Here is a 72089-nt window from a genome sequence, read left to right as displayed (position 1 = left end):
ATTTATTGACTCAAGTTATAAAAATACAATTATTCTGCTCATTTAGAACATTTTGTCAGCAGATATATGCCCCAAATTAGCTGATGGATGCTGGTTAGAGTGATTATGCTACGTATATTAAACCACGTTTGCCTTTAACTCTTTTATTGAATTAATAATATAGACATTGTAAATGATCATAGAAAACATTTCCTACATTTACTACTTAGAACGTATTATATTTCGAATTTCTTTTCACTTCATACAGACATATGCTAAAAATTACATTTATATATTTAATTTGCAGTAATAGTTAATTTATTTTTTAATTGAAACTTCTGTTAGTGTGATGGCAACGTGTTGATTAAAGCTATTTTTTTCTCACTTACATGCTCGGGCCGATTAAATTTTATTTTTATTTTGTGCGAATTATATTGTTGAAAAATATAATTAAAATATTTCTTTAAAAATTTGTTAAAGATCGAAATTTAATAGATTAAAGCATTGACATCATTAAAAAAATTGAATTATAATTAAAAATTAAGCGAAATGGACGTTTTTTTCGTTATAATTTCCGAAAATATTATAGTTCAAATTGATTTTTTGCATCAAGTTGAAGCTCAAAATATAATCTTTTCAATCAAAAAAAAGTTGCACTCCAATCAACTAAATCAATCATTAAAGATGACCGATTTTTGAAAATTTCAACATCATTATTTTATAAAAAGAGTTGATTATCAAACATATCATTGACCGTCTCAAAGAAGCCAATCATCTCCCAGAGTTTCTCAAGGGTGATTGGCCCTAAAATATGAAAATATTGATTGTTCTAATATTGCAATATTTAAAACTTAATAAATCGGTCAGATTTGAACGCAGAAAATAAAAACGTTTATTTTTTAAAAAATTGGAGTGGCAAGAATATCTTGCAGAATATGATTCCTTAGGACCAAAGGATTGTTTAAAATTCAAACTTCATAAAACTTCTACATTTTTAAATATATTTATGAACAGAAAAACAATAAAATATTATTGCGTTTATATCCTTTTAAAAATAAAACTGAAATCTGATTTTTTCACTGAATCCGTGAAATTTATTTTCAATAATTCTTTAAGACTTTATAAATAATGAAAATTATTCTGTATTGCACATAAGACTTCTAAACGCTCTACAGGTCAGAACGTTTTACCTACAGCTACCAAGTGTAGCACGCGTATGACTTGGAGGCCGGTGATGTGCATCTCGGTGCGATTTTTTTTACAATTTTTTTAATTGAATTTTAATTACAAATTAAGCAAAATTTCGGCCTTTCTAGGCTATAATTTCCGAAAATATTACAGCGGAACTTTAATTTTTGACGCAAGTTAAAGCTCAAATAATCGTCTTTTTATTAATAGCAATGCATTAACCTCAACATTAAATTTCGATTTTTTACGAATTTTTAAAAATAAATTTTAACCATTTTTTCAACAATAAAATTCTCAAAAAATAAAAAATAAAATTTAATCTGCACGAGCGCGTCAATGTGAAAAAATTAGTTTTCATCAACGTGTTGTCATCGTATTAACATAAGTTCGAATTAAAAATTTGAACTTGAATATAAACAGTGAGGAATATAGCGACAAAGTCTGGTATACCATAGGTGCAAATTAAATAAATCAACTATTATACATATAAATAAAGATTAAATATACAAGCTGAAACAATAATTTTTATTTAAAATTGGTTAGAAAATTAAAATGAATTGTATGATTAATCAAAAATTTTCTTTGAATAATCCTTTGAGAAATTGCATATTTAAAAAAAAAATTATTCTGTAGTACACACAAGCCATCATTTTTGAACAATTCTATTTTCTGCATTCGCCGTTTTTACAAACATGTTTAATTTCAGTTAAAGCATTTTTTTTTATTGATTGAAGTTTTATCACTTCTGTTTCAAATTCAAATTTTAGGAAGCCGGAAAAGAAAGTAGGATATGCATAGAACAATGACAGGAACGTTGCAAGGCTAATATGAGTTGTATGAATATGAAAATTTGAATTTAATAATTTGCTGAAGAAACCATAAATACCAAGTTGCAGAAAATAATTAATTTAAAAATTTAACGATCATTACTCCCAGCGAAGTATCTCGTATTCAAAGTTGGCTACTTCGTAATGAAGTGTGAATTTTTAATTTCCCGAATTTCTTCAATCTTAAGATTCATTAAAAAATTAACTTTCTCATGGGAAATTTACCGAGTTTATGCCTGAAATAAGAAACTGAAGGAAATTAATGTGGCACTGGTTAACTTTGCATGCACTGAAACAGCGACTAAATCCTTTTGCATTTCTGTTAATATTGCACAGATTTATCTGAATTTTTATATCCGTTAATTTTTGAATATTGCGAATTATAAATGAAAAATTTGAAATATTTTACAAATTAAATGTATACAGTGAATGTAATTTATATAGAATTTAAGAAAAGTACATTTCAAATTTGAAGGATATACTGCATTTTTGCCATCATTTGATAAAATTTATTAAACCTCAATAAAATATTCCTCTACTTTTATCAGTAGAAAAATTAATTTGAAAATCTCAATCTATCTTGGATTTCCTTTATCGCAATGAAAGCAGGATTTTCCAAATGGAAAATATATTCTAGTTTTTTTCCCCTTGTACTACTCTTCCCTATTTTAAACTATAGCCATTGAAGCAATATGTTATTTTACTACACAGATGAAAGGTCTTTTTTTTACATCGTTTTTGTAGCTTTTTTCTTTAGTTTGTAGCTTTTTTTTAGATAGACGAAATTGTAAAGTGGACTCCACCATTAGAGCAGTATTATAGAATAGAGCATTATTAAAACTAAACTGTGTAATGTGATCAAAGGAAATAAAATGCAAAAACGAGAACGCACTATCTGAATGAAGGCATAAATTTATTCTTATTTTTTTTTTCTTTTTAACTTTTTGATATGCGAAATACAGAAAAAGTATTGTAATCGTCAAAAACTTTCCAGTTATAGAGATTGGTGAGTATCCACGCTTTAGTTCGAAAAAGATTTTTGGTCTTGACTAAAATATTTCCAGAGATTATCTAATTTGAGAAATTTTGGAGTAGGACCTTCACACAGAATTTGTAGATATTTATTGAAATTTGAATAAAATCCATTTGAGTTGAAATCTTATATTTGGACAACCGAGTAGACAAATAATAATTACGAAACGGCAAGAGCTAGATTGGTAAAATTTAGCAAACAGATTTAACATTTACAAGTTGCACAGACAAATCGATTATTAATATAAAATTTAAGTTTTATACATTTAAATTATCAGTTTCAATTTCGCTCCCAATCGGCACTATTTAAGATTTATTACATACTAATAAACGCTTTAAACATTGTTGCACTTTTTAAAAAATCATCCATTTAAACATACGAAATTGTATAACAAACTATACTCACCATTTGTCTTGGTGAGGGTTGGTTTCCATTTTCCTGTTCTACAGCCAATCTTTTGGCAGGAACGCCAGTTTCTTCATACTGGTCAGATTCGCTTCTACGTTTTCGATGTTGTTCGGGGTTTGTGGCAGCTAATTCGACTGCTCTCTAGAAATGTTAAAATATATTCAAATTTGATATCAAAAATACATTTTCGCAATCTAGATACTTCTAATTCATATTTCACCAATCGTACCACAACTCAAAATGAACCGATTCATCCAATAGCACAAATGTTAGGTATGAAACAGTTAATGATGAAAATGTATACTTTGTAATAATAGCCAATCATAATTATCAGAAACATGTCTAAAAATTTGGTGAATTGGCGGGGTTTTTTTTTGGGGGGGGGGGGTTCTATTTGTGCGTTCGTCTTTAAAGATGATCCTCATATTATCAATTGTTTTACTAAATGCTGTCATTATTCCCCTTATGAGCAACCCTGGATCGTCCATTGGGATTACGGAATTTTTCTTAACTTTTTCATATAAGTTGTTCTGTTCAAAAAGCACTTTTTTGGACTTTTGTTTATCTGCAGACAATGATTCAAATGCTTTGACCTGAACAGGTGAAATTGGATATGTGATATTTACATTAAATTTGCAAGACTCCGCCAATTTTGAGAAAAATACATTCTCAGAAAATCTACCTGGATGTCCGTATAAGGGAACATATTAACTGTCAAACGAAGAGTTTGTTGGATAAAATTTGGTACACAATTTTAGCATCTTAAATGCAATTCCTTATCAAATTTTGAATCCAATATCGACCGTCTGCTTATATATCTTCTAGCATATAAACCCAAAACGCAATTTCTATATTTCATGTTACTTCGATATATGTTTTCATAAAGCTATATACGGGGAAGTGTCATTCAGTTGATAAAGTAGGCTACGATCTAGCAACCTTTATATTTCTCAAATATTTCCACACTAATTTAATTTCAAGTTCTCATCTAAATTGCTAGGTTTTTTTATATGTGAACTTATTAAAATTTAAAACAATAAATCAATTAATGTTGGAATATTATTCTAACAATATTTCTGATTAGCCGTCTTTGGTGACCATTTGGTTTGCTGGGACTAATGATTCATGAAAATTTGAACCGTTTTCTGATCAAAAGATTTTTGCACTTCAAATTTTGATAGACAGACGATTTACATTTTTAAAAAGTCTTACATCGGTTTTGTTTATTATGTTTTGCATTTTCCTAATTTTTTTTTGTCTATACATCCAATTATATCACAAGAATCAGCAGTATTTTAAAGAGAAGGCGCTTTAATATTTGAACTGTTACTTGATTCTAAAGTGAAAACTTAATTGGAAGCATAAATTTTTTTTATAATCTATTAAAAGCATATCTTATGCCGAAACCTACTCAGCACACAAAAATAAGCCAAATATTCATATCTTAATCAAAATGACGGGGAACAGAGGCAGGATGAAATATTAATAGCAACAATGTGAACGGTTTGAGTTTCATTTCAGCAACGAAATATATTATTGTAAAATCCGCCTAAAGTATTTAAAAAATAAAAATATTTGGTATGAAAAAATTAGGTAATTTTTTTGAATTTTATATTATTTTCTCACTGTAATGTTTAATATTATAACAAAAGAGTGTCAAAATTTCCTTTAATTTTTAATTAAAATTCCAAATAAGTGGCTTCGAGCAATACATTTACAGCCTACAGGATATGCATGTGCCAAATTTGTTAATTGCAGAGCAAACGATCTCGCCTGTAGATTGCACGCAACTCGAAATGCACAAACTGCTGTAAAATGTCCTTTCATAATAAAAATCATATAATGAATCATATAATTAATTATGTTTCAGATTGGTTTAAAAGGTTGCTTTTTCTTTCAAATTATATAAGAAATTATTTTAAAATTGGTATTTTCAATGGTTTTATTTGTAAGGTATTGAAACCTACTCTCCAGAAAATGACACAATTTAAGTCATCGTTTTAGTGCATCAAAACTTACTGTTTAAAGCTACTTTTGCAGAAATTAAATAAAAAATAATAATTTAATTATGGAATTTAAAGAGAACAATAGACATCTGACATTTGCATTGATTCGGAACTTTTAGAAAGCTGCATCTGGCTCTAGCTGCGCGATTGCTGGATTATAATTACTCCAAAATAACTGGTTTTCAAACCTGCAGCAATTTAGTATTCAGATTTACCGGACAGTTGTTTATCCAGCTTTGGCACAAAGAGAATAATTCTGTTTTTGGATGGACAATTGAGTTATATTTTGAGAAATTTTTAAATACTTCATTTTTAAAGCATTTTTCCTGTTGAAAACGTCTTTATAATTTTTGAAGATATAAGAAGCAAATAAAATACTTCTGATTTATTGCAATTTTCCTTTTTTTAAATCAATAACCTATATTTTCTTATATTTAAAAAATTCATATGTAATATAGTTTTAAGAATTTGTATGACCTGAATTTCGACTTAATATTTCTCTGATTATCAATTTAGTTATATTAACGTATCGGTTTAAAGCCATACTAGATCTCTTAATTTTGAAACTAGGTCAGATGACGAGGACAACACCTGAGATGTCACCCCTTCTCCAAACTTCCAAACTACACCAGCGGGAGCTCTGATTATTAAACGGATTCTTCCGAATCTCATATTAAAAAATGAGAAATAAATTTGAGTTCAGTACGTTATTACAAATGAACATTGCAAATTTCGTAGCATCTTATTTCAGATCGATTTCAACTATCTGCAAATACTGTCGCTATATTTCTTTATACATTTCAAAAACTAAAAGATCTTTAACTTTGCCAAAAATATCTTTGCAAATTCAAAATTCGTACTCCATACGTATCGTTTGGTGTCTATTGCTGATCTTCAATTCAGATGAAGTGGTGTCTCCATCTTCCCGCACCAGTGACGTCTTATCCAAGTTCAGCTTCGAAAAGTGAAAATTCTGACAAGCGCGAAAATATTCTTTCTATTTCAGCGGTAAAAAGCAGGTTACGATGAGAAAAAGCTTCAACCTCCACTCATGTGATAAACCCTTAATTTTATTGTTATTATATTTAATAAATTCCTGCTATTCTACAAATTAAATATTTTACTAAGCTCGGAATATTTGGCATTATTCCCTCATGAAAACGTTAGCGTGAAATAGAAATCAAGTTGATTAAAAAATGAGTAACATGTTTTCATGTTTTGATGTTATAGGCTCCTATCAAAACAAGAAATAATGTCACATGACAAACTTTTTCCCCATCAGTTATACCAACGCACATAACATCGTATAATAAATTCGATCCCCAATTCGGAAAATTGTCATTTTAATCATTCATTTCATCTTAATTATTTGCTATTTTCATCATAAGCTTTCCATGGCGATAAAAATAATTAATGCCATAGTAAATAATTGCAAAAATAATTTAAGCAGAAATTAATGACAGAACACCAAATAAAATGTCATACTTTCAGTCTAGTTATTTGGTGTTGCGCCTCTTCATACTTTTCTCTCCAAAATTGTATTTCTTCTCGGTACATTGAAACCTCCTAAAACGGAAAACGATAATTTTTAGTTGAATTGGAAAGTTAACAAAAATATTTTTTATGCCTGCATTTAGCCGCAGCTTAGATCTAAAATGTCTATTCATAAATTGTTATAAATTCATAAATTGTAGATATTTCCATGCTATCTGTTATCAAATTATTTGTGTTTGGTTAGCTGCAGCCTGTTTTGTATATAATGTCTCTGCATGATGTAAGATGTTTGAAGGAATTCTATAAATATTTATATATAGTGAGAGATGTATCGAACCTCGAAGAAAGTTGCATGAAGATGCTAATGGCACTGCATATTCGGTACTGGATGGCACTTTTTGTCACTATAGCGCTTTAACGTTGGGGAACTGAAAATATCCTTCGAATTTATTGGACATCATCCTTCTAAAATAACTTGCTCTCCATTGAGAAGTGTAAGGTGTCCCAATCCCCGCACCCCTCAATGCATTGCACTAAAATGCTTTCTCAGACTATTCAGGTGCTGAAATACTGAGTTTATGTACAATTAAAAAACACTAAGACTAAATCAATAGTTTGGTGAATTCCATGAATTAAAAGATGGGATATTGGCGTTTTCGTGAAAGTCGAACATCCACACACTACTCCCACCATATTTATATCTTAAAAAATCAAAATGAGAAATTAGCTAAAAGAATCAATATTGTTTTAAAATGCTATAAATGTCTTAACTGACGCTAAATAGTGATTTTATAGTTGGGCTTTTCATCATCTTTCATAAGTATCATTTTAACATTTCTGTCAGAATCCTTTCATTTTGACGAGCAGAGAAATAAGCTTTTGTTTCCGAATTCAAATAAATGAAAATTCGTTTATTATTTACATAATATTATTGCTTATATTGCGGAATGCAGAGAAGCAAAGACAGGCTTTCAGAAAAAGCTTCATTAAAGGAAGTATATAAAACTGGTTCATACCTGTTGCAATGAGGCAATCACCGCCCCTGTGAAAGAAAAAAAAAATATTAAACTCTTAAAATTTTCAAATGGCAAATATAAATTAATTTGAACAAAATCGTTATTCAAAAATATCAATCTAAGCCCAATAAATTATGTGTAATGCCTCGCACCTTCTATCAATAGCAGTAGAAATCACTTGAAAAATAACCTTCGTGAAATATTTCCATTCTTAAGCAGCTTTCAATATTACAGAATGGAATGACAAAATTTAGTATGGCTTAAGCTGAGAGTAAAATACTACGATGCATTCTGTATGAAATTAGTCTTAATACAGTCAGTATGGTGAAAGCAAGATTCCCATTTTGCTGGTGCTTCTTTGTGTTCGTAGTGTTTGCGCTAACTACGGTGATGTCAAATCAAACGAACCAAATCGTTACGTAGAGGACGTGGCTTTTCGTACATATTACATACAGTATATTCCTGATATACAGACCAAGGGGTATTTTATCGAAACGTATGTATGTATGTATGTATGTATGTATGTATGTATAACTAGATGCACTCGAATTGGTTGATTCATAATTTATTGAATCTTTTCTAATAGAGGGAGTGGGATCACAAAATCTTTCTCGGACTCTCTAATTATGGTATTATCTCAGATGCAATGGTGTTTGTAATTTGACAGCATAATAATATAGATATAATGTAAAAGATAATATAATAAAATCAGTCGAAAATGTACTTGTGCCAAATTTGATAAATTTAAATCGTTGCGTTTGGATTTTCGCTATCAGATGTTTCTGCAAATTCACAGAAAAACAGTCAAGCCCTTGGATTTGGCTAAAATCTGATAGGTGCTTGCACTATAGTTGATAAATATAAAATCTATAGATATAATTTTAACTATCTCCGCTTTCTCCGCTTTGTATTTATCGCTATTACTTACATTCAAACAGCTGGGGAGATAGAATTCCTCTAATACATTTATCTCAAAATTTCATAGAAATCTACAAATTTGGTGAAGAGTCCGTATGCCAAAATTCATCCGTTTAGCTCAAAGCGTTTTTGAGATCTTTGTCACAGACGAACAGACAGACATTTTTAAAAATGTGTTTTTGAACTCGGGGGGAGGCGGGTTGAAAGGTGGAGATTCCTCAAATGCTCGTGTTCGAATTTTTCCATGCTTACTATACGTTAGCTATACTTCATATACGAGAAAGTGATAAACAAACCATGAGTTCATTAACGGTTTTAAAGAGTTTGTTTTATGCATGATATTTGAATTGTCTACGAATCATAACATTTTCGTTTTTTTCTCACAATATTAATTAGACATTCGAAAAAGCTTCGGAATATCATAAGAATTTGTATGAAGTACATCATTTGAATAAGTCATGCTTCTTTCTTCAGACATGCCAGAAAAACAACTTCATAAATATTTAATCAATGTTTTTCTTTCGATTCCTTAACACATTTTTTAAAGATTTTGACTGATAATGACCTAAATCTTTTATCAGAAAAGATTTTAAAAGTCATGAATGCACTCCTAAGCTCTTCTTATATCCTTTTCCTTTGTTTTATTACAAAGTTAACATTCGCCTTATTAATATTTCAAAATATATGCTGCAATAAAGACTTCAATGGAAGGCAGGTATTCAAAATCCTGCTATTTTGTATTCATTTTTGGTTTCTCGCGTACAAACGAAATTTCATAAGCGACTTTCACACGAATTTATAAATTTTTTGCCATGTTTTCAGCATAATTTATTCAGAGAAAATTCCCCTCAATATTTGAATACAACAAAACATAATAACTGCAAAATGTAAAGAACTAATTCGATAAAGATGATACTCAGTTCAACGTCTAAAGTATTTGTTTATACTTTATTTTTTCAAGCTGCAAAGTCATCAAGGAATCGTGGAGCTTTTCTGGCGAAGCATCTTGCTGCAAATTTCATCATTTTCTCATTTACAGCAGCGATGTTTTATTCCCCGACCGCCCCCCCCCCATTCATTTTATTTCCTCTAAACTATCAATGTCCTGCAATCATCACTAATGCTACATTACACTTTGGGAGGTACATTTCCTAAGCAAAAACTTAAACGAATACTTGAAGTGAATTAAATGGTAAGCATTTTTACATACTGCAAATTTTTGAGCCTCAGTTTTTTTTTTTTTTTTTTTTTTTTTTTTTTTTACAGGAGAGTGTAGATCCATTTGGAACATCATCTGGAAGCTTTTGCTACTGCATTTGAGGCATAGTTCAATGCTAGTTGTAATGAAACTCATTGTTTTTTTGTTTTTTTTACAAAAAAAATGCATTATTTTTAAACGAGTTTTAGGATTTGAACATTAACATAGTTCCGAACACGATTTCTCATACCCAGCAGTAAATTAAAAGAGTGAATGAAGAGCAAGTGATTTGTTCATTGAAAATCTCCGAAAGAAATTAGTTTAAACAGTGCATTATCCAAAAATCTGTGGATGCACCTCAACGCCTTTTCAGAGCTATTAAATCGCGTAATGAAATATTTTTAGAACTTTTCATATGAATTTCGTTTTTAGTAAATTCATAATTATTTTCAAATGTCTTCGAGCTTAGTTAAAAAAAAATTACGAAATGAATCCCCATCCCCGTACACAAAGAGAACAAAATAGGATTCTAACGTAGAACTGCAGGCTGCTTTTCAATCAGAAACACATGGAACCCAACGAAGACATTTTGATTCTCGCCTGATGTCATTTTTAATCCGAAATGATTGAGAAATTTTAAAAGGGACTCAATTGAAATTTTGTATCAATTATTATTCTGTTTTACTAAATGAATAAAGCAGTCATCGAGAAATAACTTATGAGAGAGTTACTTTCAAATGGCGTTAAGAGGAACCATTCCATACCGATTTTCGAAAATACTCGTAGTAGGAATCAACGTAAAGCAAGTTAAGAGATCTGATATCAAATTCAAATTTATTACATTCTAGTCTCTTTTGGCTACCAGTTGGTTAGCCAATCTCAATTTTCGTTAAAATTTTCAATTAAATATTTTATATAATTTGTATTTTCATAGCTTCTTAATCAAAATGTTTTTAAGCTTCAAATTTTGAAAATCATAAATCACTCATACATTATAAAGACCTTATGCCATAATGTATTATGTATCTCTCATTTTCAGCTAGCTCCCGTAAAATTTTAAGTGGAAACGATTAAACTGCAATCAATATAAAACATTTTTTTACTGAAACCAAGCACTTTTTTTAAATGTTCGTGTTTGTAAACAGATTCGTTAGGCATTTAAGTCTTATGCGCACTACAGATTTAATCATAATTTACGTAATGTCTCAAGAATGACTGATCAAAAATTTCTTAGATTCATTAGTTATTAGTTTTATTTTCAAAAGGATTTAAATGACGTGAATAACTATTTTTTTCGGTCTATAAATACACTCGATTAAATTATGAAGTCTAAAGTTTATATAATTATTTATTTCCAAGGAATCATATTCTGCAAAATATTCTTGCCACTTCTACTTTTAAATAAATAAATGAACGTTTCTATCGTCTTTCAAATTCAATCAATTTATGAAGTTTAGAATGGAATAGTTTAACATTTTCATTGAAGCTGAACATTCAACATTTTCATAATCTTAGGCCAATCAGTCTTGAAAAGCTTTAGGCGTTGATTGGGGTATCAGCTTTGAGTGGGTCGATGAAGTGGTCTAAAATTACCTGCTTTTAATAAATAGCGAAATTCTAATTTTCATAAATTAGTTTTAATGACTGATCCAATAGATTGGAGTGCAGCTCTTTTTATTTAAAATATTAGTGTCCCTAAAACATTTTGTTCAATATGAATCACGAAGCAGAGGATCTAGATAAAAGCTAAACAGTCTTAATTTTTTAGAGCATTTATTGACTTAAGTTACATAAAATAATTGCTTTTTCATTCAGACCATTTAAAACACATCTATCTCTATTATTAAAGGTTTACAAATTAAAGCCGTTTGGCCCTGAATTTAAATATTGTAAACGATCACAGAAAACTTTGGACAGGATATATATTAAACCATGTTTCCCTTAAATTAATAACATTGATATTGTGGAACATCATAGAAAACTTAGTTTCGCCTTTATTTTTATAAAAAAAATTATATTTCTTACTTCATTTCATGCAGACACCAGCGGGAATTGACACTTTTCTAGACTTGAAGTACTATTCAATCTTTTTTTTTTATTTGAGCTCTTATCAATGTGATGGCAAACGTTGATAAAAAGTTATTTTTTCCATTGACCCATATTGTGATCATGCTGCTATTTTTTTTTTTTTTTATTTTATGTGAAATAAGTAGTTAAAAATTATGTTTAAAATATTTTTAAAAATTCATTAAAAAAGAACTTAATTTATATGTTAATTAAAAAGTTAATTTTTTGAACTTTAACTCGATTAAAAAATCATATTTGTGCGATAATATTTTTAGACGTTATCACGAAAAAGCATTCAAATTTCGCTTAATTGTTATTAAAAATTCCAATAAAAAAGTTTACAAAATTATTCCGAGGTGCCCATTCCCGAAATGCACAATGTATATGTGTCAAATTTGGTAGCTGTTGGTGAAACGAACTGGCCTGTAGAGCGCCACCACACACCTTCATCTCTATTATAAGTAGAGATATAGCTTTGTTGGGCCAAGTGTTCCACCTTTCTCCACTTTACATTCTTTTTAGGCCAACCTTCTATTATATTGGAGAAAATGGAACAGCCACAGTGGCCTGTTCCATTATAATCTATAAATCTAATAATCTATAAATATCTCCTAGAATGCTTGATTTTTTTTCAGTAATACGATTCATTACAAGGCAATTTTACGGATACGAAACAATATTATGGAATACAAAGAACAGCTACACCGTTCTTCTCCTAACTTTTTCTATTCCATGTTATATCAAGACTATGCTCTATAAAAGTCTTTATATTATATATATATATATATATATATTATATATATATATATATATATATATATATATATATATATATATATATATAGGACTAACATATTTACAAAGACAGTAAACAAAATTTTGAAACACCTTGCGAAATTGAATTGTATAAATGTAACAATGTTTTAGCTTATCATAAATATTTTAGATGCAATGTATTGAATTTTAATTAGTTAATTGTTTTATGATGGTACTAATATATTTTTTTATTATTAATATTTTATTATATTGTTAAAATAAACATCCAAGGTTAAAATTTAAAGGGATTTGGATCTACTACCTGGCTTGTTTCACAAATGTAGCTTAGCTCGGAGCAGTTATGAGATTTCAGCTTTTTTTTTAAAATTGATATGCCGTCCTTTGCCCATGTTTGAATGATAAAAATGCGTGTATCTTGTGACAAACTCAAATAAACCTTCAGAATGATATGACGACAAAGAAACAGGTCGCCATAACCCCGAAATTACCTTGAACTGTGTAATAAAAGTTTTATTCTCTTCTTTCTTGTAAGGCAGTGAACATCAGAAATGTTCAGATTTTTAATTTCAAGGCTACGTACTATTTTCAGACCCATACATAGAATTTTGTGTTTCGTACTAAAGAAATCCCCGAAATGCGTTTTGGGTATTTTTTTTGTGACCGATTGAAACCTTTTTAAAGAGGCGAATTGAATATAAAATTTGACACAGAACTATAATTTTAGTAACTAGATCATATGTCTAAATATATATATATTTTTTAAATTATCACGTTTTGAGTTTATTTACATGCATTCAAAATAACACCCCGAGAGATAGCCAAAACTTTGATAGATTTAATTTAAAACTTGATAGGAATTTATCTATATAAAACATTTCCACTCCTATCGTTACAGAGTAATGGTGTTAAATTACTCTAAGATAAGAAGGCAGACCTAGGGATGAATTTCATTCAAAACTGGATAGAAATCAATACATTTCATTGCAAGGCCGTATTTTCATTGGATTAATTTTTTCACGGATTGATATACATACACACTAAATTTCCCACTTACCGCTAGCAGAAGGCTCTTGGGGTGGAGAAGTCATGTCCGGTGAAGATTGTCTTAGTTCGGGTGAGGGAGGTCTTAATCCGGGAGATCGAGCTAAAATTTGTGGTGGCTCGATTGTACCAAAAGTTGAAAGTGGCTGAAAGAGAAAAAATTCTAGCTTTAAATAGATTGTCAATTCACCATATACACATAAATTTGCTTGCACAAGACAAATTATTAAACTAGCAATGTGATAAAATGGTGTTTGAAATGATTCAAGAAAAGTTGCGGTTTACAAAGAAATTACTTCGACACCGAGACATACAGCAGAAGGACGGAAAATGCCTTTCGTATTCTTTTAACTTCTGCCTGACATTTAAATAATTTTCTCTTCATTAAAAGAAGCTAAGAACTGGAAGAGCTAGGAAAGTAGCCAAGACTACCCACAAAAAGACATTACTACCACAAAAGACATTTTGTGGTAGTAAAGACTACCACAAAAATTGCATACTGGAAGCAAAGATTCCAGTATGCAATTTTAAAATAAAAAGCGTCTGGATGGGACGGAATCAGATAAGTTAAACTGAAATGATAACAAATAAGTGGCACGGTAATCAGCCAAACGCGAATTTCCTAAAGTTCGGAGAAAAAAAGGTCTGCAATGGTTTGCAAAATATATAAAGTGATTAAAAGTACTTACCACATGGGAGGGACCAGGTTGCGAGTCTGTAATGAAAAAAATAATTATTTTGCTGTCATTTATTTAACAGTTTAGCAAAGGAAAATTGCAGGAATAATTAGACTTACGTGAGGGCCCGACTGGTGGCGAAGTCGTTTTAATTCCCCCTAAAATTATGAAAAAATTTCCATTGTCAGATCCGAATAAAATTATTTTATTGCTTAAGTATGAATAAATGATATTTATAACAAATAAGATATTTAATATGGAATTTTAAAGGAAGAACATAACATCTGACAAATTGAATATCCTCAAAATTTTGTTTTGAATATTTTGATGCGTGCAATTCAGTGACTGGCAGACTTAAAAACTAATAATATCGAGGCCGAAATCATTTAATACTCTGTTTCTTATTAATGGGACCAACTCCTATCTATTAAATAACTATAATTAGGAGAAGGGTCTCCACGATGTGCATAGAATCATATAGGAGATACGACATGGAGCGAACGGTTAGGACATTTCAAGGTCTCGCTATTGAGGTTGAAGTTTGTAGCCGAAATGTATGTCAATGTCCCTGTAGGAAAAGGATATGCCAATAATATGTCGAAGGCAGCAATATATTTTGCCCTGAATAAAAAATAATGTGCCCATAAACTATTCTTGGACACAGTAATATATGAATCATTTTTTAACGATTCAAAGTATAATAGTTAAGAACGAATGATGCAGAAAGAGCTTGAAGCTCGTTAACTTCTGCTGACTACTTTGGGGTTGGAAATGGAATTATGGCTAACCTGGGAAGCTGGAATGAATAAGCGAGCATTTTTGATGCAGATATGGTGGTCTTTGAAGGTAATTTCACAATTTAGTTTAATTATATCAACATCCCGTTTTAATGCAACACTAGGGCTATTTTGGGACGGACCTTGTAATTTTGAACAGCAATAAGATGACGAGGGTAACACCGGAACTGGCAGCCCCTCTCCGAAGTTCACTTCACACCAGCGAGAAGTCATTCAGCACTGATAGATTTAACCCTTATGATCATTTTGTATAGTATACCATACATACAACTTTATAAAAATATACTACCACTATAAAATAATTTTTAACTTAGTTTTATAAAACACATGACATTTCTAGACGTTTATTTATACTACAAAAATAAGTTTAGTTATTTTGTAGATCTGTAATTTAAGCTACCTATATACATTTTTTTTCCTTTTCTTCAAAAAAGCAATCTTGCCACGATAAGGGTTAATATGCACCAGACCCGCTTATACGACGGTTCTTCAGGTGGAATCTTGGTTTTCGGTGTTGAACCCGAAAACACCGAGGTTCCGAAGAGACCTTACCACCAGACCATCATAGCCGTCCCTTAACTTTGAAGGTAGTTTCACGAAAGGATATTGAAGAATTCCTTATTAATAGTTTTTCTATTAATATTTTGATTTCCGTTTATTAATATTTTGTATTTTTTTTATTAATATATCAATATTTTGAGTTTTCCGTTTCAAGTGGAAATTACTTTCTTATTCCTGTCAATAAGAATCCTATTATAGGAAATTGGTATTGTACTATTTTACTACACATTTTAAAGATCGAAGTGTCATTATAATCTGACTTTCAAGTAATAGATTAATAGAACCTACCTTCCTCATAATGAAATATCGCCTTCAATGAAGGTCCTAGATGGAAAAACAATTTGAATTAATCACTTTTGAAACATAATTTATGGTGAATTTCAACAAAATTTATTGAGAATATGGGCAATAACGTACCTTCCATTACTGGTGGAAGTTCCTCCGCAGGTCTGTCAGTCGTGAGATGTGGGGCAAAACTAATGGGTGGAGCAGATGGTAGTGTAGCTCCACTGGCTTTGTATGCCAGTTTGCCGGTACCTTTTTTAAGAAACTGAAACGGAATGTTTAACAGTTATTTAGGATATGATTGCAACAATCTACATTAGTCTAACAGATTCATACAAACATAAAAAACCATTTGTAAGAAGCGAAGAATAAAATCGAATATCTATTAAAAATAAATAGATTGAAAAATATCGTGCGTTTGCAATGAAATTTAAGAAAATATTAGTTTAACTTTAAAATTAAATGCATTTTTGGCAGTAACAAATTGGTTTATCTTAATTGTTATATTCTGAGAATCTTAGTAAAAAAAAACTTTAGTAATCGTTTTATACGTGTAGAATGTACATATCTCACCGTTTTCTATTCCTATAATACTAAATTTCCTCATATTAATGTATTTTAGAGTTAACATTTTAGGAAAATAGGACACCCCATACCCTCAAATTCATTTAATTGGTCAAATACTTAACCAAAGATTTCCCTATGGAAAAATACCTTTTAGAAAAAAAAAAATTACATTGAAAAATATTTAGTTATTAAGAAACTTTTTTTTTCATGAATCAGCTGTATGAGCAAGATGAGGGCTGATTCAGGACGAACTTGACCAGTTGGAATCATGGTCAGATAATGAGGGTAACACTTGAGGCGACAAACCAGACTTCCACTCCATACTAAAGAGTAAAATTGAACACTCACCATGCTCATATAAATAGTGGATCTCGATAGAACCATTTTTCTAATCAATCCTCTGTCCTCGAATCCGAGATATTTCCTCCAAACCTTATAATGAAGGTTGGGAAAATAGGGGAATACAAATACGGTGGTGGCCAAAATTGTGGACACAATTAAAAATATTTATGTTTTCTAATTTTTTTATGCTTATAGAAAATGTTGCGTTTCACAAAATGCAAAGTTTTGTATATCATTTTAAAGACAATTTAACACTGATTTCAATACAAAAATAAAATTCAAATATTTGCAATACAACAAAGTACAATAGCAATAATTATCGAGATACACTAGACGCTGATGACTGCAGTGAGTTATCAGTACTTAGTAGGGTATCCTTTATTCTTATTACAGCTTCACACTGATGCTTCTTTGAGCTGACGAGAATTTTAAGCTTTTCCTTTGTTATTACATGATGCCAGGAAACAAATATAGACTCAATTAGTTCTCTTTTATTTGATGGATGGATTCGTACAAGAGTTTCAAACTGTGCCATAAGTTCTCAATAAAGGACTAAGATCAGGACTGTTTTCTGGCCATGATAACAATACAGAGCTCTTTATACTAAACTACTCTTTCGATATTTTTATTGTGCGGCAACTGTGTGTTGGGGTTTTTTTTTTTTGGTTTAGTTATATTAACGTCCCGTTGTAAAGCAACACTGGGGCTATTTTGGGATGGACCTCGTAATTTTGAACCGCGGTCAGATGACGAGAACGACATCTGAATTATGCGGCACTATAGTTCCAATAATAAAACATATGGTCAAGAACTTTATCCCCGTTGAAAAAGAATACATCGACTTGATCTCATGGCTTTAACATGACATAACTGAACCACCCTTGCTAAAAAAGGTTTCCCGTGACTCTATCAAAGACTTTATAAAGAAAACATCTGAAGCTGTACCAAATAATATAAGGGACTCGGGTTTTCGACTTTCCCCGGATTCCTTGTCACATGCAAGCAATGGAAAGAGCTGTAAAACTGATGGCCGATGTGGCTCAAAATATCTGTGGTTCAATCGTAAGAGAAGGGTGCGTAAGAGCAAAAGTTGACTCGCGTGTGAATATGCCTAAGTTTAATTTAAAAACAATTTAATGTGGAAATGAAGCAGAAGCAAACATTTGCAGCTATAACATTTGTAATCATTATAAATGCATAATTAAAATATTTTACCAAATTTTGTGTGGTTTTTATTATTATTTTTGTATTTTGTAATTAATAATTTTTAATTGTAATGCTTATATGTATTTAAAACCATCTTTTGTAACATTATAAGTACGAAAAGTTCAAAAAAATATTTTTTCAAAATTTTTACAAACTTAAAGCTCTTTGCGGCACCTCAAGTTATTGTTGAATTCTACCCAGAATTTTTTAAAATTCTTTGGAACCTAAAGACTCGCTTTCCTCCACTATTACCAAACTAAAATACAAGAAAATAAATTTAAAGTTTCTTTTTAAAAAGTACCATTTTTCAATTTGCTTACAAATTTCAAGCTCTTAGAGGCACCTCAAGATAATGAAATATTGCAACGGAATTTTTAAAAATTGTTTTATTAACTAAAAGGCAAATTTTCCGCGCTATTAATAAACTAAAATCTAAAAATTAAAGCCGTTTTCGTCCCATAATACTGTAGATTCAGATTATAACGAAAAATCCTTTGTTTTCCCTATTCTTAGGAGGAAGGAAAAAGTTATTACTTGCTCACTAAATATCAAGTGTGCATTTTATGCAAAAGCATATTTTAAAGGCTGTTTTTTAACACTTCGCTTCGTGCTGCAATATCTACTAAATTGATTTCATTTCCAGTTAATACAAATTTCCGATGAAATTCCCTTCGAGTTTTCGCACCTTTTACAGACTCTTAAAAGTTCGCGCAATTGTGAAAGCAAACCAAATGAAACGAGTCAGGAAGCTCCATACATGAATACTTCCGTCATTTTGACTGGTTGCCATATTATATACAAAATTAATGCACATGTGTATACAGAATGAAAATGCACACGCATCAGGTTGAATCTTTCCTCCAAAAAAAATTTTTTAAGTCGCTAATTATTCAAAAATGCAGCGAGGAAAAAATGAAATAGCTCTAAATTTCGCAAATACCTACTGTTATTGTTTGATTTCTAAAATTATTTTTTACTGTAGCATTAGTTGTTAAAAACTCAAATTTATTAAAGAAATAAAGTTTATTTTTCAAATCTATCTGCCATTTCCAATTCTCTGCGAAGTATATAACAAAATGAATAAATTACTTATGATTAAGAAATAAAAATTCTCCATTTAATTTTCACACATGATCTAATTGATGAATTGCAATAATTTGATGCATATGCAGAGTGAAACATTCAGTAGGTATAAAAATATATAGAATTTTATTCTCTTTGCTTATGGGAACACATTGCAAGATTAAATGCTGAAACTAAAATGTGATTTCTCAGCAGAAAGTGAATGACAATAAAATAGCAAGTCACGAAAATGAAAAGGAGAAAACGCTACAGTTATCAAAACATGTTTGGCATGTTTTATTATTTTTTTTTTAATTTGGAATTTTTATCTTTTTTAAATCGATGATACTTTGTAAGTCTAACTTACGGCAGATAAAGAATATTACATATAATAACGTCCTTTCTATACTATTTTCGGCATACTTTTCCACAAATTTCTGATGTACGCTACCCCTTCGATTTCAAGTTCTGAGTTCAATTTAATAAAGTGGTATTTAAATAAAAAAAATATATAAATTGGAATATAATTTATCATTAATAAAATGGGTAGGATAGCAAATTATGTATCCATCTTCCAGAACACAAATTTACGGATCTAACAACAATTTGGATAAAATTATATTTTATACTTGGAGAACCAAAAAATCCTACTAAAAGATTAAAACAGTTCAGCATTTCTTTTAACAGGAATATTCCAAGTGATTCAATCAGAATCTTCCAATTGTTCACTTTCAAATGTATTTGCTGCTAAGTTAGACATGCGTCACATTTTCTGAAATGCGTTTCTTTGTTGTCCAGTATTGGGATATTTCCAGCATAGGCAAATGATGCATTGTATTTATTTACATTTTTTTGCAAATTTTCAGAAAGGTAATGATTTGTTTCATTGGCTTAAACAAAGCCTTTGTCTCTGAAATATTACAGGATTTTAAATATTTAAAAATGTCATGGGCAATTTTAAAGAAGTTTTATTTCTTTTTTCTACCGAGTATTTAGCTTGCTATTTTTAACAACTCAAAATGTGACCATTTGGCCGGAATCTGAATAACCAATTCTTCAATTGAATACCTTTTACCTACTTAATGATAACTAAAATCGCGAGAAGATGCCTTTCATTCTTGCTGCGTGTTTTTGACGGCACACAGGGTTCAATCTTGAATGACTCGTGTGTCCCTAAAGCATTCAGTCTATCATCTGGTGTTTTGAAATTGCAAAAATGTGAACACAAAAGAAAGCTTCACCAATAGAAGCGTTTTTAAAGATAATTTATTAGTTTCTGTATTTCTGCTATTCTCTGTTAAATGATATTTTAGTTTCAGAGCTCAGATTCGTAACTTGTTAAAAATAATACATTTTTTAAAAACCTAATCTTTGCAAGTGCATCAAGTTATTGCAAATTATCAACCTGACATTTCAGGAAAATTAGGTCAATGATTAGGAAGTAAAAATTCCTTTTTCAAATAATTTCGGGTATTTTTTATTGAACGATTTGCAGAGAAATGTGTAATTGCAGGTTATAGTCAGCTTTTAAAAGAATACTTTTTTATTCAAGCGAAGTACTTAATAGCTAATAACATATAATAGTAAAATATCAAAGCAGATGAGAGTAATTTAAAAATCGTATAAATGAAAAATACAGTAGACTCGAGTATCCGACTTATTGTGGCGGAAGGGCAGGTTGGATAACAAAAAAGGCGGATAGGCCGGAGTTCTTTGCCCACGAATATCTGAAGACAAAGTTTTTATACCAAAATTCACTGTTACGAGACATTCTCATTTCTTATTAAGCCCTCCATTTATCTCAAGCCACGTAGAATGTGAACGAAATGTTACTTCCAACTGCTTCTATGATTCACATTGCCCGGTGAATCATAGAAGCAGTTGGAAGTAACATTTCGAGTTTAAATATAAGGTTCTGTACTGGTAGTTTATATATGTTTATATACAGCACAGCATGCTTCAAAAATGTATTGCAGAAAAAATAAATTAAAAGATAAATTGTTCACATTTTAACCTACATTCTGTGATCTTCACTGTGGTACACTTAAGAAACATTAAATATACCCCAGGGACAATTTACGAATACTGCACTTACTATACAGTTATAATCAGGAACACGTAGGAGGATCGTAACAGACGCTCGCAGACTCGATACTACTAGCTAGTAGCAGAAAACTAATGCCTTCTCAACATTGCCAAGGTATGTCATGCCTGTCTCATTTAATTACGCTAAAAGAAAACTTGGCCGGATAGTAAGGAAGCTGGACAACGCGAACCGGATACTCGGAAGCGTACTGTAATTCATTATTTGTCATTTCTTGTGACTTCTCATGCAAAAGCTAAAGATATAAACCAATTATATTTTTTTCCCCTGTATATCTCGCCAAATAGGAATTTCCCCACGGTGTAGTAATATAAAAAAAAGAATAAAGAAAGTTTTTCCAGCGGTGGGGGGGGGGATGTTTGGCCAGGATGCATTTAACGTGCACCAAATCCACTTACACGACGGAAATTCGGAAGAATCGGGTCTCGAACCTGAAGCCCTCCGGCCTGAGACTTTACATCTGGGCCATCACCGCCTTCATTCCTTGTTGAAGACTCGGTAAGACACCGCTTAGATCAACATCTAGAAAAGGAAGGCATGGTTTCTTCCAAAGAATTGCAAGCCGGCTTTGTCCTTCTTTGGAATCAACATCGCAATGAAAGGATTAAATATGTCTGTTTTTAAAAAAGCGAAATAACTTTAAAATTATATATTTCACTTCAGCTATATGCGGAGATCAATATATACAAAAGTCTACCAGGGAGAGCGGTAGACTTTTGCACATATTCATCACTGAATATAGGTAAATACGAATTTGTGTTTGAGGTGCGCTTTTTTCAACCTATTGAAATCGAAATTTTACTCTGAACTCCCATTGCAGTCACAAAATCACCAATATACTCACAATATATATTCACCAATTAAATATACCAAATACAAAATTTGATGCATTTAATTGATTGCGTTCTTGAGTTATCACTTTTAAATACTTCTGAAAGTACATATCCACAGTTGTTCAAATCCTTGCTGAATTTGGCTCGAGATTTAATAGGCGTTTACATTATGCATGTTAAACCTTTTTACCGAATTTTATCCATCTAGGCCTTTCCATTCTGTAGTTACTTTAACTTATATTCGAACAGACAGATTTCCTTTGAATAGAGTTGACTCAAAATTTAATATTAATCTACAAATTTGGTGTAAAGACCGTACACGAAATTTCGCTTGATGTGCTCAAAATGTTCGAGTTATTTTCATCATATTCCGACATTTTCCAAAAATATATATTTCTAATTCAAAGAGGTTCAAAAAACGGAGATCTGTCAAAAATTCCAGTGCGAATTTTTTTGACAATCGCAATATTTTGTATGAGAAAGTAATAAACAAGCCTGGAGTAAAATAACAGATTTAATGAGTTTTTTCTTTATTTTTCATGGTTTAATTCAAATCAGGATAACGAATCTTTTCCACGATTACGATGCGTCTCCATAGTTCTTATAGGAGAAAGTCAAAAATCAACCTATGCATCGAAAAAAGTTGCCCATCAGAGAGAGGAATGTGATCTTTGCCGAGTTCACCTGGCTAATAGAACAAGATATACAAATTGGGAGATCTCCTTTTTAATGACGTCCACTTCAAAAATGACACGGCAGCCATAAGATTCATAACCAAACAAATTGCTATGACTCTTTTTTCGTGTTTTTTTTAATTATAGAAACAAGATTGTTTTAGCATTAAGCTCCCCTCCTCAACCCGCCCTCATTCTTCCTTCAAATCTACTCCACACAAAATAAAGGATACAGAGGAATGGGGCAGTTTGAATACATCGTTTCTTAGAAAGCAGAAACAATAGCAGATCGACATACCTTTTTAGGTTTTCCCTTCCTAGGAGATTTTTTCCCTCCATTTCCATCTATAAATAAAAAAAAATAAATTAAGAAATATGAAATTATAATATAAAGAAGAAATAATCATCTTTATAATAATTCTTAAGTAACTGCTAACAAAAACCCATTACCATACTTAAAATCCAACTTGACGTTGAAAATGATGACCTCCCCACCCCTCCGTCACAAATGCAAACGGGATTCACAAATAATGTATGCTTGAGAAACATTTAAAATAACCTTGATGAGAAGATTGTATAGAAGAAAGAGAAATTATAACAATAGAAAAAACAAAGAAACTTAACAACAGAAAATGGACAACATACGAAATGTCGCAACGATGAGCGCCTAACATAATCATTTTAATTAAAAAGTTCCGCAATCGTTAGCACACATCCATTCAGAATCGTATTATGTACGCGCTTCCAACCCAATGGGAGATAAAAAGCATTCAAAATGCGTGCGAAAGTTTTCTAAAATTATATAACTATAGAATGAAGTTTTACATAGAAAGTATTTTCGGTTTCGGAAAGTACGTGGAGAGTAGCGGAAAACAAGAGCGCGCAACTCGCATGTGAAACCCGAGTTCTAGTGGTTAAAACATTTTAAAAGGTCAGAAAAAATGAAATGACATATTTACGTATGCGTTTGAAGTATTTTTCTTGTATCTTTAGTTAATAGTCCTTAATTTTTTTTTTTTTTTTGTATACCAGCGCTCTACACAGCCAAAAAATAGGTTGGAGGCCGCTGGATTGGGATATCGTTTAGCGAAGAAATTAGATGATGCCTAATAAAATGGATCTAATGAATGAGCAATGCCGCATGATAATTACTTCACCCCGTCGCCAAACTTCTGCTCTGTTCTCATTCGCAAATAATTCATCTCGATTATAATCAAGATCCGGACCAAAGAATCTGGTCTGTCAAACTCGTCACAACCACGGCGGAATGCAAACGTTTATTTTAGAAGTCATTAAAGTGAGCCGTAGTGAATAGTTATAATAAATGACAAATTCTCAAACCCTGCACAGAAATCAACAAATATGAAACAATTACTTACTTTTAGAAGATCTAGAAGGAGTATTTGGGTCCATCTAAAAAGGGAAAGAAAGCATTAAACAATATAAATAACAGCTGTAATTTATTTAATTTTTTAAGAGTCTTGTTTTTACTGAAAATTTCGAGAACTTTTAAATCTTAAAGATAATTTTTTGGGGGGATTCAATGATACTGATAGAAAATTTATATTAAAATGAAGTTATACAATTATTTAACTTAGATGATTTGCAAAAGCTAAATTGTGTAACCGACATTTCTGATCCCTGCTGTGCAAGAGTTTTAACATTCTGTATTTCCATTTATTTTTATGACAATACATTGTACTTCCAGAGAATTTTCTAAACTCTAAACCGAATACTTTAATGAAATTTGTATTCCATAAGTGAAATACCATCTCCTAGATCATTTTAGAAACATTGAGGAGTTAAAAAAATATTATCTATATATTTAAAATATGGAAAACAATTGAACCAAACACACAGACACAACCACTAATCCTACTTGGCATATTTTTGTTCAATACAAAAGTTCATGAAATCTAGATGTCAAACGTCCTTTATCTTCCATCACCCTTCAATTCCGGAAGCAATCGAGGGGAAAAAAAATAAAACTTAACTACACATGTTCTATGGTGAAATAATGCGCCAGAATTCGCCAGCCACTATGGCCTGTTTCAAATTTTATTTTGTATGATAGCTCATGGCCCCTAGAAAGGTCATCAAGATCAGCCTTCCACCACTTCCTAGTTTTGAGAGCAATCGAAACAATTAGCGACGAAAATGGGAGAGAAAAATGGCAAAATTAAAGATGGATGTGCGAAGTAAAATCGTTGAAATCGGGGAACTGTCTTTGTATTTGAAATATCTCTCGAAAATGGGAATGGAGAGCCCAAATGACTTTTGATCCCTTATGTAGGGATCAAGAAATTTCATATCAAAAGAAAATTGAAGCCCATATATTAGATATTTTATTGAGTCGTTATGACTGTAGAGCTCTCAAGATTTCTGCAGCGTAGAGAATGAATAGTGAAAGAATGTCTTTGAAATTTATATCGGGATCGAACGATGGTTAAGAGAAAAGCATCATTGATTTCATATGATTTCGCACGACCTTTATAAGACTCTGGATTACTTCTTATTCCCAAAAGTTTATTCATTCATTCTTAATTTCATATGAAATAAAAATTGGCAAAATAGATACAACAATTAGGGAGGGTAGCATTATTGGTTTTCCCATTTTATTTTGAGGATTTTATATATTATATATGCTCAGTGAAGGGGTCTAGTAGAAATGAACATTAAATTAAAAACTAAAAAGCAGGAATTTTTTTCTTTATATTTTAACTCAAAAAAACATTCGTGTTTATATAGCTTATTTTCTATTAAACATTCGAAAAAGTTCCAAAAGAATGTATTGTTCAAATTTTCATTGGAGTCAAATACACATTGGATATTAGCAAGTGTCAACAAATCTTGTTCTTAAGGCATTTCCATCATTGGTAATATTCAGAAGAATATTTTTTATTTGACCTTTTCCTATAATGCAACATTTATTTTAAAGCAACAAATGAAAGGTAGGAAACAAAACTATAATAAATCAAATAGTACCCAAACGATTGTTACGATATTTCAATGAATACACATAAAATTAGGTTTCGGCCCTAAGATTTTCAGCACTTTAGAAAACCAAAAAGGCGGCCTAATTCAGTCAAATTTCTTACATTATTTTCTTCTCTGCTACAATTAAAAAAGCAAATAAGTAAGCATTTTACTAGATAGTGATCATTAGAAACAATATCTAATCAGTACCGAAACAGACATCAATCAAGGCAGCGAGCTCGTTAAATGTAAAGGAACTTGGTTCATTCGAAGCTAACACCACCACAAAAAATTGTCGGATTTTCAGAAATTCAAATTATGAAAAACTAGACGTAAAAATGTGGAAAATAATAATTTTTAAAGTAAAAACAACAGAAAAAAATATCTTTAATTTCTGATAGTTTTAATAAATGATACAGAATTAATAAGCGAGTAATAAAAAATATAACTTATTAAAATTTTAATTGTTATATTTTAACTTATTAACATTAATAAATAATAAAAATTTGATTCAGAATTAAGCATCATTAATCTGAGTTATTGACAATGACTCCACATTATGGTTATTAAAAATTGAAACAACAAGAAAAATTATCGAATTAAAGAATTTTAATTAAATTTCGAATTAACCATTTCTTTAAACTTATTTTTTTCTTTATCGTCTTTGCAATCAATTTCTGATATCTCCTCTTAACCATAAATAAACCTCCGATTCAAAACCCTGGTTTCAAATGTCTCAATGCTATCATGGGAGCATATTTCTGCTCGCTGAGATTAAGTATTTTGATTTTCGATCAACTGCAATGCGCATCTAATTACCCTCTTTGCAGAAAATTAAGAAGCAACTGTATATACTTTCTACAAAAGACATAATTAAAGCCTTTGAAATAGGACTGTACCATGAGGAATCAGTTCGGTATTCTCCAAATGGTGTTGCGAAGTAATCCAATAACCACAAATCTGCATACTTCGCCTTTACAGTAACGAAACCCGAAATTCACAAAGCTATTCAAAGGAATCCTAATAAATTATCCGCCATTGATCATTAAAAGGATTATCCTATGCTACATATTGTAAAGTCGAACATAGGGATTTTCTATTTAGTTTATGCTTAAATTATCTCGTCATTTTTTCAGGAAATTTCTTAACCTTTCAGGAATTTCTTAATTCTTTCTTTAGTTGATGTATTATAAATATAAACGGGAAAAAACCGGAGCACTTTCATTGAATCAGAAACAAAGAATAGAAATTCCGAGATTGATTTCTACAGGCTGAATTCAAAAATGGGTTCGTTGAAATCCTGTTGTAATCTGTTAATTGTATTTAAACGCATTAAAATTTAGATATTAAGACATCTTAATTGTCCCAACAGCTGTGTTAAATTTTCAGAACAGGTGACGTTGAAAAAATTGATAAAGAATATCAGAAATCTTTGAATTGTAAATATTTTACATGAACAAGGATAATTTGAAAGTTTTAGGTTTTGTTTATTGTGACTTAATCTTTCGGTTATGTTACACCCCTCCCACTTCAAAACATACGATATAAAACATTATAATAAATACAAGAAGCAACAAAACAATACAATAATCAACATCATAATAAAACATTAGGAAACGCTGCATAAAATCAAAATTGGTTAAAATGAACGGAGAAAGATTTACCATAATATGCATCGTATTGATTTTCACGGCATACGAAAGCAATCGTTGCGCTAACTAAAAATTTACGATTTTACTGAAAAATCAGAATCAGTACTTCATACGTTGTTGCGATCAATTCATATGATTTCGAGATATTTAAAAGGCAATTAGCAATCATAAGCAAAAATGTAATCAATTTTTGATATACATGACAGTGTGTTAAAAATTAACATTTAGAATAATATCACTTTAATCCGACAATAGGACTCATTTTTTAAATGTTTATATTAGATTTATGGAGAGGAAATAAATCACCAATACAATTTAAGTAAAATGCACAGAATTAAAAGAATCGGAGAATATGCAATAAATTTTACAAAATTGTCTTCCACTAATTAAAAAAATCAAGCACGAAAAGCTAGTGTATTTCTTTAATTAATTTATTTATTATCTATTTGAAGACAGATATTTAATAATACTTACATTTTCTATTTTTATATAGTAATCAGAATAAATCTCTAAATAGCATACGCATAAAACTCTCAAACAATAACGCAGAGAATGCAATGACGAGATCTTTGGAAACAAGCTACTTTTATAAATTTAAAGTAAACCTAAAAAAAGAAAGGTGTTTCTGGCTATTTAATATCGTCCACTTTCCCATCATTTGACGCCAAAATTCTAAGCGTAAAAGACAATAGCGACCTTTATTTCGCATCTTTCAGATTTGAACCTTTTCCGTATCTTTTTTTATGATTTAAAAATTATGACTTATCTTAAATTCTAATAATCACAAAGAATTCTCAAAGCTTATGTTGGATTGTTTTGTTAGTTAAAGTTAGAAAGTCCATCTGATTTTTTTCCATGGCATTTTCTTAAAAATTGAAAAATATTTTGAATGTGAGTATTGCAAAGGGTTAAATGATGCTCACCATACAGTAGAAGTGGCGTAATTTAGCCAAACTGGATTCTTAAGCCAAAGAAAAACGAAATCAAACTTTTAAGACAACTTTATTGAAAATTTTCAATACTTCATTTCTGCTATTAAACAAACAAAGAAAACCAAATCAAACCTTATTGGCTGTTTAATAGTAGAAATAAGCTGTTGAAAGTTTTCAATAAAATTGTCTTTAAAGTTTGATGGATGGATGGATATTGGTGTTTATTGGCGCAAGAGCCATATCTGACTATACTGCGCCAGACATATGGTTAAAATATAGTCTTAGACTTTACGTCCTACAACTGATTAAATAAAACTGATCTTTAAAGTTTGATAGATGGAGCAAGATCTGAAGAAAGTCGTAAGGAGTTTTTAAAATATTGCTGAGATTTTTAATTTTAATACCTATAATCAAAATGTAAAAAAAAGGTGTGCAAAAGATACAACTGTTGAAAAGATAATTTTTTTCTGTAATCCTTAAAATAATCTTAGAATATTGTGGAATGAATGGTTTTTGTGTTTAGTGTACCAAAAAAATTTATTTTGAGAAACATTATAATTTGATTCAGAATCATTCATCTTGCTACTCTCCATATAGAACATAATGACACATTATAATAAGAAATTTTTATCAATATTATTTTACGCGATTTTGCAAAAGGTATTGTTGCTATTTTTTTTTTACTTCTGGATTGTTTCCTATTTAAGTTTTAAAGAAACATGCAAAATCATTTTTTTTTATCAAATTTTGATCTGTCAACTTTTTTTTCAACCACAGAATTATGACTGTAAAGGATCTTGATTATGATTTACTTTCATTAAATTTAGTCACTGATAAATTTAACATGCATCCACAACTTATTAAAAAAATTTAAAAGTATTAAGCCCACAAACGAATTTGTTCTAAGATTCTGCCAAAAACAATTCGAGGAAATATTATCATATCTAATCTTGAGGCTAAGTTTAATTGGAGTTTGAGTTTGATGTTTATGGCGCAAGAGCCAGGTTTGTCTATACTGCGCCAAGCATATGGTAAAATGAGATAAAAAGTTTTAAAAATTTTAACCTAGATGTTAAAATTTTTGTCAATAGAAATATCAATTATTATAAAAATATAAATCTTCAGAAAGTATGCTAAAGAACTATAAAATTAGATAAGATGTAAAAACCCGATTTCTTTTTAAAATTTAAAAATGTTCTTGTGGGGATATTCTCCTACCAAGTCACGGATGTTCAAGTACAATGTTCCGAAATGATGCAGCCGGCGGCTATTAAAAACAGGGCATTCGGTTAAAATATGAACAATGGTAAAATCGACTTGACATGATGTGCAAGTTGGACACTGTTCACCTAACAAAAGGTGTTTATGGGTGAAACGGGGGCTAAATTTAATATTCGCCAAATGAATCCTTTTCTACTGTAAGAATATATTAAGTAAAAAATTAACCGACACTCATGTATTTCAAATATAAAATTTACCCGACATGGACAAATGATTTCTACGACACAAGGTCCGATTTGTGCTGCAATGGTATTTTGGGGAATTTTTGGTGCAAGAGCCATGATTATCTAAACTGCGCCATGCATATGGTTAAAAATGAAATCAAAGACATCAAATGCCAAAAGATCAACAGTAGTTTCTAAAATGTGCGTTAAAAACATGGTAATATTGGCAGAATTGTTTTAAAATGTGCAATGTAATCAAAAAACAGAATTATCAAATATGCTGAAAAAAACAAATAGCTTTCAAGAAATTAAAAAGATTTGGATGGTGTATTTCATCCATCAAGTCACGCAAGGTAACAGATGAGCAATTAAAAAAGTTCTGACGATGTGAATTAAAAGAAGGACGTGCGATCAAAATATGTTTCACAGTAAAATTAGTATGACAAGTGGGACATACGGGCGCACTATCTCCAAAAATGAGGTGCTTATGAGTGAAACGCGTGTGTCCTATACGGAGGCGAGTCAATTTGACGTCGATCTCTCGTATAGGAAGAGCAGACCACAATCCAATGGAAGGTTTGATAGAATACAATTTATTATGGATATGCAGATCGCAGTTCCTCTGCCAAGTAAAAAAAAGATGTCTAAGTAATATTTTCTTCGCATCACTATATGGTAATTCTTGTGATAAAGGTGAAGAAGCAGTTTTTGCGGCAAAATCAGCCGCTTCATTGCTATATATTCCCACATGACTCGGAACAAAGCTAAAAATTATATTAAATCCCTTACTTTTGAGAAGCTTCAGAGTAGTCAGCATTTCCAAGGCAAATGAATGCAATCGATTGTCATAGTGGCATAGTGCTTCCAAAGCACTCATGCTATCAGTGTATATAATAAAATTGCGTTCATTGGCAGATGAAATCTCCTGAAGCGCACAAAGAATTGCCAACAACTCAGCAGTAAATACAGAATAAAAATTATGTAAACGATAGCTCAGCGCCTTGGATGGAATAATAATGCCACAACCATCAAATCCATCCGACTTCGAGCCATCTGTAAAAATTGGTGTGAAAGCTGAAAATTGACAACGATGATACAGAAATAGCTGTTTGAAAACTACTGGCGCTGTTATGAATTTATCAAATCCAACAAAGGGATTCAGAAAGGAAATTTGTGGTATATTCCAGGGTGGAAAGGAAGACAAATCGACTGACTTAATAGGAACATTATCAAGTTCCGACTCTGGCAGAAATTCTTTGACTCTCTCGATGAAAGAGAGAATGTGAGAATTGCGAGCAGCATAGAGTCTGCAAAGACTAACTGGGAGTTTCATTTGACTTATGGGATGATTCGGGACAGATAACACTCTTAAAAAATACAAGGATGATACTTTTTTACTCCTTTGATGGAACGGTAGCTGATGACATATATTATAAAGGCTTTCTGTGGGTGAAGTACGAAAAGCTCCTGAACATATTCGCAAGGCACAATGGTGGATGGTATCCAGTCGTCGTAAAACGGATGAGCGAGCGGAACCATATACCATGCACCCATAATCGAGACGGGAAAGTATGACTGCCTCATGGATACGGAGAAGAGAGGCTCTATCTGCTCCCCAAGAGGTGTTGGAGAGCACTTTTAGGATATTCAATGATTTTTCACATTTTTTCCGTAAATATAAAGTATTAGGGTTAGTTAGTTAGTTTGTGATTTTTTGGCGCAAGGGCCATATTTGGCCACGCTGCGCCAATAGTATGGTAGAAGTTACTGGTCTAATGGTATGGTGAATTATTTCATTAAAAATCAAATGCAAATTTTAAAATATGAAGTGTTCACTATAGTAAACAAGGTTAAAAGTGTAAAAAGATTTGCTATTTAAATATGATAAAATCCAATTGTTTTCAGAAATGTAAAAATGTTACAATGGGGATTTTCTCCCACTAAGTCACTGATACTCGGACATGATGTATTAAAATAGCGTATTCGTTGATGATTGAAGACAGGGCATTCTGATAGTATGTGAATAACCGTAAAATCGACATGGCACGTTGTACATTTGGGACACCCTTCACCAAACAAAAGGTGTTTGTTTGTGAAACGGGTGTGACCGACGCGCAGTCGAGTTATTTTGATATCATGCTCTCGCACCGGGAGATTCGGCCACAAATTGATAGAAGGATGAATAACCCGTAATTTGTTAGAGACCTGCAAATCCCAAGATTCTTGCCATAATCTGTGGATTAATTTGCCAAGGTGTCTTTTTACGTCTGAGTAGGGAATTGAACATTGTAATGAAATGGTAGCTGTCTTTGCGGCAGCATCGGCTAATTCATTGCCGTAAATACCAACGTGGCTAGGTAGCCAACAAAATAAAATTTCGAGTTCCCTAGCTTGTAGAGTCCACAAGTGAGATAGAATTCTTAAGGCTATGGGGTGTGTTCCATTCCGAGGATGACTGAGATCCTCAAGAGAACTCTTACTATCTGTATAGATACAGAATTTACGCGCAGATAGATTAGAGATTTTCTCTACAGCAATCAAAATAGCCATCAGTTCAGCTGTCAAAACAGAGCACAAATTATTCAGTTTATAGCTGAATGTATCTTCTGCAGTGACGACACTACAACCGACATAGTTACTTGTTCTGGACCCAGTATTCAGTTCGGTGATAATGATAAAGTTGTTGAAAGATAATTGATGCATTAGTAGATTTATCATATGTGGAAAAAGGATTTAGATATGAAATTTGGGGAACATCCCATGGAGGAACATCAAAATTGGTAGTGTGCTGTATTTCAACGTGTAAAAGATCTGAATCTACGAGAAATTGTTTTACCCTTTCGAAGAAAGGAAGGATATTAAAAGGACGCTCATTATACAGTCTCGAGAGGACAATAGGAATTTTCCTGCGACCAACTGGATGATTATGACAAGACTGCAAACGGAAAAAATATCGGGTACTTAACTTTCTACGACGCAGATACAGAGGCAATTGTTGACAGATTACATATAAACTCTGCACTGGCGATGTGCGGAAAGCCCCCGAACATATTCTTAAGGCAGAGTGGTGAACAGTGTCCAAACTACGCAAAACACTAGTTCGAGCGGAACCGTACACCTCGCATCCGTAATCAATAAGTGAAAGAATCACAGCCTGATAAACACGAAGTAGAGATGCACGATCTGCTCCCCAGGATGTAGTTGAGAGGACTTTCAAAATATTGAGGGACCTCTCACACTTCTTCCGCAATTGACGGACATGTGGAAGGAAAGTAAGCTTCCGATCAAACACTACTCCTAAAAAGCGTACCTCATCAACAACTGTTATGTTAATACCACGAATATGAACTACAGGGTCTGCATGGAGGCTTCGTTTCCTACAGAAATGGACACAACGGCTCTTTTCAGGAGAGAGTGTGTGCCCATTTTCATCACACCAGTTTATAAGCTTGTTAACAGCTTTCTGAAGTTGTCGCTCAATCAAGGCCATGTTAGATCCCTGGCAAGAGATCTGAAGATCATCAACGTACAGAGTGTCAGTTACAGATGTTGGTAAAACATGAAGCATTTAATTTAGATGAAGTATAAAAAGAGTGACACTTAAAACACTTCCTTGAGGGACACCCTCGCTTTGAACAAAAGTCTGAGAAAGCGTTTGTCCTATCCGAATCTTAAAAATACGAGTTTTTAAAAAATTTTGAATAAAAACTGGCAGATTGCCTTTAAAACCCAAGTCAAACAAAGAGCGGAGAATACCAAAACCCCACGTGCGATCATACGCCTTTTCAACATCAAAGAATATAGAAACAAGATGGTTTCTTTGGACAAAGGTTGGTTTGTAGGTTGGTTTGTAGGGTTTAATGGCGCAAGGGCCAGGCTTGGCCATGCTGCGCCACACATATGGTTAAAGATGAACATTGAAACTAAAATACACTCGATTTTTAAAAAGGTTATCAAAAAACTTCTTTAAAGCGCTTCATGTAAAAAAGCAAGCGTAAAATCTACAATGAAACGAAATATAAATTATAAAATCGAAAGGAAATTTCAATACAATAACATAGCAACTAATAGAGCAACAGAAAACACATTGAAATGTACATAAAAACACTCGTACATGAGAAATGGTAAAAATATATATAAAACAGATACTATAAACGCATTCAAGATTTTAAAAAGTTAAGAATTTTTAAGCTATGCAAAGAGAAATTGCAAAGCGAAGAATGTTATTTATTTTTATACTTTGTTGGAATAATATATTTAAGTTTAGGTCTTTTTTCCCTAATGGAAGGAGGTGGTGGAGTACAAACATCTTCAGATGTCTCTTCGAGTTCCTCACTCATGTCGTACTCCAGCATGTCCTCTGAAGTACTCGAAATAGTCATTTCTGTGTCAATTTCAGGGTGCAAGACATGGGTACCTTCTAACGTAGAGACACCCAAATGTTCAAAATTAGATTTATCCCCAATGCCAGGGCATGCGTCAATTTCTGTCATTTTTTTTATAACAGAAGATTTGGTACCTTGCATCATAGCAGAGTTTGATATTTGGCGGGGTGAAGTTTTCCAGAATTTGGAAAACGATTCTTTTTCTGTTTGGGACTTAGGAGAAACTTGTTGGGATGATTTGTTTTGGTTTGGTTTTAATTTTGGATCCTTCTTGATTTTTTTTCTTTTTTGAACTTGTTTGAAGCCATTGAGATCTGGGGAAGTAGACGCACATTCTGAAACATTCTTCTCCAGATGGGAAATTTTTTCAGCACTTATTTTGGCTGAAAATGCTGTTAGAAAGGATTCAGTAGATCTAGGACACATTTCAGTAGGAATGTAAGATTTTTTAAAGGAGGAAGAATCAGAAGGTAAGTTAACAGAGATCATTTGGGTGCTTTTAGTTTCAAGGATACTTTTAGTAGCAGTTGCGTAAGTTAATCCAGAAGTGGTTGCACGAGATTTAACACTTTGCTTAGCTTGAATATAAGATATTCCTTTGGTCACTTTTTCAGACACTACCCAAGCAGCAAAAGATCGTTGGCCAACCATTGGCCAAGCATCGCCCCACGGAACGAGCGAGATTGGGGCGAGATCGGAGGCGATCTCGCCCCGACATTGGTCATGTCCCCCGGCGGTTCGCCGCGCGATGGCCGCCCCGACTTGTTTTCGACGAATTTGCCGATCCTTTGGCGACTTGTTATTATCACGGGCGACGTTATACCAAGCATTTCGCGACCTGTTTTATCAATGGGCGACCCAATACCAATCATTTCCCGATGTGTTTTAACAATCGGCGACCCAATACCAATCATTTCCCCATGTGTTTTAACAATCGGCGACCCAATACCAATCATTTCCCCATGTATTTTAGCAATGGGCAACCAAATGCCAATCAATAGGCAATTTATTTCTGAACACTTGCTGGTGTCAAATTGAAATATTAGTTTAATGGTTATTCAATTTTCTCAAACTCTAGAAACTAGTGTCATAACATTTAAAACTATCATACTTTCAAAATTTTGTATAGTTTACTTTTCTTTTTTACCTATTAATAATAGTGTTTGTTATTTATTTTGATAAATTTAAAATTCCATAAAATACTTGCTTTTGATAAAAATTCATGAAAAATGTCATTCTAATAATTCTTCCAACTTTTTTTAACTATTATTATAGCATAGATTTTACCACAACCTTACCCTATAAAATGTTTAAATGACATTTTTTTACTGCTCTTTAAAAAAATAAACAAATGTTAAAATTATCTGAAATAATTTTAAATTTGATCCCTTGAACATCTATCTACATATAAGATTTATTTCCTTCATTGATATTTCCTGTTTATTTTCATTGTTTAATGCATGGGAAGAAATGTTAACATAATCATAGTTTCAATTACATAATTAATCAGAATGATTTTAACTGATATTAGAAATTTAAAAGTAGGTGTATTACATATATTGCCTATATCATCTGTTTTTAAAAGCTATTTTAAATTCGAAATAGAAAAATATATAATTCTTCTTAAAAAAATATTTTTTTTTTACTATACACACTTTTATATTGCTTAATGTGAGTAATCAACAAATAATTCCTAAAGAATAATGAATAAAACACAAATTCCTATTTTAACACCCTAAAATTTAATGCATTGATTAAAAATAGTTTAAAACACTAAATTATATAATTCCTATTATATGTTTCTTCAATAGAAAATATTTTACAAGCACAAATTATTAAGTTACTTCAAATTTCTAATATTTTCATAATTTATGTTTAGTGAGGTTTAGATTCTTAGCAAAATAACCAAATTTTATCTATGTTAAACCCCGAATATTTCACAAATATGTTTCATAAAAATTCCATATACAAAAATGTAATGCTTCTTTCAATTTTACTGATTCTATTTACTATTGACTTTACAAAATTACTTCATGAAGAAATTTTATACCTCATTATAAATTTTAGTGTTAGCTAATGTCCAATAGATAACATTTTACAAGCACAAAATAATTTACTTCAAATTTCTAATATTTTTTTTATTATCTATGATTAGTTTGGTTTTATGGCACAAGAATTAAATTTGATCTTTGATTAACACTGAATATTTCTCAAAAATTCCATACACAAAAATGCAGCACTTCTTTCAATTCTACAAAATTCCTTATATTTACTATTAACATGCAAAGTTACTTCAAGTTGTAGAAATTTTACACATTATAAATGTTAGTGTCAGTTGATGTCCAACATACAACATTTTACAAGCACAAATTAATAATTTACTTCAAATTTCTAATATTTTCTTGATCTATATTTAGTTGTTTGGTTTTGTAGCACAAGAACCAAATTTAATTAATGATTAACACTGAATATTTCACAAAAATTCCATACCCAAACATGGAACACTTCTTCCCATTATAGGAAATTTTATTTACTATTAATTTACAGAGTTACTTCATATTGCATTAATTTTAAACCTCATTATAAATGTTAGTGTTAGCTAATATTCAATAAACAACAATTTACAAGCACAAACTTACTTCTTATTTAATAACTTACTTCAAATTTCTAATATTTTCATAATTTATGTTTAGTGAGGTTTAGATTTGTGGCAAAATAACCAAATTTGATCTATGATTAACTCTGAATATTTGAAAAATATGTTTCACAAAAATTCCATGCACAAAAATACAACACTTCTTTCACTTATAAGAAATCTTATTTATTATTAACTTACAAAGTTACTTTATAGTGTAGAAATTTTATACCTCATTACAAATGTTAGTGTTAGCTAATGTCCAATTGATAACATTTTACAAGCACAAATTAACAATTTACTTCAAATTTCTAATTTTTTTAAATCTATTAGTTTGGTTTTGTTTCATGGCACAAGAACCAAATTTTATCTATGATTAACTCTGAATATTTGAAAAATATGTTTCACAAAAATTCCATGCACAAAAATCTTTCACTTATACGAAATCTTATTTATTATTAACTTACAAAGTTACTTTATAGTGTAGAAATTTTATACCTCATTACAAATGTTAGTGTTAGCTAATGTCCAATTGATAACATTTTACAAGCACAAATTAACAATTTGCTTCAAATTTCTAATTTTTTTAAATCTATTTGTTTGGTTTTGTTTCATGGCACAAGAACCAAATTTGATCTATGATTAACTCTGAATATTTCACAAAAACTCCATACCTAAAAATGTAAACACTACTTTCAATTATACAAAATTTCTTTAGATAAATATTTTTTTAATTATTATTTTCCCCTCTTTATTTTTAGGAGAAAAGAAAAATAACTATGCAAAACAATTTATTTACAAAGACCTTCATTAAATAATATTTTAGAAATACAAAGTAAAATAATAATTTACTTGAAATTTTTTACTGAATTTTCTGTAAAGACTTATACACCCAAGCAAAATCCTGAAACTATGACTTATAATTTACAAGAATAAATAATATTGACACAAAGTCATTTATAAAAAATTTATTTAAACTTTATTTATTATGTAATACTTGAAGAGTTTGAAATTTCTAAAAATCCACACACATTTATATAAATATTATATATATGTATAACTGAATCTTCAGCTATATATAAAGAGAATTATACATTTATTTATACATTTCATTTTTCCTTTTTGATTACATTTGATGAACCTAGAAAACAATTATAATAGTAATTGAGATTCCGCTTCATTTAAAAGTACAAATAAAACATTTGTTGACAATTGGAGATGAGTAATTAACAAGCGAAAGTATTATAGAACTTCATAAGCATAATATTTTTGTTCTGATACTGGACTGTGTAAGCAAACTTTATAATAATGTTTAGGATAATAAAGAAAAAAAAAAAAAAACTCAAACTAATGGGAGTAAAATTTATGTTACTGTTTTATGAAATGTGAAATAATTTGAAATTATTCATATAAGAGTACTCAAAAGTGCCTGCATAATCTCAAATTTTAAAGAAAGTTTAAAATAAATACATTCTGCTAAACTTTTTTTAGCCTCATGTCAAAATAAAAATAATTACACAAATGTTATTTCAATACCAAAATATAAAAATGTTATTTAATATTTTATTAAACTTCTTTCATAGAAAAATTGTAAATGAAAAGGAAAATTAACTAAGCTAAATAGAATTAAAATCACTTGAATTGTCAGTCTGCAAAAATAATGAGGTTGCCATTAAAAAAAATTTATTCAAATTATATAGAAAAATAAAATTTGTACAAAACAAAATTTATGCCTTTCTAATTAAGGCAAATAAGTTTTCAGATAAAAAAATCAGAAATTAAAATCTACCTACTTGTCATTCAAGCCTATCACATTACAACATTTTGAAGTTTTACTACATTTTTCACGAAAAGACATTACATATTTTGGCACTTTAACACATACATCTGATAAATCCTTGATTGCTTCCACTGATCTGAGTAATTACAACTGACCAGAGAGAAATTTTGTGATTTGGAATAACTTCAATTCTAAACAAGTTCTTAGGATATAAAGTGAATTGGGACATATAATTGTTTTAAATTTCCTTCTGATGTTCCAAGTTGGTAGAAACCATATTCCGTCACATTAATTGTAACTTCCAATATTTTGCTCTTTTTTGAAGTCAGGAATAGAAACTTGCACAGTAGTTTCCAAACAAATAGTGAGAAATTTTTTTTGTTTATATTTATAGATCAATTTTAAAATGTATTTTATCTTTAATTGCATTTTCAGTTTTGAAACAAAGGTTGCACAAAATTTTTATTTTATTAAATGAGAGATGTATTTCATACTTTGCCAGGTTGTCATTTGGCATTCTATAGAATGCTTAGAAAATGTATGATATACAAATTGTTTCATACATTACTGGCTTGTTTTAGGCATTATATACAATGCTTGGGCATTCTATAGAATACTGGATTTCATATTTTGCTGGTAATACATATAAAGAATTATACATATACTTTTTCTTCAAGTTCACTCTTCTTTTTGCAGATTTGATGAACCTAAAAAACATATTCCTTAATTAGAATAATGATTGAGCTTTCATTTCTTTTAAAAGTACAAATAAAATATTTGTTGACAATTGGAGATATGTAATTAAGGAGTAAAAGTCTTATAGAACTTCATAAGCTTAATAATGTTTTCAATCTGATAATGAACTATATAGGCAAATATTATAATAATGTTTAGGACAATAGAGAAAAATAATATAAACTAATGGGTGTAAAATTTATGTTACTATTTTATGAAAGGTGAAATAATTATAAACTATTCACATAAGAGTATTAAAATATAACTACATAATTGCAAGTTTTAAAGATTTTTTTTTTTTGAAATTTACAATAAATATATTCTGCTAATCTATTTTTTTAGCCTTATGTCGAAATAAAAATAATAACACAAATGTTATTGCAAAACCAAAACATAAGAACGCAATTTAATATTTTTTAAAAACTTTTTTCATTAGAAATTGTTGTTAACAAAAGGAAAGGCATTGTAAATGAAATGGAAAAATATCTGCAATAATTTAAGAACACACACACAAAAAAAGATAAGAAATAAAATCACTTGAAAAGAATACAAACAAGAAAAGAAATGATAATGGTCGCTTACGCCTAACGCTAATAATATCACGTGCAACTCCATGTTTCAGGTAAGCAACGAGTTCGAACGGCTTCAACAAAAATAACCTTTTTTATTCACTATTTAGAATAAATAATATATTATTTACAAATATATAATAATAAAAACTTTACACTTACCAAGTTTCTTGAAATGACAGTATGCGTTGCTGGTTGAATTTCAAAATCCAATACACGCCAGGTGATTCATGGGAAATTTCTAAAATATGTTCGCATAGCGCCGCCTAGGAAAAGCAACTTTTCCGACATCGAGGCGACTATGGGCCGATTGCTTTGAGCCGGTCTTTTTCACTAAGTCGCCGTAGGAGTTCGCCCCGATGAAAAAGCGATCTTCAGAGGCGACAGAAAAAAATATGATCAGAATCCGATGTCGCGCCAATGCAAAGGTGACATTGGCAAAATATGGGCGGCGTATATCAGATGGATGCGATGCTTGGCCAATCGTTTACCGACTTCTCTTTGCTGCTTGGGTACTTCCTTTTCAAACTGCCACGAAGGACATAAGCGCGAAAAGGAAGTATGTTGCCCTTTACAATTAACACACTTTTCCGGTGCGGTACATTCGGAACTTTCATGACCACCTTCAGCACAACGGGCGCATGCAAGAGTCCCGCGGCAGGAAGCTTTGGAATGACCAAATCTCTGGCATTTAAAGCATCGCAAAGGATTTGGGATGTACGGCCTAACGGGTAAATTCATGTATCCAGCTTTAATGAACCCTGGTAATTTTGGCGAATGAAAAGTAAGAATGAGATGCTTTGTATTAAGCAATTGCCCATCCTTTCGTATTGTGATACGTCGAACATTAGTGACTCCTTGGCTATTCAAATCTTTGGTAATTTGTTCAACAGGTGTATTGAACAGTTCTCCACATGAGATAACTCCTTTGGTAAAATTTAGAGTTCTATGTGGAGTAACTGATACTGGAATGCTGCCAATGGATTTTATTTTCATTATCTGCTGAACCTGCTTTTCGGAAGAAACTTCGATAAGCAAATCCCCGGAACGTAATTTTCGAATAGATGATACTGCACCTAATTGACCAGATATACCCTTTTCCACAAGAAAAGGGGAAACAGAATGAAATGTCTGATTTTCAGAAGATATTATCTTCATCACAAAAAATGTATCGAAACGCTTTTCAATCAAGTAATTTTGTTCAAGGTGATGCCCACTGAAGGGAGATTTCTTTTTCTTAACCATGCAAGAAAAACAAAGTAATTCGGGCCCCGACGGCACCACCCACCACGGAGCCCAACAAGGGAAAGCAGCCACCGGCTCTGGGCAACCCCAACCTCGGCACTTACTTTGGTACTAGCCGGGACCTATACGCTCAGAGTCATCTCCAGGAACGTTGACCACCCTTAACGCCAAGCCCCAGAGAATGACCCTTTTGCTTGATCCCTAGCAAACTAACCACTTTCGTAGCTAGTCACCAGCCGATTGATACACTGGGGACCACAGTGCACCGCCCGTCTAATGGGTCGCCACGCACGGCCAACACGTGGGGTTTTGGCTGTCCATGAGAAGCAAGAAGCAAACAGAGCGTCGACAGCTTCTCATGGAGAGCTCCCTCGCTTGCCGTCGAGGGAATGAAGAAACAGCAGAAAGCAGAAGGCGTAGGGGAGATTGAACATGAAGGGAGTAAAGATCCCTGGGTACCTCGGGATTGGGACACCCGTACTCACCTATAGTAGGTGAGCCCCTGAGGGGTTTGGACAAAGGCGTTGCGAATTTCCGATTCCAGAATGACAAGGTTATCAATCGTAGACCTTCCTCGACGGAAACCACTTTGAGAGGGTAAAAGGTACTCATTCCTCTCTAATTTGTATACAAGGCGTGCATTAATCATACGCTCTAATGTTTTGCATATGCAACTAGACAGAGCTATCGGTCTATAATTCAAAGGATCGTTAGAAACTTTTCCGGGTTTAAGAATGGGAACAACAATTGCTTCATACCATTGAGAGGGAAAACTTTGTTCGCACCAAATTCTGTTAAACAATCGCAAGATTTGCAAAAGAGAAGTTTCGTTTAAGTGGCGAAGCATGCTGTATGTGATCCCGTCAGGACCTGGACTGGTGTCGCGAGCCTGAGAAAGAGATCTCTTTAATTCAAATAACTGGAATTCACAATTATACGAGAGAGGTCTGCGGGTTTTGAAATTCAACCGCATATGCTCAGCTCGTCTCTTAGTCGCAAGAAAGGTAGGATTGTATGAATTGGGGCTTGAAATTTCAGCAAAAGTTTCACCAATAATATTCGCAATATCAAAAGGTGAAGAATATGAAGTATCTCCCATTTTCAATACAGGGAAAGCAAACTCTTTATAAATTTGCCATTTGCCGCTTTTACTTTCCTCCATAATTGTGAGCTACTTGTTGCTGATGTGATTGAACTGATAAATTTCCACCACGACTCTTTTTGACTAAGGCGTCGGATTCGGCGAGCATTTGCTCTTGCCCGCTTGAAAGCAATAAGATTTTCCGAGGTCGGATACCTGCGGAAAATGCCCCATAATTTTCTTTGTTCCTTATAGGCAGTCTGACAAGCGTCGTTCCACCATGGTTTACGGAATTTTCGTGGATATGTTGAACGTTTTGGAATTGTCACATTAGCCGCATTGAGTATACAATCCATGACATTTTGCATAGCATCCGTTATATTAAAAGAAGAAACCATTGTATCGGTAATCGAGGCATGTCTGGAGAATGCTGCCCAGTCTGCCTTTTGGAATATGTATGTCGATGGTCTTTTAATCACTTTGCCACCATCAGCGAAAGAGACGATCTTGGGAAAGTGATCGCTATTATGAAGATCATCTTCAACTGCGAGATTCAATGAAGGAAATAGTGCTGGAGAACACATAGCCAGATCAATAGAATGAAACGTACCAGTAGATTCGTGAAAGTATGTTTTTTCCTCATTATTGAGCAGACAGAGACAGTTATCAGAAAGGAAGTGTTCAATCTGTCGCCCACGGAGGTTAATACTGTAGGAACCCCATAGGGTACTGTGTCCATTGAAGTCACCCAGTAATATGAAAGGTGTTGGAAGCTGGTCGACTAAAATATTTAGTTCATCTTGGGAGATGACGTCATTTGGCGATAGATATATGCAGCAGACCGTGACTAAAGTTCTAATTAGAACCTGGATAGCCACAGCTTGCAAAGAAGTATGTAAGTTTAGAATAGTGCTGGGATAATTGTTTGAGATGAAAATATATACGCCTCCAGAGTTTGAGATATCAGTATCAATATCCCTACGCACGCAACTGTAACCCCGTAACTTCAGAGAAGTATCTGGTTTCAAGAGCGTTTCTTGCAATGCAACGCAAACGGTATGTGAAGCATTAATAAGAGCTTTGACGTCCTCTAATTTCGACCGAAGACCACGACAATTCCATGAGACGAAACTAACCCTTAAGGAATAAGAGGGGAGCTGTTATCAGCACCAGTAGGCAGAGTTGCTGGTGGTTCGCAATTGATATGTAAATCGTCATCATCCTCTTCAGAAGGATGGATTTTTAAAAGCTCGGTTCCTGTTGTTGGATTATTAAATAAGGTGGACAAATCTTTACCAGCGAGACCGGTTTTACCCAATTCCAGGGCAACCGATTTAATGGATTTAAGATCTTCAACAGAAGATCCTCGTCTTGCAAATTTCAAAGCAAGAGATTTCTGTGATGTAGACGCAAGTTTTTTCTTTTTACTTTTTGATGATGTTTGTTCTTTTATTGGACTAGAAGAAATGTGATCCGATTCAGTATCGGTAGTCAAGATAACGACTGGTTTCGTTTGTGTCCCTGATGCAGTAAGAGAGAGTTTTGCCGCAGTAGCATAGCTTTTGCCTTCTTTAGGAGTCTGTGCTTTCACAAGACGCCGATCTTCAGGAAAGGAAATATTTTGTGCAAATTTCACAGAAATAATTTCCTTCTCAAGCTTCCATTTTGGGCAGACACGTGAAAAAGAGGTGTGATCACCTTTACAGTTAATACACTTTTCCTTTTGTAAACATTCATTGCCTTCATGACCAGCGGCTGCACAACGGGCGCATGTAAGGATCCCGCGGCAGTTTGTCTTTGAATGACCAAAACACTGGCATTTAAAACATCGCAATGAATTTGGCACATATGGCCTCACAACCAATTTCATATATCCAGCTTTAATTGAGTCTGGCAGCTTGGGAGAATTAAACGTCAGAACATGGTGTTTGGTTTCCAGAAGTTTACCATCACGCCTAATCGTGATACGGCGCACGTGTGTGGCTCTTTGACTTTTCAGTTCCTTTTCAATGACATCCAGAGGTTCATTTAACAGCTCTCCACATGTAATTACTCCTTTAGAAGAGTTTAATGATTTATGGGGAGAGACAGAAAAAGGTATAGTACCAAAGGTTTTTAATTTCAAAATCTTTTGTGACTGTTGACGAGATGCCACTTCAACGAACAAGTCTCCTGTCGTTAGCTTACGGACATTAGCTACTTCGCCGACACTAGAGCTGAGGGCTTTCTCCACGATAAATGGGGAAACACTTTCAAAGGTTGCGTTATCAGAATAAACACGTTTTACGATAAAATAAATTGCAAATGGTTTTTCAGTTTGTTTTGGATGAATATGGTGCCCACTGAAGGGACCCTTCTTGCGAGGAGCCATACGATATTGCGAATGATTCGGGCCCGACGGCACCGCCCACCACGGAGCCCAACAAGGGAAGGCAGCCACCGGCTCTGGCCATTCCCAGCCTCGGCGCTTACCTTGGTGCTAGCCGGAACCTATACGCTCGGAGTTACCTCCGGGGACAGTGACCACCCTTAACGCCAAGCCCAAGGAGTATCCCCTTCGCTTGATCCCTAGCAGACTAGCCACTAAGGTGACTAGCTACCAGCCGATTGATGCAAAGGGGACCACAGTGCACCACCCGTCTTTCTAATGGGTTGCAACGCACGGCCAACACGTGGGGTTTCGGCTGTCCATGAGAAGCAAGAAGCAAACAGAGCGGCGACAGCTTCTCATGGAGAGCTCCCTCGCTTGCCGTCGAGGGATAGAAGGACAAAGCAGACAGCAGAAGGCGTAGGGAAGAGAGAACTGAAAGGGAGTATAGATCCCTGGGTACCTCGGGATTGGGACGCCCGTACTCACCTAAAGAAGGTGAGCCCCTGAAGGGATAAAGTATGAGGGAGAAAGGTCAGCTTTCGATCAAAAATAACTCCTAGGAAACGTATTTCAGGTACTACTGGAGTAGGGATATTGCGAACATGTACATTTGGATCTAAATGAATGCCCCGTTTTCTACAAAAGTGGACACATCGACTCTTTTCAGGAGAGATAGTGTATCCATTATTATCGGACCAAACTAGTAGCTTCTTAATTGCATTCTGCAGCTGTCGTTCTATTAAAGGTATATTGCTTCCTTCGCAGGAGATTTGCAAATCGCCAGCATAGAGACTTCCATGAACAGAAGGGGACAAATTATTAAGAACCTAACTAAAATGAACGATAGGTAGGTATGGTATTTTGAGATTTAATGGCGCAAGAGCCAAATATGGCTATACTGCGCCAAACAAATGGTTTTAAAAATGTCACGTATAATTCAATCAGTTTAAATTTATAATTTTTCGTGATAAAAAGAAATACATCCAATAATGAATAGTATCAGCGTTTATAAATATGCCAATTACATCCCGTAAAGAAATTTTTTCCAAAAATGTTAAAAGATTAAAATATCGATGAAATTTAAAAAATGGTGAAAATGCATCTTCCATAAGATAAAAAAAGGTACAATAAATTACAAAACGAAGTGAAAAGAAAAAATCATTGCAATCTTTTGATTCGGTGTTTCTTCAAGTATTTGCTATGTATAGGGGTACTTGAAGTTTCCCTGTAAAAATTTTTAAGATTAATCCATTTAACTTGACATTTTTGGGGACTTTGTTTAAAAACAGTTTTATCAACTGTGGTGGAATCGGTAGAAGGTTCCGCAGCAAGTGGTGTTTCGTCAATTGTTTCATGAGGGTTGTATTCTATTGCATTATCCGATTCTATTTCGCTGTCAGTGTTTGGTTTGGGCTTATTTGTGGTCATGGTTGGTTGGTTTGATTTTTTTGGCACAAGAGCCATGTTTGGCTATGCTGCTCCAAGCTTATGGTAGATAAACAGGTTCATGGTATATAACATATGGTAATACAATATAAAAGGAGTTAAAACTTTAAAAACATTGAAATTTTTTAAGGTGAAATTTATAAATGGATAAAATACATTTTGTCAGCCTTCAGAGTGTAAAAAAGGTAAATTAAATACATGTCTAAAAGATCAAATTTTGGGCATGGGAAAAATATAGCAGAAGTAAAAACAATATAGATATAATGGTAAAATACTGTGCTAGAAAACGAGTTTGGGTTTTAAAAAAAAATTAGCAACAACTCGTTTAAATTAAAGATCAAAAGAAAATAAAAGCATGTCACAAAGCTACAAATTCTTATATTTCGTAGGGATAATATATTTACGTTTTTCTTTAAGTTTGGTAGAGGGTGGAGGACTAAAAACTTGTGGTGGCTCTTCCAAGTCCTCAGACATATCATATTCTAATATATCCCCTTCCGAAGCAGTGGAAGAACTCATCTCTGCATCTGCATCCGATTCTCGAGACTGCTGTACTCTAGTTCCTCCTGAAGATTGAGCACTTATTTTAGTGTTGGCAGAAGGAAGCAACTGAGTTTGAGCCGAAGTGATTGGCTTAGTATTCAATGTCGGTTTCCCATTTGAGACAGTATTTTGTGATACCACTGTTGTGTGAATTTGACGAGGTGAAATAGTATAAAATTTTGAGACTTTTTCAATATTTGTAACAGGTTTTGTTTTAGTCGGAGAGGTCTTTTTAAACTTTTTAACGTTAGTCACAAGTTGAAAATCATTTAGGTACTGTAAAACAGAAGTATCTTCAGAAACAGATAAAACAGGCGGTGAAGGTAGATTTAGCAAGTTACCTTGATTAGATACTATTGCAACAGATTCAGAAGATTTTGAGCTGTTACAGGCTGTGATGTCGGCTAAATCCCATTGAGTAGATATAGTAGCAGATATCTTTTTTACAACAGAAGCATAGGTATTTCCAGGATTAGGCATTTTTGACTTAATGAGCTTGCGGGCTTCCTGATAAGAAATATTGTTTTTTATTTTTGTTGATATTATTTCTTTTTCCTGTTTCCAGGCAGGACAATTTCGGGAGAAAGATGTGTGGTCACCCTTGCAGTTGACACATTTCTCCTTACCAGTGCAGTTAGTGCTGTCGTGATTGACTTCTGCACAGCGGGCGCATGTCATTGTTCCGCGGCAAGATGATTTTGAATGCCCGAAGCGCTGGCATTGGAAGCACCTTAAAGGATTTGGCACATATGCTCTAACAGATAAGCGCAAATATCCAGCCTTAATATATTCTGGAATAGTAGAGGAATTGAAAGTTAATACCAGATGCTTAGTATTCAGGAGCTGGCCATCTCTTCGTATTGTTATACGTCGGACATGGGTCACTCCCTGACTTTTTAGCTTTTGAGTAATTTCCTCTATTGGGACATTGAATAATTCACCACAAGATATAACACCTTTTGATGAATTTAATGATGGATGGGGACTAACTAAGACGGGAATCGTTGAAAAAGTTTTCAGATTTACAATTTGTTTCGCTTGTTTGGAAGAATTAACTTCGACCAGCAGGTCACCAGATCGAAGTTTCTTTGTAGATTTTACTTCGCCAATACTTCCAGATATTGCTTTTTCCACCAAAAAGGTGACACACCATGAAACGATTCTTTGTTTTCCGATTTTCTTTGAATTAGAAAGAACGTTGGAAAATTTTATATAGAAGTTGAAGCATTGTGTTGCCCACTGAAGGGAGGACGCTTGGATTTGCCCATATGACATTGATAGAAGTTTCAGGTTCGACTGCACCGCCCACCACGGAGCCCAACAAGGGAAGGCAGCCACCGGCTCTGGCCATTCCCAGCCTCGGCGCTTAGCTTGGTGCTAGCCGAAACCTATACGCTCGGAGTTACCCCCGGGGACAGTGACCACCCTTAACACCAAGCCCAAGGAGTAACCCCTTCGCTTGATCCCTAGCAGACTAGCCACTCAGGTGACCAGCTACCAGCCGATTGATGCACAGGGGACCACAGTGCACCACCCGTCTTTCTAGTGGGTTGCCACGCACGGCCAACACGTGGGGTTTTGGCTGTCCATGAGAAGCAAGAAGCAAACAGAGTGGCGACAGCTTCTCATGGAGAGCTCCCTCGCCTGCCGTCGAGGGAAGGAAAGACACAGCAGAAAGCAGAAGGCGTAGGGGAGAGCGAACTGAAAAGGATTGGATTGGATTGGATTGTAGATTTTATTGGTACAAGAGCCTAAAAAGGCCATACTGCGCCATGCATATGGTCAAAAAGAAACAAAAGTATGAAAATCTAAACAGCCGTCAGTAAAAAAAGGTTCAAAAATTCAATGATAAAACTCTGGATCAATTCAATGATGCGTCAGGCAAATATGGAGATTCAGATAAAATGGTAAAAACCAATTGCTTTCAAGAATTTAAAAATGTTTTCGTGAGGATTTTCTCCCAATAGCGTTCGCATGTTCAGTGACAAGGAGTTAAAAAAATGTAAACGGTGAGAATTAAAATCAGGGCATTCTATTAAAATATGAATAACTGTTAAAATAACTTGGCATTTGGAGCAAAAAGGAGCTCGATCACCTAAAAAAAGATATTTATGCGTTAAGCGAGTGTGACCAATGCGGAGTCGAGTCAGTTTGACATCGAGCTCACGCACTGGGAGACAAGGCCATGATTTAATAAAGGGTTTTATACAGTGTAATTTATTATTTGTCTGTTGGCTCCATGATTTTTCCCATAGTGAATAAATATGTTTTGTGAAAACGTTCTTCGCATCGGAAGAAGGTATTTCACGTTGCATGAACAAGGTGGCTGTTTTTGCAGCATTGTCCGCCAGTTCATTTCCCGCTATACCAAAATGGCCTGGAATCCAGCAGAATAATATTTCGTAACCTCTATTTTGAAGCGTCTTTAAAAGACACAAGATTTCCAAGGCAATTGGATGAATTCGAATGTGAAAATGGGAAAGTGTTTCTAAGGAACTCATGCTGTCGGTATAAATACAAAAATTGCGTTCGGAGCAGAGAGAAACTTTCTGTAAAGCATAAAAAATTGCCATCAACTCAGCAGATAGAACAGAAAAGGATGCATACAGAGTGTAACCGAATGTTTCCATGTGGAAAACAATACCACAACCAACATGGTCGTCCGTCTTGGAACCATCCGTGAAAATAGGCAAATACTTTGAATACTGACAGCGATGAGAACAAAAAAGTTTTTGAAAAATAACAGGGGCCGTTGTTGACTTTTCAAAACCATGAAAAGGGTTTATAAAGGAAAACCGAGGGATATCCCAAGGAGGAAATGAAAATAAATCAAGTGTCTGAATACTCATATCACGGAGTTCCGAATCATTTAGGAGTAATTTAACTCTCTCACAAAATGGAAGAATGTTAGAAGGTCGAGCCGTGTATAATCTCCGAAGGCGGATAGGAAGTATCAGGGAGTGTATAGGGTGTTTCGGGACAGACATCACTCGGAGGTAATAGTGTACAGATATTTTTTGGCGCCGTAAATTTAATGGCATTTGGTGAGAGACAATATAAAGACTTTCCACTGGTGAGGTACGAAATGCGCCTGAACAAATTCTTAAAGCAGAATGGTGTATGGTATCCAATCTACGTAAAACAGAAGATCTTGCAGAACCATATACCATACAACCATAATCCATGCGTGCTAGAATAACTGATTCATAGATTCGAAGCAAAGATGTTCTGTCTGCTCCCCAAGAGGTTCTTGAAAGTACTTTGAGAATGTTCAATGATCTGTCACACTTCTTCCGCAGATATAAGACATGCGGAAGGAAAGTGAGCTTGCGATCAAATATTACTCCCAAATATTTTATTTCATTAACCACAGGTATTCCAGTATTTTGGATATGGATAGTAGGGTCCAAATGGATTCCACGCTTCCTGCAAAAATGCACACATCGACTTTTCTCAGGTGAAATCACATGCCCGTTTTCATCGCACCAATCTACCAGTTTGTTAACTGCAACTTGCAGCTGGCGCTCTATTAAGCGCATATTGCTCCCTTGGCAAGATATCTGAAGGTCATCCACATATAATGTACCTTGGATAGATGGAGGTAAAACGTTAAGAATCTGACTAAAATGGACAATAAAAAGTGTAACACTGAGGATGCTTCCCTGTGGAACACCCTCAGCCTGAATAAAAGGGTTAGAATATAAATTACCAACCCGGACACGAAATGTGCGCAATGATAAAAAGTGTTTTAAAAACATGGGCAAGTTTCCTTTAAAGCCAAAATTTGCAAGTGTAGAGAGAATACCAAACCTCCAGGCGCGATCATACGCCTTTTCTAAATCGAAGAAGATAGAGACCAGATGATTTCGGCAAACAAATGCATTGCGAATTTCGGTTTCAAGTAGGACAATATTATCAAAAGTCGCTCGTCCTCTGCGAAAACCACTTTGCAGCAATGGTATGGATGCTTTTTTCTCTAATTCATATATCAGACGGGCATTAACCATGCGTTCAAGTGTCTTACATAGGCAACTTGTGAGCGCAATAGGCCTATAGTGCAGAGGGTTAGAGGAGTCCTTGCCGGGTTTCAAGACTGGAATCACAATAGCTTCATGCCATTGTGATGGGAACTTCTGTTCAATCCAAATGCCATTAAATAGAATCAGCAGATTGGAAAGAGAAGTGGTAGACAAATGGCGAAGCATGCTATAAGTGATTCCATCAGGACCAGGGCTGGTATCATGAGCCTTCTTTAAAGCTGCCAGTAGTTCGTGCAACCTAAATTCTGTATTGTAAGGAAGCGATTTCCGGGTGAAGAAACACAAAGACTTGCGTTCTACACGTTTCTTAATAGCTATAAATGAGGGCTTATACGAATTAGTCGCTGAAACCTGTGCAAATGAATGTCCAAGAGTATTCGCGATATCTAAAGGAGAAGATACCAATCCGTTTTCAGTCTTCAGAACAGGAATGGAAAATTCTTGGTAAATTCCATTCGCTGCCTTGACCTTTCTCCAGAGTAGTTTCGGAGAAGTAAAGGCTGTGATAGAAGATATGAACTTAATCCAGGACTCTCTCTGACTTTGCCTACGGACACGACGAGCATTGGCTCTGGCACGTTTGAAAGCAAGTAAATTCTCTGTTGTGGGATATCTGCGGAAAATATTCCAACGCTTTTTTTGTTCTCGGTGACTGTCGCGGCAAGCTTCATTCCACCACGGTCTCGGGAATTTCCTCAAACGTGGGGAGCTTTTGGGGATGGTATTGTTCGCAGCGTCAATTAAACAGTCAACTACATTTTGTACTGCCTCTGTAATATTAGTTGTTCTGACCATATTCTCTGAAATTACTGCCTGTTGCATGAAAGCATTCCAATCAGCCCGCTGGAATAGGAAACGCGGGGGACAAGAAGTCGCGCCGCCTCTATCAGCATAGGAAACCATTAAGGGGAAGTGATCACTATCGTAGAGATCAGTCGCAACTGCAAAACTGAGCAACGGAAAGAGATCGGGAGAGCAAATAGCCAGATCCAGACTGTGAAACGTACGTGTGGGCTCATGGAAATAGGTTTTCTCATCATGATTAAGCAGACAGAGACAGTTATCAGAGATAAACTGTTCAATCTGTCTCCCACGAGAATTTGTATTTTCCGAGCCCCATAAAGTACTATGAGCATTAAAATCACCAAGTAGTACGAAAGGTTTGGGTAATTGGTCCAATAAATTATCAAGTTCATGTTGGTTAATGATAGCATGTGGAGGCAAGTAAATGCTGCACACTGTGATAAGGGTCCGTATATGGACTTGAACAGCCACAGCTTGTAAAGAAGTTTGCAAATTTAAATGTGAGCTCGGGTAAAGATTGGAGGTTAAGATGCAAACACCACCGGAAGGATTATTTCCAGTATTAGCATCTTTACGAGCACAGTTATATCCACGGATTTTCATGGGGATGTCGTGCTTCAGGAAAGTTTCCTGAAAAGCAAAACAAGCAGGATGAAACTGGTTAATAATTTGCTTAATACCAACAAATTTGGACCGAAGGCCACGACAGTTCCAGGAAATGAAAGTTCCCATTAAGTAACAGAAGTATTGAGAATGTTGGTGCGAGTCTTATCAAGAGTTGGCGAAACATCGCAACTCATTTGTAATTCATCCTCCTCGTCAGACGGATGAAGGGAAATGGAATCGGGACTTTTAGGTTTGCCAAAAATGGACGTTAAGTCCTTATGAGCATTACCTTGTGTCGCAAGTCCCAAAGCGACAGAATTTTGTGTTGCAGATTTTTTCAACTTCGTTCTTAGTTCTTTTGGTGAAAGTCCCCGTTTTGACAGCTTTAGCTTTAGTGCTCTTTGAGAATTGGAGTTTGATTTCGATTTCGATCGGACTGGTTTGCTAGTTTCTGGTGCACTGGATGGTGAATTTTCAATCTCAGAGTCGGAAGAGTTTTTGACAGTTGTAGTTTGGGAGTTATATTTCACACAGTTTGTGCATTGACAGTTTGCACAGAAGGGTGTTTTTACAACGGAAGCATAACTCACACCAGGTTTGGGTGTTTGAGCTAATACTTTTTTTCTTGCTTCAGGATACGAAATAGATTCTTTAAATTTAATGGAGGTTATTTGTTTTTCAATTTTCCAGCGTTCGCAGACTCGAGAAAACGACGCATGACAGCCTCCACAGTTCACGCATTTTTCGGGGGCGTTACACTGTTCACTATCGTGGTCTTTTCCTGCACAGCGGGCGCATGTTAGAGTCCCACGGCAATTAATCTTCGAATGGCCGAATCGCTGGCATTTAAAACATCTCAAGGGGTTTGGGATGTACTGTCGGACCGGTAGTTTAATGTATCCAGCATATATGAATTCTGGGATTGTTGGTCTATGAAATGTAAGGATATAATGCTTTGTGGGAAGGAGTTGTTCATCCCGCCTAATGGAAATTTGGCGTACGTGAGTCACTCCTTGGGGTTTCAATTCCGCAATGATTTCTTCAAGGGGGACATTGAACAATTCACCACATGTTATTACACCCTTGGAAAAATTTAGAGATGTGTGAGAGGCAGCGGTTACAGGGATGTGAGCTATAGCTTTCATTTTTATTACTTGCTGTGCTTGTTTTTTCGTAGAACCTTCGATCAGCAAGTCACCAGAACGCATTTTCCGTATTGCAGACACTTCGCCAATTGTTGCAGTGATTGCTTTCTGCACTAGAAAAGGTGATACTGAATTAAAATTTTCGTTTTTATCACTGATTCGTTTAAGTATAAAATAACGATCAAAAAGTGGAAGGTTGGTAGTAAGATTAGGTATTTTGCGATGCCCACTGAAGGGAGATTTCCGGGAGGAGCCCATGCGATATTGATAAAATTTCAGGTCCGACGGCACCGCCCACCACGGAGCCCAACAAGGGAAGGCAGCCACCGGCTCTGTCCATTCCCAGCCTCGGCGCTTACCCTAGCGCTAGCCGAAACCTATACGCTCGGAGTTACCCCCGGGGACAGTGACCACCCTTAACGCCAAGCCCAAGGAGTAACCCCTTCGCTTGATCCCTAGCAAACCAACCACTTAGGTGGCTAGTGACCAGCCGATTGATGTACAGGGGACCACAGTACACCACCCGTCTTTCAAATGGGTTGCCACGCACGGCCAACACGTGGGGTTTTGGCTGTCCATGAGAAGCAAGAAGCAAACAGAGCGGCGACAGCTTCTCATGGAGAGCTCCCTCGCTTGCCGTCGAGGGAAGGAAAAACACAGCAGATAGCAGAAGGCGTAGGGGAGTGGAAACGTAAAGGGAGTAAAGATCCCTGGGTACCTCGGGATTGGGACACCCGTACTCACCTATAATAGGTGAGCCCCTGAGGGGGCAAACTGAAAAGGAGTATAGATCCCTGGGTACCTCGGGATTGGGACACCCGTACTCACCTATAGTAGGTGAGCCCCTGAGGGGTATTTGTGGTCATGAATTCAAGCTCAGGCTTGGCTTCATCCATTTTATCTGCTGATTTAGAATTAATCGAAGAGCTCAAATTTGAGACTGGCATAGGTTGGGAAACTTGTCGAGGTGAAGTCTTCCAGAATTTAGAATATGATATATTTTCAGAATTTTGCTTGTGATCTTTTTTATATTTTTTTCTTATAAGTGACAGTTTTAAATTTATTCAGGTCCTGTGACATTTCATTAGATGGAACATGAAGCGTTTCATGTTCATGACCAGTTGGCTGGTTAACATTTTTACTATTGAGATCTACTGGCAATGACTTTACAATAGCGGACTCGGGACTATTATCAGTAAGTATATTGTTTCTTTTGTTTTGAATACGATCAGTTGCAGGTGGTTTTTTCATCATAGATGAGTAGCTGGTTCCAGATACAGGAGTTTGTGATTTTACAAGTTTACGAGCTTCGGAGTAAGAAATTTGTTTTTTAATTTTTGTACTAATTATTTCCTTTTCTAACTGCCATGCTGGACAGTTTCGAGAAAAGGAAGTATGTGTACCTTGACAATTAAAGCATTTCTCCCTAGATGTGCATTCCGAACTATCGTGACCTACTTCTGCACAGCGGGCGCAAGTTAATGTCCCTCGGCAAGAAGTTCTTGAATGTCCGAACCGTTGGCACTTAAAACAACGAAGCGGATTCGGTATATATGGTCGAACCAACAGGCGCATGTACCCCGCCTTAATGTACTCGGGTAATTTGTTGAAACTAAAAGTAAGAACCAGATGTTTGGTATTTAGGAGCTGGCCATCTCTCCCTATAGATATACGCCGTACATGGCCAATCCCTTGTCCTTTCAACTCTTTAGTTATTGCATCTATTGGTTCATTGAATAGCTCCCCACAGGAAATGACACCTTTGGAGGAATTCAGTGAAGAATGTGGAGAAACAACAACTGGTATATTTTCGAATGATTTTAATTTCATAATTTGTACAGATTGTTTACGAGATTGTAGTTCGACCAGCAAATCGCCAGATCGAAGTTTTTTAGTACTTTTAACCTCACCAATATTGCCAGTTATACATCTTTCAGCAAGAAACGGAGAGACAGAATGAAATGTATCAGTAGTAGCAGATGATCTTTTGATAATGAAAAAGGTTGGAAAATTAGGTACTGTTGGAAAGGTAGAAACATTTTGTTGCCCACTGAAGGGAGCAGCTTTGCGTTTGCCCATACGACATTGATACAAATTCAGGCCCGACGGCACCGCCCACCACGGAGCCCAACAAGGGAAGGCAGCCACCGGCTCTAGGCATCCCCAGCCTCGGCGCTTACCTTGATGCTAATCGGAACCTATACGCTAAGGGCCACTTCCAGGAACGTCTACCGCCCTTAACGCAGAGCCCCAGAAGATGACCCCTTCGCTTGATCCCTAGCAGACTAACCACTCTGGTGGTTAGCTACCGACCGAATTGATACACTGGGGACCAACAGTGCAGCACCCGTCTAATGGGTTGCCACACACGGTCAACACGTGGGGTTTTTGGCTGTCCATGAGAAGAAAGAAGCAAACAGAGCGGCGCCAGATTCTCATGGAGAGCTCCCTCGCTTGCCGTCGAAGGATGGAAGGATCAAGCAAATAGCAGAAGGCGTAGAGGAGAGTAAGTATGAAGGGAGTAAAGATACCTGGGTACCTCGGGATTGGGACACCCGGACTCACCTATAGTAGGTGAGCCCCTGAGGGGACCTATACGCTGGGAGTTACCCCCGGGAACAGTGACCGCCCTTAACACCAAGCGCAAGGAGTAACTCCTTCACTTGATCCCTAGCAGACTAGCCACTTAAGTGGCTAGGTACCAGCCGATTGATACACCGGGCACCACAGTGCAACGCCCGTCTAATGGGTTGCCACGCACCGCATACACATGGGGGTATTTGCTGTACATTAGAAGAAATAAGCAAACAGAGCGGCGACATCTTCTCATGGAGAGCTCCCTCGCTTGCCGTCGAGGGAAGGAAAAAATTAGGCAGATAGCAGAAGGCGTAGGGGAGTGGAAACATAAAGGGAGTATAGATCCCTGGGTACCTCGGGATTGGGACACCCGTACTCACCTAAAGAAGGTGAGCCCCTGAGGGGTAAAATGAACGATAAAAAATGTAACACTGATGATGCTGCCCTGTGGAACGCCCTCAGATTGATTAAAATGACTAGAATAAAAATTTCCCATGCGAACTCGAAAAATTCGGCGAGAAAAAAGTTCTTTAAATATATGGGCATGTTTCTTCTGAAACCAAGATTAAAAATTGTTGAGAGAATGCCATAGCACCATGCTCGATCGTATGCCTTTTCAACATCGAAGAAAACAGACACAAAGTGATTCCTCTGAACAAAAGCATTACGTCATACAATCATATTATCAAATGTTGATCGTCCTCTACGAAAACCGCTCTGCAATGGAGGGATGAGGCCTTGTTTCTCCAATTCATATACTAGGCGGCCATTGACCATGCGCTCTAAGGTTTTGCGCAACCAGCTAGTCAAGGCTATCGGCCTGTAGTTCAGAGGGTTTGATGAAACTTTATCTGGTTTTAGTATAGGAATCACAATCGCTTCATACCATTGAGAAGGATACTTCTGCTCAATCCAAATTCTGTTAAATAAATTCAATAGATTGGATTTGATTTCTTGATTTTCTTGATTTTATTGGCACAAGAGCCATAATGTTGGCTATGCTGCGCCAAACTGTGTTTTTCTGGCTTAAAATATAAAATTTCAGCAATAAAAACAATGTGAAAATTTTTAAGAAAGATAGAGAAAACTTAGATATGTGGATAAAAACCTATTGATTTCAAAAATGCAAAAATTTGAACATGTGGTGTCTTACCAAGTAAGAAGGGTAATGGAGTGTTCGTATTTTGAAAGAAGTGCAAACGTTGAGCATTGAAATTTGGACATTCTGACAATATATGTTGGACAGACATTTGACAGTCACACTGGGGACATAGAGGTGGTTGTTCACCTAGTAACAAGTGGCGATGGGTGAATCTCGTATGCCCAATACGTAAACAGGTTAATACTGTGTCTGCTTTCCGATTGGGTAATGAAGACCACGGTTGTACATGAGGTTTAATAGCATGTAGTTTATTGTTAGTTTCAAAATCCCACTGAGCTTGCCATTTGGAATAAAGAAGCCTTTTAGTGTGCTTATTTAAATCGCTTACAGGAATAGATGTGACTGCTGGAATACTTGCCAATTTAGCACCCTTGTCTGCTTCCTCATTGCCCAGAATTCCTACATGAGAGGGTACCCAACAGAATAAAATAATAAAATCTCGAGAAGTCAGTTTGTTAAAAATATCTATAACTTGGAAAACCAAAGGATGATTATGACGATGAAGATAAAATGATTTTAGGGATTGTAACACACTTAGAGAGTCGGTATAAATAATAAACTTTTTTCCCGGTCTCTCAGAGATTTCTTCCAATGCATATAAAACCGCAGTTATTTCTGCCGTAAAAATTGAACAAAAGGAATGAAGTGTAAAAGAAATGACTCTATCTGGTAAGACAACAGCAAAAGAGACATTATTAGATGATTTTGACCCATCAGTATAAATGGGAAGAAAGTCTTTGTATTGCTGTCTGTGTTCACGGAAAATTTGCTGATAAATAACTTCTGTTGTCCCAGATTTGTTAAAAGTGTTGAATGGGTTTAAAAATTGCATATTAAGATTTTTCCAAGGTGGAAAGCCAATTACCAGCTGTGGAGTAACGTGTAGGTTAAGTAAGTTTTCTGAAAGGAAGTTTTGGACTCTTGTAAAAAACACTGGTGCGGACGACTTTCTAGCCTCTTGCAGTCTAACTAAGAAAGGGCGAAGTTTAAAATCAAAAAATGGATGATTCATGTTTGACTGAATTTTAAAATAATAATTCAAAGACAGCATTCGTCTTCTTACATCAAGGGAAGGTTCATAACATTCAATATAAAGGCTTTTCACAGGGGATGTCCTAAAAGCTCCAGAACAAAGTCTGAGTGCTGTGTGATGAACAGGGTCCAGTTTTTTTTAAAACACTTTTTCTGGCAGACCCATAAATTTCGCTGCCGTAATCCAATTGAGAGAGCACCGTGGCTTTATAAATTTTAATCAAGGATTCTCTATCCGCTCCCCAAGCTGTAGATGATAAGACTTTTAAGATATTCAAAGATTTTTCGCATTTTTTCCTTAACAATTTTATATGAGGGAGAAAGGTTAGCTTTTTGTCAAAGATTATACCCAAGAACCGGATCTCATCCAAAAATGGAATGATTTCCTCATTTAATTTAATTTCTGGGTTAGAGTGTAAATTTCTTTTACGGCAAAAGTGGACACCAGCAGTTTTTGATGTAGAAATATTAAAACCATTATTATTGCACCATTGTGTTATACCATTAACTGCAATCTGCAGCTGTCGTTGTATAAAATTCATATTTATCCCCGTACATGAAATGTAGAGGTCGTCAACGTATAAATGGCCCTTCACAGTAGGCGATAGTTGTCTTAAAATACTATTCATTTTTAAAATGAAAAGCGTCACACTTAAAACGCTGCCTTGAGGAACACCTTCCTCTTGGATGAAGAAGTCTGAAAATTCGGACTGCACTTTAACTTGAAATTTCCTGAGTTTCAAAAAATTCCTTATAAAAATAGGTAGGTTTCCTCTTAGTTCATGATCATGCGAATCTTTCAGAATCCCGTATCGCCAGGTCCGATCATATGCCTTTTCGATGTCAAAAAATATGGCTACTAATTGCTTTCTTTGTAAAAAAGTGAGGCGGATGTCTGTTTCAAGGGCCAGAAGATTATCGGTGGTGCTACGACCCCTCCGAAATCCACTCTGAGATGGATGAAGAATGTTGTTGTTTTCCATGTAATAAATTAGTCTACGATTAATCATCCGCTCAAGTAATTTACAGAGGCAACAGGTTAAAGCAATGGGACGATAGTTTGATGGATTCTGAGGATGTTTTCCTGGTTTCAACAAAGGAATTATTATTGCGTTTTGCCAAATAGTAGGAAAGTAGTGTTCGTGCCAGATACGATTGTAGAAAAGTAATAAGGCTTTTTGAGACTCGATTGTTAAATGTTTGATCATGGGTTATGGGTTTATGAGGTTTAATGGCACAAGAGCCAATCTTGGCTAAACTGCGCCATACATATTGTTAAGAATAAATCATATCCAGCAACAAGAGTAGTATTTAAAAATTAAAACACAAGTTCAATGAAACTATATAAGAAAATGCCTCAAATATGAAAACAAGATACAACTGATAAAAAATTACAAAGTTAATAAAAAGAGCGCAATTGAAAAAAGGATTAAGTTTATCCAAGATAAATATTTATCATATACACGTAAAAAAGCGAATATCTTTTAAAAAATTAAAAAGTTTTAGGTGGTGTTTTTCACCCACCAAGTCCTGCATAGTTAGAGACGATGATTGGAAAAATAACTCACGATGTGATTTAAAATCTGGACATTCAATAAGAATGTGTTTTACAGTAAAATCAGTACTGCATGTAGGACACATGGGTTTCCTCTCTCCACAAATGAGATATTTATGAGTAAAACGTGTATGTCCTATACGGAGGCGGGTCAATTTAACATCCAACCCCCGTACAGGGAGTACAGGCCATAATCCAGTGAAAGGTTTGATGGTATGTAATTTGTTATGAACCTGTTCATTCCAGTTTGTCTGCCAAGTGGAATAGAGATGAAGAATAAAGAACTTCTTCGCATCACTGTATGGCAGATTTTGTGAAAGAAATGAAGAAGCAGCTTTTGCAGCACAGTCTGCTGCTTCATTTCCCGAAATACCCGAGTGACTCGGTACCCAACAAAATAAAATATTAAATGCCTTATTTCGAAGAAGGCATAAAATGTTCAAACTTTCTAAGGCCACAGGATGCATTTGATTGTCGGGGTGAGAGAGCGTCTCCAAAGCACTCAGACTGTCAGTATAAATAACGAAACTTCGGTTAGTAGATATCGAAATTTCCTGAAGTGCACAGGAAATTGCTATCAGTTCCGCAGTAAAGATAGAAAAACTGGTATGTAAGCGATAGCTCAGTATATCAGATGGAAGTACAATGCCACAACCGACATGCCCATCCGATTTCGAGCCATCTGTAAAAACAGGGATGAAAGATGAATACTGACAGCGATGATAGAAAAACAACTGTTGAAAATCCACAGATGCTGTTGTGGATTTTTCAAATCCCAAAAATGGTTTCAAGAAGGAAAATTCTGGCTTATCCCATGGTGGAAAATAGAAGTGATTAATAGAATTAATTGTGGAATTATTAAGGCCCGAGTCCTGCAGAAGCGTTTCTATTCTCACACTGAATGGTGGAATGCAGGAGGAACGAGCATCATAAATTCTCCTAAGACTTGCTGGAAGGGTTAATTCCGATATAGGGTGCTTCGGAAGAGACTGCGTTCGGAAGTAATATAAGGCGGTAATTTTTTTACGCCTTAAATAGAGGGGTAGTTGGTGGCAGATGTTATACAAGCTTTCTATGGGGGATGTTCGAAAGGCACCGGAGCAGATTCTCAATGCAGAATGATGGATAGTGTCCAATCTGTGCAAAACACTAGGGCGTGCAGATCCATACACTATGCACCCATAATCAAGACGGGAAAGAATGACTGCCTCGTAAATTCGTAGTAAGGAGGTTCGATCTGCTCCCCAAGAAGTTCTGGAGAGGACCTTCAAGATGTTCAAAGATCGTTCACACTTCTTTCTCAAATGCAAAATATGAGGAAGGAAAGTGAGTTTTCGATCGAATATAACCCCCAAAAATCTTATTTCACTCACTATGGGAATAGCAATGTTACGTATGTGAATGATAGGATCGGGATGAATATTACGTTTCCTACAAAAATGGAGGCACCGACTTTTCTCTGGCGAGATGGTGTGTCCATTTTTATCACACCAAGCTACAAGCTTGTTGACAGCATTTTGGAGTTTCTTTTCTATAAGTTGCATATCATTTCCTTCGCATGAAATTTGAAGATCGTCAACATAAAGACTTCCGTTAACAGATGATGGCAAATGATTTAAAATTTGACTAATTTGAATAATAAAGAGAGTGACACTAAGGACACTTCCCTGAGGAACACCCTCAGCCTGAATAAAATAGTTAGAATAAAAGTTTCCCATACGAACTCTAAAAGTGCGATAAGATAAAAAGTTTTTTAAAAATACAGGTAAATTTCCTCTAAAGCCTAGATTAAAAAGTGTTGAGAGTATGCCATATCGCCAAGCACGATCGTAAGCTTTCTCTATATCAAAGAATATAGAGACAAGGTGATTTCTCCGAACAAAGGCATTACGAATTTGGGTTTCCAACAAGAGGAGATTATCGGATGTAGACCTACCTCGACGGAAACCACTCTGCAACAGGGGAATGCATCCTTGTTTCTCTATTTCGAAGATAAGACGGTCATTCACCATGCGTTCGAATTTCTTACATAAACAACTAGTCAGGGCAATTGGTCTGTAGTTCAGAGGATTTGAAGAGTCTTTGTTGGGTTTTAAGATTGGAATCACAATAGCCTCTTGCCACTGTGAAGGATACTTTTGCTCCATCCAAATTCTGTTGAATAACAATAACAGATTTGAAAGGGAAGCTGTGTTCAAGTGACGAAGCATATTATATGCGATTCCATCTGGCCCGGGACTTGTATCATGTGCTTTAGATAGAGCCGTTTTTAATTCATACATTCTAAACTCTGAATTATAAGGAAAACTGTTATGGATGTTAAAAGGCAGATGAATTTGTTCAGCACAATTCTTAGCTGCCATAAAGGCAGGGTTATACGAATCGGATGCTGAAACCTGCGCAAATGCATGCCCAAGAGCATTGGTTATGTCTAGTGGGGCGGTATATTTCGTATTTCCTGTACAAAGTATAGGAAATGTAAACTCACTATACATACCATTAACAGCTTTAACTTTTTTCCACAATTGTTTACTTGGAGTTGAAGATGTAATAGAAGAAATAAACTGAATCCATGATTCCCTCTGACTACGACGACGAATAGAACGGGCAATGGCTTTGGCACGTTTAAAAGCAACAAGGTTTTCTGTTGTTGGGTACCTCCTGAAAATGTTCCACATTTTTTTTTCTTTCTTTCGACTTTCGTAACAAGCCCTATTCCACCACGGCCTACGAAATTTTCTTAGCCGAGGAGAACTTTTTGGAATAGCGCTTGCGGCAGCATGTAAAATTGTATCTACAACATATTGTACTGCTTCGGTAATGTCCGCAGTACTGACCATGGCTTCGGTGATATTTGCTAGTTGGGAGAAAGCAGTCCAGTCTGCCCGCTGGAATAGGAAACGCGGAGGACAAGGAATCGCACCGCCGCTATCAGCATGGGAGATAATAACTGGGAAATGATCACTGCCATAAAGATTATTACTGACTGATAAAGTGAGGAATGGTAACAGTTCAGGTGTACAAATGGCCAGATCAAGTGTATGGAAGCTACGTGTGGGTTCGTGAAAGTAAGTTTTTTCTTCGCTGTTGAGCAGACAGAGACAGTTGTTAGAAATTAACTGCTCAATCTGTCGCCCGCGAGAGTTAGTCTTATCCGAACCCCACAAAATACTATGTCCGTTAAAGTCGCCTAATAAAATGAAAGGAGTAGGAAGCTGATCCACCAACTTGTCAAACTCTTGCTGACAAATAACATCGTGGGGCGGCAAATAAACGCAACAGACTGTGACCAAAGTTCGAATGTGAACCTGTACAGCCACAGCCTGTAGAGAAGTGTGTAGAGTTAGATGTGTACTCGGGTATAAGTTTGATGTTAGAATACAGACACCCCCTGAATGACCTGTTTCAGATTCGGTGTCTTTACGGACACAATTATAGCCGCGCAATTTAAAGGGATGATTAGGTTTCAAGAATGTTTCTTGAAGACCTACACAAACAGGATGAAATGTGTTAATGACGTTCTTAATGTCATGCAATTTTGACCGAAGACCCCGACAATTCCATGAAAGGAAAGTACCCATTAAGAAATAGATTTCGCTTGAGAATTGGTAGGAGCAAGTAGATGAGTTGCCGAAGCTTCGCAACTCATGCGTAATTCTTCATCCTCATCAGATGGATGGAGTGACAGACGATCAGGACTTTTAGGTAAGCCACCAAATACAGACGATAAGTCTTTGTGGGCTTTACCTTTAGTCGCAAGTCCGAGAGCGACTGAATTTTGTTTTGTCAATTTTTTAAAATTTAATCTCAGTTCTTTCGGTGAGAGTCCCCGTTTTGAAAGCTTTAACTTAAGAGCTTTTTCAGAATTTGATTTTTGTTTTGTCCGAACAAGTTTGTCAGTTTCAGGTGCATTATTTGTTACATTTTCCATCTCAGAATCGGATGATTTTTCAAAGGTAGTAATCTGCGTGTTATATTTGACACAATTTGTACAATTACAATTTACACAAAAGTGAGTTTTCACGACGGAAGCATAACTCACACCAGGTTTGGGTGTTTGAGATAAAACTTTTTTTCTTGCTTCGGGATAGGAAATGGATTCTTTGAATTTAACAGAGGTTATTTGCCTTTCAAGTTTCCAGCGTTCGCAGGATCGAGAAAATGATGAATGTTTGCCACCGCAGTTCACACATTTTTCTTCTGCGGAGCATTCCTGGCTATCGTGGCCTTTTTCTGCACAACGGGCGCATGTTAGAGTCCCGCGGCAATTAATCTTTGAGTGACCAAAGCGCTGGCATTAGAAACATCTCACAGGGTTTGGGATATACTGTCGGACTGGTAATTTAATATAACCAGCATATATGAATTCTGGAATATTTGGACTATGGAAGGTGAGGACAAAATGCTTAGTGGGAAGGAGTTGTTCGTTTCGCCGAATAGTAATTTGGCGTACATGGGTCACTCCTTGTGGTTTCAATTCCGAAGTGATCTCCTCAAGGGGAACATTGAACAGTTCACCGCATGTGATTACTCCCTTGGAAAAATTCAAAGATGTATGAGAGGCAGCGATTACTGGAATATTAGCCAAAGCTTTCAATTTCATTATCTGCTGTGCTTGCTTTTTGGTGGAGACTTCGACTAGCAAGTCACCAGAACGCAATTTACGTATGCCAGTGACGTCACCAATTGTTGCAGTGATAGCTCTCTGCACAAGAAAAGGTGACACAGAATTAAATGTTTCATTTTTATCTGAGATTCGTTTAATTATAAAAAAGCGATCGAAACGTGGAAGATTTGTAATTGGAATAGTGACTTTGCGACGCCCACTGAAGGGAGATTTGGTTTGAGGTCCCATACGACATGAACAAGATTTCAGGTCCGACGGCACCGCCCACCACGGAGCCCAACAAGGGAAGGCAGCCACCGGCTCTGGCCATTCCCAGCCTCGGCACTTACCTTAGTGCTAGCCGGAACCTATACGCTCGGAGTTTCCCCCGGGGACAGTGACCACCCTTAACGCCAAGCCCAAGGAGTAACCCCTTCGCTTGATCCCTAGCAGACTAGCCACTAAGGTGACCAGCTACCAGCCGATTGATGCACAGGGGACCACAGTGCACCACCCGTCTTTCTACTGGGTTGCCACGCACGGCCAACACGTGGGGTTTTGACTGTCCATGAGAAGCAAGAAGCAAACAGAGCGGCAACAGCTTCTCATGGAGAGCTCCCTCGCCTGCCGTCGAGGGAAGGAAAGACACAGCAGAAAGCAGAAGGCGTAGGATTGGATTGGATTGGATTGTAGATTTTATTGGCACAAGAGCCTAAAAAGGCCATGCTGCGCCATGCATATGGTCAAAAAGAAACAAAAGTATGAAAATCTAAACAGCCGTCAGTAAAAAAAAAGGTTCAAAAATTCAATGATAAAACTCTGGATCAATTCAATGATGCGTCAGGCAAATATGGAGATTCAGATAAAATGGTAAAAACCAATTGCTTTCAAGAATTTAAAAATGTTTTCGTGAGGATTTTCTCCCAATAGCGTTCGCATGTTCAGTGACAAGGAGTTAAAAAAATGTAAACGGTGAGAATTAAAATCAGGACATTCTATTAAAATATGAATAACTGTTAAAATAACTTGGCATTTGGAGCAAAAAGGAGCTCGATCGCCTAAAAAAAGATATTTATGCGTTAAGCGAGTGTGACCAATGCGGAGTCGAGTCAGTTTGACATCGAGCTCACGCACTGGGAGACAAGGCCATGATTTAATAAAGGGTTTTATACAGTGTAATTTATTATTTGTCTGTTGGCTCCATGATTTTTCCCATAGTGAATAAATATGTTTTGTGAAAACATTCTTCGCGTCGGAAGAAGGTATTTCACGTTGCATGAACAAGGTGGCTGTTTTTGCAGCATTGTCCGCCAGTTCATTTCCCGCTATACCAACATGACCTGGAATCCAGCAGAATAATATTTCGTAACCTCTATTTTGAAGTGTCTTTAAAAGACACAAGATTTCCAAGGCAATTGGATGAATTCGAATGTGAAAATGGGAAAGTGTTTCTAAGGAACTCATGCTGTCGGTATAAATACAAAAATTGCGTTCGGAGCAGAGAGAAACTTTCTGTAGAGCATAAAAAATTGCCATCAACTCAGCAGATAGAACAGAAAAGGATGCATACAGAGTGTAACCGAATGTTTCCATGTGGCAGAAGGCGTAGGGGAGAGCGAACTGAAAGGGAGTATAGATCCCTGGGTACCTCGGGATTGGGACACCCGTACTCACCTATAGTAGGTGAGCCCCTGAGGGGTATTTGTGGTCATGAATTCAAGCTCAGGCTTGGCTTCATCCATTTTATCTGCTGATTTAGAATTAATCGAAGAGCTCAAATTTGAGACTGGCATAGGTTGGGAAACTTGTCGAGGTGAAGTCTTCCAGAATTTAGAATATGATATATTTTCAGAATTTTGCTTGTGATCTTTTTTATATTTTTTTCTTATAAGTGACAGTTTTAAATTTATTCAGGTCCTGTGACATTTCATTAGATGGAACATGAAGCGTTTCATGTTCATGACCAGTTGGCTGGTTAACATTTTTACTATTGAGATCTACTGGCAATGACTTTACAATAGCGGACTCGGGACTATTATCAGTAAGTATATTGTTTCTTTTGTTTTGAATACGATCAGTTGCAGGTGGTTTTTTCATCATAGATGAGTAGCTGGTTCCAGATACAGGAGTTTGTGATTTTACAAGTTTACGAGCTTCGGAGTAAGAAATTTGTTTTTTAATTTTTGTACTAATTATTTCCTTTTCTAACTGCCATGCTGGACAGTTTCGAGAAAAGGAAGTATGTGTACCTTGACAATTAAAGCATTTCTCCCTAGATGTGCATTCCGAACTATCGTGACCTACTTCTGCACAGCGGGCGCAAGTTAATGTCCCTCGGCAAGAAGTTCTTGAATGTCCGAACCGTTGGCACTTAAAACAACGAAGCGGATTCGGTATATATGGTCGAACCAACAGGCGCATGTACCCCGCCTGAATGTACTCGGGTAATTTGTTGAAACTAAAAGTAAGAACCAGATGTTTGGTATTTAGGAGCTGGCCATCTCTCCCTATAGATATACGCCGTACATGGCCAATCCCTTGTCCTTTCAACTCTTTAGTTATTGCATCTATCGGTTCATTGAATAGCTCCCCACAGGAAATGACACCTTTGGAGGAATTCAGTGAAGAATGTGGAGAAACAACAACTGGTATATTTTCGAATGATTTTAATTTCATAATTTGTACAGATTGTTTACGAGATTGTAGTTCGACCAGCAAATCGCCAGATCGAAGTTTTTTAGTACTTTTAACCTCACCAATATTGCCAGTTATACATCTTTCAGCAAGAAACGGAGAGACAGAATGAAATGTATCAGTAGTAGCAGATGATCTTTTGATAATGAAAAAGGTTGGAAAATTAGGTACTGTTGGAAAGGTAGAAACATTTTGTTGCCCACTGAAGGGAGCAGCTTTGCGTTTGCCCATACGACATTGATACAAATTCAGGCCCGACGGCACCGCCCACCACGGAGCCCAACAAGGGAAGGCAGCCACCGGCTCTAGGCATCCCCAGCCTCGGCGCTTACCTTGATGCTAATCGGAACCTATACGCTAAGGGCCACTTCCAGGAACGTCTACCGCCCTTAACGCAGAGCCCCAGAAGATGACCCCTTCGCTTGATCCCTAGCAGACTAACCACTCTGGTGGTTAGCTACCGACCGAATTGATACACTGGGGACCAACAGTGCAGCACCCGTCTAATGGGTTGCCACACATGGTCAACACGTGGGGTTTTTGGCTGTCCATGAGAAGAAAGAAGCAAACAGAGCGGCGCCAGATTCTCATGGAGAGCTCCCTCGCTTGCCGTCGAAGGATGGAAGGATCAAGCAAATAGCAGAAGGCGTAGAGGAGAGTAAGTATGAAGGGAGTAAAGATCCCTGGGTACCTCGGGATTGGGACACCCGGACTCACCTATAGTAGGTGAGCCCCTGAGGGGACCTATACGCTGGGAGTTACCCCCGGGAACAGTGACCACCCTTAACACCAAGCGCAAGGAGTAACTCCTTCACTTGATCCCTAGCAGACTAGCCACTTAAGTGGCTAGGTACCAGCCGATTGATACACCGGGCACCACAGTGCAACGCCCGTCTAATGGGTTGCCACGCACCGCATACACATGGGGGTATTTGCTGTACATTAGAAGAAATAAGCAAACAGAGCGGCGACATCTTCTCATGGAGAGCTCCCTCGCTTGCCGTCGAGGGAAGGAAAAAATTAGGCAGATAGCAGAAGGCGTAGGGGAGTGGAAACATAAAGGGAGTATAGATCCCTGGGTACCTCGGGATTGGGACACCCGTACTCACCTAAAGAAGGTGAGCCCCTGAGGGGTAAAATGAACGATAAAAAATGTAACACTGATGATGCTGCCCTGTGGAACGCCCTCAGATTGATTAAAATGACTAGAATAAAAATTTCCCATGCGAACTCGAAAAATTCGGCGAGAAAAAAGTTCTTTAAATATATGGGCATGTTTCTTCTGAAACCAAGATTAAAAAGTGTTGAGAGAATGCCATAGCGCCATGCTCGATCGTATGCCTTTTCAACATCGAAGAAAACAGACACAAAGTGATTCCTCTGAACAAAAGCATTACGTCATACAATCATATTATCAAATGTTGATCGTCCTCTACGAAAACCGCTCTGCAATGGAAGGATGAGGCCTTGTTTCTCCAACTCATATACTAGGCGGCCATTGACCATGCGCTCTAAGGTTTTGCGCAAGCAGCTAGTCAAGGCTATCGGCCTGTAGTTCAGAGGGTTTGATGAAACTTTATCTGGTTTTAGTATAGGAATCACAATCGCTTCATACCATTGAGAAGGATACTTCTGCTCAATCCAAATTCTGTTAAATAAATTCAATAGATTGGATTTGATTTCTTGATTTTCTTGATTTTATTGGCACAAGAGCCATAATGTTGGCTATGCTGCGCCAAACTGTGTTTTTCTGGCTTAAAATATAAAATTTCAGGAATAAAAACAATGTGAAAATTTTTAAGAAAGATAGAGAAAACTTAGATATGTGGATAAAAACCTATTGATTTCAAAAATGCAAAAATTTGAACATGTGGTGTCTTACCAAGTAAGAAGGGTAATGGAGTGTTCGTATTTTGAAAGAAGTGCAAACGTTGAGCATTGAAATTTGGACATTCTGACAATATATGTTGGACAGACATTTGACAGTCACACTGGGGACATAGAGGTGGTTGTTCACCTAGTAACAAGTGGCGATGGGTGAATCTCGTATGCCCAATACGTAAACGGGTTAATGCTGTGTCTGCTTTCCGATTGGGTAATGAAGACCACGGTTGTACATGAGGTTTAATAGCATGTAGTTTATTGTTAGTTTCAAAATCCCACTGAGCTTGCCATTTGGAATAAAGAAGCCTTTTAGTGTGCTTATTTAAATCGCTTACAGGAATAGATGTGACTGCTGGAATACTTGCCAATTTAGCACCCTTGTCTGCTTCCTCATTGCCCAGAATTCCTACATGAGAGGGTACCCAACAGAATAAAATAATAAAATCTCGAGAAGTTAGTTTGTTAAAAATATCTATAACTTGGAAAACCAAAGGATGATTATGACGATGAAGATAAAATGATTTTAGGGATTGTAACACACTTAGAGAGTCGGTATAAATAATAAACTTTTTTCCCGGTCTCTCAGAGATTTCTTCCAATGCATATAAAACCGCAGTTCTTTCTGCCGTAAAAATTGAACAAAAGGAATGAAGTGTAAAAGAAATGACTCTATCTGGTAAGACAACAGCAAAAGAGACATTATTAGATGATTTTGACCCATCAGTATAAATGGGAAGAAAGTCTTTGTATTGCTGTCTGTGTTCACGGAAAATTTGCTGATAAATAACTTCTGTTGTCCCAGATTTGTTAAAAGTGTTGAATGGGTTTAAAAATTGCATATTAAGATTTTTCCAAGGTGGAAAGCCAATTACCAGCTGTGGAGTAACGTGTAGGTTAAGTAAGTTTTCTGAAAGGAAGTTTTGGACTCTTGTAAAAAACACTGGTGCGGACGACTTTCTAGCCTCTTGCAGTCTAACTAAGAAAGGGCGAAGTTTAAAATCAAAAAATGGATGATTCATGTTTGACTGAATTTTAAAATAATAATTCAAAGACAGCATTCGTCTTCTTACATCAAGGGAAGGTTCATAACATTCAATATAAAGGCTTTTCACAGGGGATGTCCTAAAAGCTCCAGAACAAAGTCTGAGTGCTGTGTGATGAACAGGGTCCAGTTTTTTTAAAACACTTTTTCTGGCAGACCCATAAATTTCGCTGCCGTAATCCAATTGAGAGAGCACCGTGGCTTTATAAATTTTAATCAAGGATTCTCTATCCGCTCCCCAAGCTGTAGATGATAAGACTTTTAAGATATTCAAAGATTTTTCGCATTTTTTCCTTAACAATTTTATATGAGGGAGAAAGGTTAGCTTTTTGTCCAAGATTATACCCAAGAACCGGATCTCATCCAAAAATGGAATGATTTCCTCATTTAATTTAATTTCTGGGTTAGAGTGTAAATTTCTTTTACGGCAAAAGTGGACACCAGCAGTTTTTGATGTAGAAATATTAAAACCATTACTATTGCACCATTGTGTTATACCATTAACTGCAATCTGCAGCTGTCGTTGTATAAAATTCATATTTATCCCCGTACATGAAATGTAGAGGTCGTCAACGTATAAATGGCCCTTCACAGTAGGCGATAGTTGTCTTAAAATACTATTCATTTTTAAAATGAAAAGCGTCACACTTAAAACGCTGCCTTGAGGAACACCTTCCTCTTGGATGAAGAAGTCTGAAAATTCGGACTGCACTTTAACTTGAAATTTCCTGAGTTTCAAAAAATTCCTTATAAAAATAGGTAGGTTTCCTCTTAGTCCATGATCATGCGAATCTTTCAAAATCCCGTATCGCCAGGTTCGATCATATGCCTTTTCGATGTCAAAAAATATGGCTACTAATTGCTTTCTTTGTAAAAAAGTGAGGCGGATGTCTGTTTCAAGGGCCAGAAGATTATCGGTGGTGCTACGACCCCTCCGAAATCCACTCTGAGATGGAAGAAGAATGTTGTTGTTTTCCAGGTAATAAATTAGTCTACGATTAATCATCTGCTCAAGTAATTTACAGAGGCAACAGGTTAAAGCAATGGGACGATAATTTGATGGATTCTGAGGATGTTTTCCTGGTTTCAACAAAGGAATTATTATTGCGTTTTGCCAAATAGTAGGAAAGTAGTGTTCGTGCCAGATACGATTGTAGAAAAGTAATAAGGCTTTTTGAGACTCGATTGTTAAATGTTTGATCATGGAGTAGCTAATATTGTCCGGTCCTGGAGAAGAGTTGTGGACACTAGATAAACATGATTGCAATTCCATAAACGTTAGATCGCAGTTGTAGGGCAACGTAGTCCGAGAATTAAAATTTAACGCTTGTTTTTCTGCGTTCCTTTTGTAATTCAAAATTTGAGGAGGGTAATTTTGGCTGTTAGAAGTATATGCGAAAGTTGAAGCAATGCAATTTGCAATATCTTTTAAGGATGAAATTGTATTTCCTTTATGTACTAAAATAGAAACGGTGTTAGTGTGAGAAACACCTGAAGCTCTTTTTACTTTATTCCACAAAGAACGGCTGGATATTTCAGAGGTAATATTGGAGACAAAGTTTCGCCAAGAAATTCTTCGACTGCGTCGTTGAATTTTTCTGGATTCTGCTCTGGTCTTTTTAAAATAAATAAAATTTTGTGTGGTGGGGTATCTTCGAAAAATACTCCAGGCCTTTTTCTGTTTTTTGTATGCCTGTTGGCAATCGGCATTCCACCAGGGCTTGTTTTGTTTTCTTCGAATGCCAGACGTTTTTGGGATAGAATTGTCTGCCGAGTCGATTATAGTGTTGACAATATGTTTTAATGCTTCCTCAATAGTTGAAGATTTAATTACATGATAGTTAATGTTAGCCAGAGAGGTGAACTTCTGCCAGTCTGCTGCATTTAAAACATATTTAGGAGGATGATAAGAACCAGTGATACTGTGTCTATAATCTGTTAAAATTAAAGGAAAGTGGTCACTATTATATAGATCATTGTCAATCGTTAAATTTAGAAAAGGTAGGAGTGCTGGAGAACATATTGCCAGATCAACTGAATGGAATGTTCGCGTTGGTAAATGAAAATGTGTTTTTTCATCTGTATTT

The 72089-nt window shown here is 35.2% G+C and overlaps 2 protein-coding genes across 2 annotated transcripts; both read right to left on the bottom strand.

The window, feature by feature from the left end:
• Positions 1-43633: 43633 nt before the first annotated feature.
• Positions 43634-44866, bottom strand: LOC129975564 (uncharacterized). The gene has a single exon (XM_056088627.1). It carries the CDS (start codon positions 44864-44866, stop codon positions 43634-43636), a length of 1233 nt encoding a protein of 410 aa, XP_055944602.1.
• A 7564-nt stretch (positions 44867-52430) lies between these two features.
• On the bottom strand, positions 52431-53513 carry LOC129975563 (uncharacterized). Its single transcript, XM_056088626.1, has one exon. It carries the CDS (start codon positions 53511-53513, stop codon positions 52431-52433), a length of 1083 nt encoding a protein of 360 aa, XP_055944601.1.
• Between the last annotated feature and the right edge of the window lie 18576 nt (positions 53514-72089).

Source organism: Argiope bruennichi, chromosome 7, assembly GCF_947563725.1.
Source record: "Argiope bruennichi chromosome 7, qqArgBrue1.1, whole genome shotgun sequence".
Classification (NCBI taxonomy): Eukaryota; Metazoa; Arthropoda; class Arachnida; order Araneae; family Araneidae; genus Argiope; species Argiope bruennichi.
This window is presented reverse-complemented; position numbering and strand designations above follow the sequence as displayed.

Bases quoted from the DNA above. Each gene is read 5' to 3' on its own strand.
- LOC129975564 (XM_056088627.1), bottom strand. From the start codon at position 44,866: ATGGCTCCTCGCAAGAAGGGTCCCTTCAGTGGGCACCATATTCATCCA.
- LOC129975563 (XM_056088626.1), bottom strand. From the start codon at position 53,513: ATGCGTTCTGGTGACTTGCTGATCGAAGGTTCTACGAAAAAACAAGCA.